The 72089-nt window shown below is 33.9% G+C and overlaps 6 protein-coding genes across 11 annotated transcripts; 4 read left to right on the plus strand and 2 right to left on the minus strand.

Annotated features, from left to right (window-relative positions):
- Window positions 1–13356: 13356 nt before the first annotated feature.
- On the minus strand, window positions 13357–15892 carry LOC140808166 (two-component response regulator ORR3-like). The gene is made up of 5 exons (XM_073165214.1): window positions 15310–15892; window positions 15103–15179; window positions 14931–15008; window positions 14727–14797; window positions 13357–13821 (listed from the first exon to the last, which is right to left on the minus strand). Exons 1-5 carry the CDS (start codon window positions 15476–15478, stop codon window positions 13548–13550), a joined length of 669 nt encoding a protein of 222 aa, XP_073021315.1. The 5' UTR covers window positions 15479–15892; the 3' UTR covers window positions 13357–13547.
- Window positions 15893–28306: 12414 nt separating this feature from the next.
- Window positions 28307–32382, plus strand: LOC140807219 (uncharacterized). Its single transcript, XM_073163972.1, has 8 exons — window positions 28307–28390; window positions 28508–28589; window positions 28851–28981; window positions 29183–29220; window positions 29327–30099; window positions 30945–31025; window positions 31402–31464; window positions 32064–32382. The coding sequence occupies exons 2-8, from the start codon at window positions 28536–28538 to the stop codon at window positions 32118–32120; spliced, it is 1197 nt and encodes a 398-aa protein (XP_073020073.1). The 5' UTR covers window positions 28307–28390; window positions 28508–28535; the 3' UTR covers window positions 32121–32382.
- Window positions 32383–37743: 5361 nt separating this feature from the next.
- LOC140808258 (UDP-glycosyltransferase 74B1) lies at window positions 37744–39938 on the plus strand. The gene is made up of 2 exons (XM_073165331.1): window positions 37744–38428; window positions 39080–39938. The coding sequence occupies exons 1-2, from the start codon at window positions 37781–37783 to the stop codon at window positions 39821–39823; spliced, it is 1392 nt and encodes a 463-aa protein (XP_073021432.1). The 5' UTR covers window positions 37744–37780; the 3' UTR covers window positions 39824–39938.
- A 1991-nt stretch (window positions 39939–41929) lies between these two features.
- LOC140807408 (DNA polymerase lambda-like) lies at window positions 41930–48599 on the plus strand. Its single transcript, XM_073164243.1, is given in 15 exon segments — window positions 41930–42115; window positions 42201–42338; window positions 43845–44174; window positions 44490–44583; window positions 44670–44800; window positions 44938–45000; window positions 45538–45717; window positions 45815–45868; window positions 46324–46412; window positions 46728–46809; window positions 46811–46819; window positions 47260–47340; window positions 47681–47748; window positions 47975–48059; window positions 48146–48599. Coding segments are annotated over 15 exon segments (1608 nt in total). The 5' UTR covers window positions 41930–42010; the 3' UTR covers window positions 48245–48599.
- Window positions 48600–50048: 1449 nt separating this feature from the next.
- Window positions 50049–52032, plus strand: LOC140807311 (protein PLASTID REDOX INSENSITIVE 2, chloroplastic-like). 2 transcript variants are annotated; one of them, XM_073164111.1, is made up of 4 exons: window positions 50049–50316; window positions 50414–50509; window positions 51560–51747; window positions 51921–52032. In XM_073164111.1, exons 1-3 carry the CDS (start codon window positions 50083–50085, stop codon window positions 51743–51745), a joined length of 516 nt encoding a protein of 171 aa, XP_073020212.1. In that variant the 5' UTR covers window positions 50049–50082; the 3' UTR covers window positions 51746–51747; window positions 51921–52032. The 2 variants fall into 2 exon arrangements, with proteins under 2 accessions (XP_073020212.1, XP_073020211.1); XM_073164110.1 differs by having other exon boundaries at window positions 51560–51932.
- A 3076-nt stretch (window positions 52033–55108) lies between these two features.
- On the minus strand, window positions 55109–59639 carry LOC140807629 (uncharacterized). 5 transcript variants are annotated; one of them, XM_073164574.1, is made up of 10 exons: window positions 59506–59639; window positions 58492–58847; window positions 57913–58071; window positions 57321–57401; window positions 56645–56737; window positions 56345–56437; window positions 56121–56264; window positions 55917–56024; window positions 55454–55505; window positions 55109–55367 (listed from the first exon to the last, which is right to left on the minus strand). In XM_073164574.1, the coding sequence occupies exons 2-10, from the start codon at window positions 58813–58815 to the stop codon at window positions 55336–55338; spliced, it is 1086 nt and encodes a 361-aa protein (XP_073020675.1). In that variant the 5' UTR covers window positions 58816–58847; window positions 59506–59639; the 3' UTR covers window positions 55109–55335. The 5 variants fall into 5 exon arrangements, with proteins under 5 accessions (XP_073020675.1, XP_073020672.1, XP_073020671.1 ...); XM_073164571.1 differs by having other exon boundaries at window positions 58492–58850; XM_073164570.1 differs by having other exon boundaries at window positions 58492–58850; window positions 59489–59639.
- Window positions 59640–72089: the final 12450 nt, after the last annotated feature.

The raw sequence follows: 72089 nt of genomic DNA on the forward strand, positions 1-72089 counted from the left end.
ATGACGATTCGTAGCCAGATTCTTATGATGAATCCACTACCGAGTGTTGGACAAGCTTTTTCTATTATCTCACAAGAGGAATCTCATAGATCATTGATTTCAGCGGATTCTAAACCAGTATCTGTGTTTTATTCTATGCAACATAAAGCTGAAGAACCAAGAAAAAATCAGCCATATTGTGAACACTGCAATTGGACAGGGCACACGAAAGCTACATGCTACAAGTTGGTTGGTTATCCGCAGGGACATCGCTTATATGGGCAGCAACCTCGTGGTGACAATTGGAGGAATCCAAAAACCTATGTGAAACCAAAAAAACCTGTTGTAGCGGCAAATTTAGTGGAAGACAACAGCCATAAGGAAACCGATGGTGTTTCCCCTGTTCCAGTTTTTTCTCAAGAACAATATGCTGAAATTATGAAATTGTTGGGAGGCCACAACACACATGTCTCGAGTACTCCAGCAGCTAATATGGCAGGTAATGAACTTCCAAGGTCTTGCACTAGTTGGATAATTGATACAGGTGCAAATGAACACATGACTGGATGTTCACTTCTATTGCAAAATGCTAAATCCATGGCTGATTCCTTTAGTTCAGTCAAACTGCCAAATGGTAACAAGCTGTCTGTTAGTTACATTGGATCAGTATGCTTGTCATCATCAATTACATTGCACAATGTGCTTTGTGTTCCTCATTTTCAATTCAACCTTTTGTCTGTTGCTAAGTTTACCAAATCTCACAACTGTTCTATCACATTTTTCCCTCGTTTTTGCATATTTCAGGACCTGATGAGTGGGAGAATAGTTGGGATTGGTAAAGAAGAGAATGTATTATATCATCTTAATGATAAGTTGTTCAGAAACTTTAGCCTTTCGAATACTGTAATGTCTATGCCTTCTTATAATCCTAGTTGTAATACTTTGCATTATCAGAATAATGTTATGTGTCAAAGTTCAGTTTCAGTCGATAGTGACACTTGGCACAAAAGGTTGGGACATATGTCCATTTCCAGAATGTGTTTGCTCCCTTTCTTATCAAAGAATATGTCATTAAAGCATTGTTCCATTTGTCCTCAATCGAAACAATCTAGGTTGTCATTTCCTAAGATAAGCTTGACAAAGTCCAATTCTCTTTTTCAACTCATACATATGGATATTTGGGGTCCATTTAACACACCAACATACAACGGAGAAAGATATTTCTTAACAATAGTTGATGATTTTTCAAGAGGTACTTGGGTTTATCTCATGCATTCTAAGCTTGATGTATTCCACATTCTTAAGCAGTTCTTTGCCTTAGTGCATACTCAATTTTCTGCTCAAATTAAATCCATTCGGTCGGATAATGCGACTGATTTCTTTAAGTCCGAATGCAGTGAGTTCTTTGCTTCACAAGGTATTATTCATTTCAGTTCATGTCCTTATACGCCACAACAAAATGGGGTAGTAGAATGCAAACATAGGCATGTTCTTGACATAGCACGATCCTTAAGGTTTCAAGCTTCCCTCCCTTTAAGATTTTGGGGTGATTGTGTATTGACATCTGTGTATCTCATCAATAGAACACCAACTCCCATTCTAGGATCCAAAACGCCTTTTGAAGTTTTGTTCAACAAAGTTCCAGCATACAATCATCTTAAAGTGTTTGGTTGTCTTTGCTATGTTAATTCCCCAACCATTGAAAACAAATTTGCTGCTCGTGCTAAAGCTTGTGTTTTTCTGGGATATTCCAATGTTCAAAAGGGCTATAGAGTTATGAACTTACAGAGCCGAAAGATTGTTATTTCTAGGGATGTCGTATTTCATGAGGATTTGTTTCCATTTGCCTCAAATTTGTCGGATTCTCTACCATTTCCACCATCATTCGATTTTCCAGAATGCTTTTCCTCGAATGATTGTCCTATGCCACAACCAAATGAGCCTCCAGTCCTTCAGATACCTGGTAGTGATCCTCAATCTTCACTACGACGGTCTCACCGAACAAGAATAGTCCCTCAGTGGACACAAGATTATTCTTGTCCTACATTACCACAAAGTCATTCTGCTAATTGCATATATCCCATTTCTCGACATCTTTCTTATTCAAAGTTCACACCCTCTTACCAACACTTTGTGGCTGCTATATCATCAGTCACAGAACCTCGCTTTTACCATGAGGCAGTGACAGATCCTAGATGGAAGAAAGCTATGGATTTAGAGTTTGCAGCTTTGGATTCTAATCATACTTGGGATGTTGTTGATCGCCCTACTCATGCTAAACCATTGGTTGTCGATGGGTCTATAAGATTAAACATCATCCCGATGGGACAGTTGATAAGTTTAAAGCTCGTTTGGTTGCAAAAAGGTATACTCAACAACCGGGGATTGATTTCCATGATACTTTTTCCCCCACCGTCAAGATAGTCACCATCCGATGCTTGATTAGTTTGGCTGCCCAAAATAATTGGCCTTTGACACAAATGGATGTTGCCAATGCTTTTATCCAAGGTGATTTGGATGAAGAAATTTTTATGAAACTCCCGCTTGGATATCATGCTCACGGCCTTAATAAGGTATGTCGCTTGCGTAAGTCCCTTTATGGTTTAAAACAAGCCTCAAGGCAGTGGAATCATAAATTTGTGGGCCTCATGCAAACTGCTGGTTTCACACAATCTCATCATGATCATTCTCTCTTCACTAGCCGCGAATCTCAGCATATCACCATTCTAGTGATTTACGTAGATGATATTATTATCACAGGCAGTAGCTTGGACTTGATTGCGAAAATCAAAAGTTTTTTACATTCTCATTTGCAAATTCGAGATCTTGGTAAATTGAAATACTTTTTAGGGATTGAGATTGCTCGATCACCGCAAGGCATCTATCTTAATCAACGCAAATATGCGTTGGAACTCATTGCTGATTCAGGTGTTTCTGGTAGTAAACCACGTGACACACCCATGGAACAAAATAAGAAGCTGACAACTGTGGAATTGGATACCATACTTGCTCCAGATACATCCAACTCTCCTACTGATCCTATATTGAGTACTCCGGATTCTTATCAAAGGTTAGTTGGTCGCTTGCTTTATCTTACTATCACCCGACCGGATATTTGTTATGCAGTCCAACACCTTAGTCAATTCATGAACTCTCCAAAGAAATCTCACATGGATGCTGCTCTTCGTGTGGTACAATATCTCAAGAGTTCCCCTGGTTTAGGCATCTTGCTCACAGCCCAGAACTCACTCTCTCTTTTGGCCTATTGTGACTCCGATTGGGCTTCTTGTCCTATGTCACGAAGGTCTTTAACTGGTTTTTGTGTAAAGCTTGGTGATTCTTTATTATCCTGGCGTACAAAAAAGCAACAAACTGTATCCAAATCTTCCGCGGAAGCAGAGTACCGCGCAATGGCTGCTACTACTCATGAAATCGTTTGGATCCGTGGGATTTTGCTTGATATGGGCGTCCAGATTTTATCTCCAGCAACCATTTTTTGTGACAATAAGGCAGCCCTTCACATCGCTGCTAATCCAATGTATCATGAACGTACCAAACATATTGAAATTGACTGCCACGTGGTTCGTGAGAAGATTAATATGGGCATTATTCAAACGGCTTATGTTTCTTCCAATGATCAGCTTGCTGACATTTTTACCAAGAGTTTGGGGAAGGATCAACATCGTCATCTTCTATGCAAGCTTGGTACTCGAAACTTGTATCAAGCTTGAGGGGGGAGTGTTGGTTATACTATTGTAAGAGAAACGTGTTTCCATTAGTACGCTTTCCTTTCCTTTGTTAATTGTTTAATTGTTAGGTTAGCACTTTTACGGTTTACAGTATTGGACATATAAATAGCATGTATTCTTCAGTACGTCTTTCTCAATACATTGGAATTCCAGCTCCATGAGAGCAGAGCTTTTCCTTCTTCGTTTCTTCATTTAACAAATATTAGCGACGGTAGCGATGGTTTTGATAAGTATTTTGTCGCTAAAAAAATTCCGTCGCGCTGCGCTCCTACGTGGAGCAAAGTCCGCGCTTGGTAAGCGCGGATGCTTACTGTGGTGCTTGAGCTGCTGTGCGGTTTAAAATATTTGGGTTACACCATTACCACCAGCTATAGCTTTTGGTAAAGCGGCTAGCGCTCGGTCTTATACTTTACTAGGCTATGCTAATTTTGTATTTGGGGCAAGAATTCTTTGTGCTACGAGAGTAATCGAAATATACGATTAAAAATATTACATGGGTGTATTCAACCTAGAGATTTAATGCTTTTAATGACTTTTTTAAATAAGAGACTTTTGTGGATTTGACAGACATTTGTAGAATCTCACAGATTTCTAAACAGAATCCATAGACTCCTGTAAACTTTTTGCAAGACTTTTGTAGACTTCTGTTAATTTTTTCAGTTAACAAATAATGAATCACTAGTCAATTTAGAACTCAAAATTGAACTTCTCGATCCTAACCAATTCAACATAAATTATTAATTAATCAAAAAATTTAGAATATATAACAATTTCTTTTTGTGAATATTAGATTAAAAAATCAAAATAGTATGACAATTTGATAAAATTTCGACAGTAGTTTATGAAATAAAATCTAACTTATATTGACAATATGATCAACATCGCTCCACATTTGATTTGCTATAGCATCTCTCCATGCATTAGCATTTGTCCGTTGTTGTTCTTGTGTATCGAATAATTCACCAAAGTTGTCATCTTCGTATACTTGTTCTGATGAAGATGGTGGAACTTCAATCTCGGTTTCAACTGGAAATTCATCAGAACGACACTCCTTGCAAAGAAAATTGTGTAATTCAGCACAAGCCAATACAATCTCTGTCTGTGTTGTATATTTAAACGGAGGAGCAGTTTTGAATAATTTGAACCGCGATTTAAATATGCCAAATAACCTTTCAATTATGTTCCTCAAAGAAGCATGACGGAGATTGAACAACTCTTTTACATCTTCAGGGTGGCGACATTGGCCAGTGAAATCTTGGAGATGATAACGCACACCACGAAAAAGAGCCAAGAATTGACGTCGATTTGGATATCCACCGTCCACTAAAAAGAATTTACCTATCTGTAGGACCGAGTGCTTACCGCTTTACCAAAAGCTATAGCTAGTGGTAATGGTGCAACTCAAATCTTTTAAACCGCACAGCAACACAAGCATCACGGTTCGATCGCTCTATCAAGCAAGGACAATTATTGCACCCAACAATCTTCCTCCCAATAATTGCACTCCTTGCAATCAATGGGAATCGAACCCGTGACCTTGGCTCTGATACCAATTGTAGGACCGAGTGCTTACCGCTTTACCAAAAGCTATAGCTAGTGGTAATAGTGCAACTCAAATCTTTTAAACCGCACAGCAACACAAGCACCACGGTTCGATCGCTCTATCAAACAAGGACAATTATTGCACCCAACACTATCAAACCATATTTTGTAGGATCAAGTAACTAATGTATAGAATATATAATCCTAAAAAATAAAAAAAAAATTAAATAAGCTAGTAGCATTAAAAAAATAACCTTGTGTCACTTTAAGTCCGTTATTTCTTGATAAAGCATCTGTCAATACGTTTGAATCATGTGCAGATCCCTCCCATCCACTGAGCACATATATGAATTCTAATCAAAGTTACATGCTGCTAAAACATTTTGAGAAATCGTCCCATGACGATTACGATAACTATTAGTATCACGCCCAAACACCGTGGCAGGAATATGAGTGCCATCAATAGCTCCAATGCAATCCTATAACAACAATATAATAATAATAATTACGACAACATCAATAACACAAACAACAAAAAGAATTTCATTACTTACTTTGAAAACATGATATTTAAATAATAAAAAAAACTTACAGACTATTAATTACATTCATTCAAACCTAAAACTATGCAATATACATATACTAAAAACATGATATTTAAATAATAATAAAATACTTACAAATTAATAAAATACTTGCAAATTATTGATTATACTCATAACAAAAACGATGCAATATACATTTATTAAAAACATGATATTAAATAACAATAAAAAACTTACAAATTATTAATTTAGTGAGACATTTGATACAATTGTGAAATTAGGTTTGTGTGCATCGAATTATTCTCAATAGGATTTGTGTGAATGTGTAGACAAAATCGTGAAATTATATAGATTTATGATAAATAATCATGATCAAGCTGACAAGGAAAAAAGAAAAATGAAACACTATAATAATTAAGAAGTCAACTTGAATTTGTACAACAACAAAAAAAAAACTGAAGAAGGGAATAATACCTTTGAAGGATTGAATTGTGCACGAGGAAGAAGAGCGGCCGCCGATATGGGGTGCAAAAATTTGTTGATAAAAGTCTACCAAAATCTCTAGGGTGAGTAGAAGAGAATTTTTTATTTCTAATTGGTGTAACTAGTGTTTTAAATTTTGTACATAAAGAAATCTATAAGAATCATGGAAAATCTATGGAAATTTTGGAATCTTATAGATTTTCATAGAGTCTTCAAAAATCAAATTTGAATACCACTTTACTTTTAACAATTCTACAAATCCTAATTTGGATACCCCAAAACTTTTATAGAGTCTACAAAAATCCATGTTGAATACCTCTAGATTTCTAAAATCCATGAAAGTCATCAAAAGTAATTTCCTAGATTGAATATACCCCCATTAGAGTTACATTATTATCATTAGTTATAATTTTGGTAAAACAACAATCGTTAAGTCATACATTACTAAAGCATCTCTAACTTATTAAATTATTTAGTTTGAGGTCTTGATGCGATGGAAACGTAAATTTAGAATGATTAATATTATAGTTTTGGTATGAACAAAATTTTGATCGAGAATAGCCAGGAAAATCTTGAAATTATAGTAAAACACTTGGTTTATCTTTGGGATGAACAAATTTTTTATGTGGATTTCAGATATATTTTATATCAAGTTAAACATTTTCAATAATTTTCTAATTCTTGTGAGATCAATCTTCTTACATAATCGAGTAGATTAATAGAATAAACAAAAAAATTCTTAAAAATACGGTACAACACGGTTTATTTCATCCTACCTATGTGGGCATTGCCCTCATGATAGGATGGATGGTCAAGATTTGTCCATGCATATGTAGGACCCACAATTTTTTTTTGAAATTGTATGTTTGGCAAGATCTTGGCCATCCATCATCTCATGGGGCAATGCCCACATGGGTAGGATCTCATTAACCGTAAAACACTCAAACTAATTTTATTCCATTATAAACTGTCCTTGTTTAACGATTATACCCTATAATAGACAGATTAACAATAATTAATTTCGGGAAATATTTCAAAATTGTAAAGTATATAATTGTCATAATGAAAATATATTATCAATCCATGGAAACCAAATCCGACTTTTCTAGGTGATTTGTACCTAACAACATTTTATCAAAAAAGGGAAAAAAAATCCAAAACCTCACCAATTTTTATTCAGTACCTAATTTATTTGATCTCAAAGTATACTGAAAGGACTTCTTGCATATAACATACTGAAAAAATCCAAAACCTCACAATAATATACTGAAAATATATTATCAAATCAAATATTTAATAATTTCATAGATTCATTAATATACAAACATTAAAGTCTAATGTACAACTATAAATTATCAAAAATTGTATTTGGTTCAACCCAACGATTTGGATGAAAAAGATGATCCAAAAAATGTCGATTAATTCTTAATAATTGAATAGTCTCGCAAGAACCATGATTTTTTAAATTCTTTTTATCATTTTCAATTAATATGTAAGCTATGATATTTTTATACAAAATTATATCCACACAATGCTAAATAATATTCTTTTCACATGTATATTATCAATTCAAAAGCAAGGTTTCAGATTAATCAACTGATATATTTTAAATTTATAAATATGCATACAAACCCACATATATACACATGTAAGGATTAAATGATTTAAATTTTAAATAAGTAAATTTATTTATTAATATAAATATTGAAAAACAATTTCAAACTGAATATGTTATGTATGTCAATTAATTATTAGTTCAAAAAAATTAATAATAATATGTTATAATTAAGTACAAAATTTATAAAATTCTATAAAAAAAATTCACAAAAGTGTATTAAAATCTTGCAAAAAAGTTACTTGAATCCAAACAAATCTGTTTATAGATCAGTGAGATTCTATAAAAGTCAATAAAAATATATCAAATCTATAAAAGTCTATCATTTGAAAAAGTCAATAAAATTCATCAAAAATCTGAATTGAATACACTCCACTTAGTTTGTCAGGAAAAATAAAAGTACTGGTTAAAGATATCGAAGATATATATAATGGAATAAGAAATTTTTTTGAATATGTTTTGAGAATTGTTGGATATATGATGAATACATTGCAAGATATTTTTTGAGTTTTGTTGGACATATGATGGAGATATTGGATGATATTATTTGGAAGATATGGTTCAAGATTTGAAAAACTGTGTCTATCTTGGAGATGATGGAATGCTCAGTATGTTAGAGTTCTCATTCATTTTGAAGATTACCGAGTATGATCATATGTGGCAAGGGTGGCCATGTTGCCAAGAGAGGTAAATATGCTTTCATTGTCAAATCTTTCAGAGCAATTTATTGATTTTTTTTGTTGTTGTTTTTATACATTATATTCATTCAGAAATTCTTCGGGAGAAAAATATGAGTTCTGGGAGTTAATAATATTTCTTGCATATAACATATTTTATTTTGTAAGCTCGTCTGGTTGGTTGGGTGCAAAATTAACGAGGCAAAACGAAATTGTTCATTATATGTCTCAACATCTATTGAGACAACTACTGACAGTTCCACCTTATTATTCTGTTTTGAGAGCTTACCAATTGCTGGTAGTACACACGTACTCTGAGCTCGTGATTAATTCATCAGGAGAGGAAAATGGCGTTCTCGGGAGAGAACAATCGACAATTTCAAAGAGAGTTCGATCAAGACCGAGTTAAAAACAATTGGTGCTCTTCAAGTTAAGTTAACTTATTTTTGTTCGTCATAGAGACATCATTAGAAAAAAAAGAATCTTTTATTTGAATAAGTCTTTGTATGATTATAACTATTTATATTTTGTATATTTGGTTGATAGCTAGGTGTGGCTCCGTGGATGTAGTCCGATTGGACCGAACCACGTTAAAATTGTATGTCTTTTATTTTGCTTTCAATTTTATTTTTATTAATTGGCCTAATCATGTAAACTAAGCAAATTAGAAGATAACCAGATCAACAAGTGGTATCATGGCAGGTTCATTTTTTTCAAGATGTTGATCCTGGTGTGTAGAGTTCAGTTTTGAAGGCAATGATATGGTGTATGGTGGAGAATATCAAGTTGACATTTAGGAGGAGCACTACATTCATCACAAAAATAGGGGAATACATTGATTGGAACCTCTCGGTTTGATTTCTAACGTTGGTTGATTTTTGTCAAAATGAGAGAGTTATATTTTTGTGAATTTGTCATAAACAAATCAATAATGAGACTGTTAGTTTATATTTTTGTTGCCTTAATTTTTTTTTCAATTAATTTGTCAAAAAATTTAAAAATTTGTTTGTTTGAGATATTGAAGATGATTAAATAAGACTAGTTACTCTGCGCACGCGATGCATGCGTGTACAATCTTTTTTATCATTATCTATGGACTAAAGTGAAATTTGACAAATAATGGAGGGATTAAATTGATATTTGAATTGTTGAAATAAAAATAAAAGTGTGTGTTGAAATTAATAACAAAAAAAAAAAAAACAAATAACAAAGGTGTAATATTAGTATCATATAAGAGTAAAATTGGAAGAAAAAGTTGGTGTTCTCTATAAGTAGTTATTATTGTGTCCTCACACTTAATAATATAATATAAATATTTATTTAAATATGTTTTGAGATTTGTTGGAGATATGACTAAGATATTGGATTACATTATCTTGAAAATATAATGCAACATTTGAAAAGACTATGTCTATCTTGGATATGATGGAGTGCACTATATATTGGAATTCTCATTCAAGTTCAAGATTGTCGAGTATAGTCATATGTGGTCGAGGGTGGCCACGTGTGCCAATGGAGGTTGATGTGCATTCATTGTCAAATCTTTCAGAGAGAATTTGTTGATTTTTTTTTGCTTACTTTTGCACTATATTCATTCAAATATTTTTTCAAAGAAGAATGTGAATTCTAGGAGATAGGGATATTTCTTGTGCATAACAAATTTTATGTTGTCAGCTCGTAATGTTGGTTGGGTGCGAAATTAATGAGCCAAAAAGAAATTTTCCGTTATGTGTTGCGACATCTTATGTGAAGCTACTGACAATCCAACTTATCATTTTCTTTTGAGATGTTTTCAATTGCTAGTGGTTCACACATATTCTGAGTCTCATGATTCATTTCTCATGAGAAGAAGGTGACGTTCACTGAAGAGAATGATTCGCAATTTCGAAGATAGTTCAATCAAGACCGAAATTAAGACTAGTGATACTCATCAAGTGAAGTATACCAAATTATTCGTTGCGACTACTTTGATCTTTGACAAAGATAACTAGATCAACAAAGCTCGTTATGACTAGTTTGGTCTTTGATAAAGCTCTTTGTTATCACCAATAATTGGATTTTATTTTTTTGCTAAAGCTCGTTGGACTTTTTGAGAGAAGCTCTTCGTAATTCAGAGATCTTTGGGAAAATCGGATTCGTTTAATTGACAAGTTTTATGTTAACGATCATTGAATTTTTTACCTTTGGCTCATTGGATTACTTAAATGGTGCTCATTGCTTTTATAGAAAATTCGTATGATAAAGAAATTTTATTTATTCATAAAGATTGATATCTGATTGTTGTGCCTAAAAAATAATCCAAGAAGCCCACAAACTTGGAAGCCCATAAGCAAAAGTCCAACAAATGAAAACCCAAGAGAATTGCGGTTGGCCCAGGGAAAAGCACGATGCACCACTACACGACGTGGAAATCATGGGGAGATCATGGAATGTTGTGGAAACTTCTCCGTGGAGTGTGACAAAAAGGAAGGAAAGGGGAATCAGAAAGTCTACCAACAAACACATCCAACAAAAGCTACATCAAAGCTTCTTCAAATTCTCTTATTAGCGGTCTGTGTATTTTCGATTTCCCAGCAGTCAAGTTTCTTAAATTTTTGCATATTCCTCCAACTTTTTGTTGTTGAAATGTCGTTCATGTTCATAACAACGTAATTAAATTTGATGTTGTTGATGGATTTTCTCTAAAATTTCATTATATTCTTCAGTTTATTTTTTTCGCTTTGAAGCCATTTCGAAGGAGTTAGAACTTACGACCGAATCGAGACCTACAACGTTTGACAAAGAAGTCGGATCATTTCAATTTTGGCACGAACACGTGCCTGGCATGCCCGAAAATTTTCGTGACAAACACTGATGTTGCCAAAATAAAAATATTTTCGAAGCTTCGGAAACTTCCGGAATATTGGAAGTTGCTCGAGTGAGCTTGTGAGTGAACTTGGTGGTCTTTACCTACATCACAAAACAAAGTCAAAAGCACTAAAATATTAGGCGAAAGCACTTCGATGTTCAAATCGGTGATTACCCAAATAAGCTTGTATAGCGAAATTACGCCAAATGGAACGTACCTCGAAAATAGGAGCATGTTTGCTATTTATAGATCTTGTAAGAGCCTCATGGGCCTAAAACTTTATGTGGGCTCGTATATTCACGGGCTTCACTAATTAATTTAGATAATGTGGCACATTGACCTAATTATACAGAGATTGGGTTGGTGTGTCAAGTTGGGCCTGGCTCAAATAGATAACCGAAACGGGCCTTAAACCAAAGTTGGGCCGTAACCCATAAATGTCGAAAGACTTAAAGGGGTCGGAGATGACAATAAGACGGGTTTGTGATGCAATCCCCACCTTATCCTTGTTTCTATCTAATCGAGGATTTCCAATCCTTGACGAGCTCCCCATGCTCGTCCTCATCCTAGTTTCTGATACCAATTGATTTGGCCAATTTTTCTCTTCAATTTTACTTGAACATTATTGATGTAAAAATTTAACGATATTCATATATACTAATATTACTTAAACAATACATATATAATAACATTTAATAACTCATGAATATGATTTAATAAACATAAAATATCAAACCTCGCCATTATCAAAAACATCATTAAATTATTTTCTTTTCAATTAATATTTGTTGAGATCGAAAAAGAGTTTAGAAAGAGATCGAATAAATTCTTTTAAAATTTTCTTCTAAACTTGAGATGGCCTTAGCAATTGTTAGGTGTTAATGTATGATTCTTGATCAGCTAGAACATTTAAAGTGCACACTGGCTAAACCTTCGGGCACACGTAGTAGCATGCAAATCACGCTAATCAGGTATATCGCATCAGACAAACTTTATATGACATGTTTTCCCAAAAAAATGTTGGCTGAGGGAACAAATTTATGATCATCGATCAAACACTTTCTTCCTCATCCAACTCGAACATTCTAAACTATTATAAGCCCTATAATTGTTCTATATTTGTTCTGAGTCATGGAAAGCCGAAAAGTGAATAACGGGCATATAATTGTTTCATGGTGTTTGTTATATAAAACAATCAAATATCAAAACATATTTAAGCTTGAAATCGACCACAGATAGTGAACTAATTTTTAATTAAATATTAACTATGTTATAATTTAAATTTTAAATTCTATCTCAAATAAATATATTTGAATATCAGAGTCCGACCTCAAACTCGATTCAAAACTAAAATAGTTAACGATTAACTATTCTCAAATAATTTTGGCTAACTTGATCAAGTACACTTCACCGGGACATACCCATAGATGATTTATGGTTCAATTTATTGCCCTTGGACAGGTCAGTGCCACTTCAAATTCAGGCAAAATAATGAGAATAATGTTCCAAAATTTTCGTCTAGTTATTATATTGTTTTTAAGGAGGGCCGACAAATATTAACAAAATATAATATATAAAATTAACTTTTTATTAATTGCAGTTAGGTAAAAACTTATGTAAGACGATCTCATGAATCGTATTTTGTGAGACATGTCTCTTATTTAGGTCATTCATGAAAAAATATTACTGTTTATTGTAAATATCGATAGAGTTGACTCGTCTCACAAATAAAGATTCGTAAGATCGTCTCACAATAAACGTGTTGTTGCACTTATGCTTCCAAAAAAGAAAATATATAAAATAATGGCTCCATCAATAATCCCACCAAAACACACAATACGTGGGGGTTCAATCCAGAACCCAATATTCCTTTAGCAGACAGGAAATAACATCAAATAACAACCCCCCGATTCCCGAATCTGATCAAATCCCATATATTAAATTCCAACAACAATGTATCTGTCGTGTAATATTTCATTAGATCCATATCCCAACCATTTTCTCTAAACAAATCTTTTGGAAAAGTAAATTACTGGTAATTTTACATCCGGTCTCAAAAAATGGACAAGCCAAGACATAAATAACATCAATCGGACATATATATTTATTTTACTCGTCGAACTTTAATTTAATCCGCCTCGTGGGATATTCTGGGGAGGATGGCGGAGATGGACTTGATGAGTTATCCTCTTGGGATGGCGATGATGGTGGAGATGGTAATGGTGAGGACGACGAATCGGGACTTTCACATGATTTTCTCTTGTTAAAGCATCTGTCATGTCTTTGGTTCCGTCCCTCGCCTAACATGTAGCTCTTCAATCGTTCTACATCGGATAATTTCACGGGCTTTACGATGAAATCTTCGGCTCCTTCTTCCAAACATCTAATATAGAATAACGACACTTACTTTAGTATAATACTATTTAAAAGACAAAAAATTCATGTGAGACGGTCTCATAAGTCAATTTTGTTATATAGATATTCTATTTGAGTCATTCATAATACATTTTATTATAAATACACACAGATTTGACATGTCTCACAAATACCCGTCTCACAACAAACCTCCTCTTAAAAAAATATTCATACGGACCATCATATATCAAAGTTGTTATCTCCCCAATTTATGGACTTGCATACTTCATCAATAGGACCCAATACTATTATTTTGTACGAAACACACTAGAACTTGTCTCCCGCATGATAAAATTTTATATGTTGCAATAAATTGGAAGAACTTGTTTTATATTAATGATTCATTGAATTTAGAGATTCGGGAAGCTGGATAGCCAGCCACACAAAGTCCACTGTTTTAACATAAATTTATTTACTTTTTTTTCCTCCAAATCAAATAATTTAGGTAAAAACTTTTGTGAAACGGTTTCACGCATCGTATTTTGTGAAACGGATCTCTTATTTAGGTCATCCTAATAAAAAAATTTATTTTTTATGCTAAAAGTATTACTTTTTATTGTGAATATCGATAAGATTGACCGGTCTCATAGATAAAGATTCGTGAGACCGTCTCACAAGAGACCTACTCAATAATTTAAACGGATCGTAATCTGTGAGACGGGTCAACCCTACCCATATTCACAATAAAAAATAATACTCTTGGAATAAAAAATAATACTTTTTCATGGGTGACCCAAATAAGATATCTGTCTCACAAATACGACTCGAGAGACCGTCTCACACAAGTTTTTGTCATAATTTAATCATCTCATCAATAAAATAATTGTAAATAGAAATCCGAGAAAATGTAAAAATTCATGAGCTTTTTTTTACCTGTGGATCCGAGCCAATACATTTTCAGAAGACATAATCACCACTGGAATTTCTCGAAAAATAGATGAACCCTGTTCAATTAACACATATTTATAAATATTTAGCTAAATTTAATCTTTAATATATTGTTTCTCGGAGATTAAAATGAAAAATAATCGCAAATTTTCTTTCATAATATAAACTTGAAGATGCCTAGAAATTAACCTTGATTTTTTTCAGTAGTTCGTATCCAGTCATTCCTGGCATACAATAATCTGTGATAATCAAATCTACCTTTAATCCCTGAAACAAAAATCACCATTTCATAAACATAACAAGATTCTCAATACAAAATCAAAAACATAATTGATTATATACTAAAAAGATCTCAATTTACATCGAATTCAGCTGGGTTTTCCTCTTCATCCAAGCCTAAGTATTGCAAAGCCCTCCTCCCACTGTCCACTGCTGTCACTGCAAAAAAATAAAAATAAAAAAACCCCAAAAAAATTACATTTTATGGAAAAAAATATAAGTTATTACTGTAAATATTACCCGAAAATCAAAATCTGTCGTACTCTGAGCTACTAAAAACAGAAATTACCTTTGCAAGAAGTGATTTTGAGGAGCCTCTCGATTACTTTCCTATCGACTAAACTATCATCCACAGCAAGAACATGAACTTCATGAGTATCAAAACATGGTGGCAAATCCTCCAACGTTTCAGTTTCCTCTACTCTCTTTAATCTTGAAAATACCCCATTATTTGCCATCGTTCTCGAGAAAATTCAGCTGCCCAGTTGGGGAAATGGCCCAAGGTTACAAATTTGACAGACAAACTTCAGCTAGCTAGAGAGCTCATACACTAAGTTTTTCAAGGAAACTCAGCAGCCCAGATGGAGAAATAGCCCAAGATGGAAGTAAATTCAACACTACAAAAGCTATTAGAGACAAGTTCTTCAAGAAAATTCGACAGCCAGATGGGTGAAAGGGCCAAGATTTAAACTTTAGTGGAGGATCTTCAACTCCACTTTACACCTATTCCAATGGCTAATTATTGTAAAGGAAAGAAATGAGAAGAATAGGTAGAGAAATGTGGTGTGTGTGGCCAAGGGGTCTGCATCAAATATATATGATATCACGACTCTTTTTCTTTAAAATATGCATGAGAGAAATGAGTCCTCGAAATCAAATCTGGCGAAATCTACTTTTTAAATGAAAAAAAAAGCATTGGCTGAGATTCTGAAATCCACTTTGTTGGTGATACGATTTTCCATATCCACGAGAGGTTTTTTTAAGCTTTCCTCGCTTTTGTATCTTTTCGTGGGATTTTGAACGAAGGAGAATGGTAAAAGTCGCGTTTACTGTGTGGTTAATATTTACTAGTCTACCGGCGTAGCCAAGACTGATCAAGGCGAAGTTTTGCTGCTTTTTTAAATAAAAAAAATTAAATTAAATGGTCGTATATAGGAATGATAATGAGTCGGGCTTTGATAAAATTTTAAATCATCCGCTCTCATCTTCGTTAGATGTTCAATTTCATAGTCATCTTTATATTCATATTTGTCGGAGGATTGAATATTTATACCTTCATCAAATATCATATTATCATGATTTTTCTCAAATTTTAATTATTTCAAGTAATACATGGATATTAACTAATTTTTTTAGAACAATAAGGAAAAATTAAAAATTATAGAAATGTAAGAAAATATTAAGAACAATTTGTCTTCAAATCATTATTCAACAGGATTTGCATCAATTTTATACTAACTGTTTTTTTACATTTCATCCAACTGATATTATTCCACAAAAGCATATTAGAATTAACATCACTTACGTCCTCATACCCGAAAATCCTTATATCTGATTACTCATTTATTTAATAGAATAAAAAAAATCCTCTCAATTCCTTCCATTCGGGTCGGGTATCATATTCTCCATCAGGTTCGGAAGAAATTGACATCCCTAGTCATATGTGGTTTGTTAAGGTTTTAAAAAAATAAACACGTTTTTACATGTGGAATTAGATTTATAGTGTTGAGCGATTTCGAGCAGTTTCAGTCAACTTGCGGTTTTTTGCAACTGATCAAGTAGAATGAAAAATATTAAAACATAAGTGCAAATCAATTCGAAAATAATAACACTATAATGTATTTCAAATATAAAATATAGCTAAAACAGTACCCCCAAAAATAGGAAAAAAAAAAAAAAAACATCATGGTTTAATAACAAATTAATAAATTATGATATGTTTGACACAACATGACACTCACAACAAAATCATATTTGCCAAATTTAATACACAATTTTTTTTGTGAAAGGTAAGTCTATAATTTTATTAAGATAAATCGTTCATTACTAACTCGATCAACCAAAATGGGAATCCATCATTCAACCAAACAAATGGTGAAGAAGATGAAGAAGCAAAATTTGCAACTTTATAAGCTACTTTATTTGTTGATCTAGGCTCATACACAAGGGTGAGTCTCATGTGAGACCGTCTCACGGATCATAATCTGTGAGACGGGTCAACAATACTCATATTCACAATAAAAAATAGTACTCTTAGCATAAAAAGTAATACTCTTTTATGGGTGACCCAAATAAAATATCTGTCTCACAAATAATACCCGTAAGACCGTCTCACATAAGTTTTTGCCCATACACAATGTCAGAAATAACTGTGGCATTAGCCAAGAGGCTGATATCAGCAGCACACATGCCGGAATATCCAAGGTCTTCCTGTAAGGCTTTGATTGCTTGCACTGCCAATACAAAATCCGATGCAACTTGAACATCTTGAAAACTATTTTCATTAATTAACTTAACGCCTTCACAAATAGCCAATAACTCACCATGAACAATAGATAGGGGTTGCGTAATTTGTTTTCCAAATGTCAGTAGTAATCTCCCTTGACAATCTCGAAGGACACCACCTACACTGTAGCGGTTTGAATTTTCGTTAATACATGCATCAAAATTAAGTTTGAGGGTGCCTATAGCTGGTTGTTCCCACCTCTTCTCTGCATGTTCTTTGTGGGCCGTAACAGCTTGGTGATCAAGAGCTTTTGCCTTTTGAAAATCTGTAAGAAAGGTCAAGCTCCGAGACACATCATCTGCCATCTTGAGTCTACAGTTATCATGAATCAGAGATTGTCTTTCTTTCCAAATGGCCTAAGTTTGGATAGCAAATTTTCTCAAACTCGTCTTTTGATATATTATTTCGCATCCAACCACAAAAATCAGTTGTACTGCTCCTTTTTGCCAAACTCGCCTTTTGATAGATTATTTCGCATCCAACCACAAAAATCAATTGTACTGATCCCTTTTGCCAATCTCATCAAGTGATAGAAATCAATACCCTTCCATATGTTTTTGGATGTCTCACAAAAGAATAGTGAATGGCATTTTGTGTCATTATTATTGTAGCATAGCACGCATGCTCCATGAATCGGGACACAGTGTCTTAGCAGGTTTAAATTTGTAGGTATAATATCATGAGAAATATGCCACCAAAAAATAAGCACCTTCGGCGGGAGGGAGAGACTCTAAAGAAATGCCCACCATGTTTGCAAAGTGATAGCCGAACAGTTATCTGGTTGTGTAAACAAACCTTGTTAAAGGCGGTAACCGTCGCGAACCAAGTACTTTCCTTTTTTGTCAAATCTCAAGAATCTCGTATCGCAATAATTCCTTGATGACAGTGGAATCTTGAGAATCTCCCCAGCTATACATGTATTAAAATTATTCATAATAGAATCAACATCCCAATCTCCATCCTTTATCAAGGTGTCCACCATTGAATCACTACGCCACGGACCCTCCAATGCACCTATATTCGAATCCATAATCGATATCCATTTATCATCAAAGATTTTATGGATTTTCCATCACTTACCTTCCAAAGAAGTCCCCTCTCTAGGATTCCTCTACTCCATAAAATTGATCGTCAAATATAAGATAGGTTGCTCCCCAGGCTCGCCTCCATCACACTCCCATGCTTAAAGTACCGCCCCTTAAGAACTCGAGAAGCAGGAGAGTCTGGATATCTAATCAATCTCCAAAGTTGCTTCACACGAAGTGCTCAATTAAAATCCTCCATTATTCGAAAGCCCATCCCACCCTTCACTTTAGGCTTGCAAAGTAGATCCCAAGTCCGCCAATGAATTTTCCGCTTCTCATTTTCCATTCCACACCAGAAGTTGGCACTTTTCCTCTCAATCTCATCACAAATAGCCTAGTGTATTTTGAAACAGTTTATAGCATATGTTGGAATAGCCTGAATAATATATTTAATCAAAGTCTCCTTACCTTCAGTGGAGAAATATTTTTGTTCGCATCCTTGGATCCTTCTCACTACTCACTCCACAAGGTATCTAAACTGAAGCCACTTACTTTGCATAGATACAGTAGGGAGACCTAAATAAATCTCATGCTTCTGAACAACTGTAATAGTGAGAACCGATTTGATCATTTCCATCACTAGCAGGTTTGTATTTGGACTAAAAGAGAATGTCGAATTTTCGTACTTAATCATTTGATCTGAGGCTCGTTCATAGAGGTTTAAGCATTATTTTACTCGAGACCCCTCTTTCATTGTAGCCCTAAATAAAACAAGGTTGTCATTGGAGAAAAAAAGGTGAGACACTATCGGATAGGTTGAAGCAATCCTCACCCCTCGGATCAGTCCTCTAGTCTCATAATCGGTGAAAAGTCTAGACAGGCCATGGGCACATAATACGAACAAGTAAGGCGATAGAAGATCACCCTATCGTAGTCCACAGCTTGGAGTGATAGGACCAAACACTGCTTGATTTATCCAAAAAAAATATTTCACTGTCCGCACACACCCCATAATCTTATCAATCAATTCTGATGCAAAACCCAACCGAATCATCATAGCCTGCAAGAAACCTCATTCCACTCGATCATATGCTTTACTCATGTCTAGTTTAAGCATCGCATACACAACTTTTCCGGACTTTCTAGTAGGCATCCAGTCTATTGTTTCATAACCACAATGATATTATACGTGATCATTCTGCCCGGTATAAAAGCCTCTGGAAATCGTCAATCAATCTCGACATAACCGACCTTAGACGATTAGTTAACGCATGTGCCCCTATCTTGTAACAAACATTACAAAGACCTATTGTCTAAATTCTTTCATTAGCACCGGATTAGATGTTTTCGGTATCAAAGTGACAATGATTTCATTCCATCGATCAATAGGGGCCCCATCATGAAGAATATGGAGGACATCAGTAGTTGCATCCTCACCTACAATATGCCAGAATTTTTGATAAAAGAGCATAGACATTCCATCTAGACCTAGTGCTTTGTCTAGGTTCATATCGAATAGGGCTCTTCGGACTTCAAATTCCGTGAACGGAGGACAAAGAATAGAGTTCATATGTTCATCCACGGTTGATATTACAGTGCCTAAGACCGGCATCATATCGGCATCAGTAGGATTACCCGAATTGAACAAGTTGGTGAAATATTCAAGAACAATATATTTCATTTCATTGCTATTTGTACACCAATCTCCTTGAGATGAGACTAGTCTATTAATAGTATTTTGTACCCGTCGTTTGGACGCAGAGGTACGAAAAAATGGGAGTTACGATCCCCATTCTTCAGCCATGATACTCGACTTCTCTGCCTCCAGTATAACTCATCTTGGGTGCCAAGTTTTTCAACCTCAGTCTTGAGATCCTGTATTTGCGCAATGAATGACCAGCAATTCCAACTTGTTCGTAGATTCTGTAATTGCGTACCCAGTTCCTTAAGCTATTTGGGCATGCATTTAAATCAAGCATTAGACCAGTCCCGAAGCGCATTTATGCAATGAGTAGGTCTCATGTGAGACCGTCTCACGGATCTCAATCTGTGAGACGGGTCAACCCTACTCATATTCACCATAAAAAGTAGTACTCTTAGCATAAAAAACAATACTATTTCATGGATTACCCATATAAAGATCCGTCTCACAAAATTTGACCCGTGAGACCGTCTCACACAAGTTTTTGCCTTATGCAATTTAGGAGGCGTTCCTGGACTGACCTAGAATCAATTTGAACACCCCATCCTGCTTTAACTACATCACCACAATCTTTCTCCAAGAGCCAATATTTCTCAAACTGGAAAAAAACATGCTGGTTGCGGACCCGTTCCTGATAATGAGATTGAACCTCATTCAATTGGAGACATAGTGGTCGGTGATCTGAGTGGTAAAAGTCAAGAGATGTAGCTTGGGCAGCAAGGTAAAGTAGTCGCCAATTAATATTTCCCACGTATGTATCGAGTCGTTCAAAAATAAAATTTTCTGGTGTTCGTCTATTCTCCCAAGTAAATAAATCCCCAAGACAATGCAGATTTTCACAAAGTCCAAGTGTATCACGAAAATCTCATTTAAAACTCGAAATTTTAGTTTAAGATGACTGATGAGTTATCAGAGAAGACTATATGCAAATATAGTGTATACAAGAGAAGAATAATTTTATTTAAAAGGAGTAAATATTAGTTTCATGTGTAAATTTCATATAATATAATAATAATAATAATAATAATAATAATTTTGGAGATTAAAAGTAAGAATAGGAAGAGAGTTGAGAGAGAAATGAGAGGGGGGAGACATCGAGGATCCTGGACAAATCTTTTATGGGTCCTATAATCATGTCCCTTTTTTTTATATAAATATATATATTAGGTTGGACTTTAGCTGTGAATCTACAGAACACGATAAATTCATTTCATAATATCGTCTCGACGGTTGGAGTCTTGTGTTGGTGTTATTTCAGTAGTTTTAAATATACTATTAATATAATTGTGCAAAGTTCAAAATATTTGACAACAATAAATTTTCGTAACAAAAAATAAAAAATACTTTATCAGATATATTATATTTCATCTTATTCAATATTTTTTATATCATAAAATTTTTCGTAATGATTAACTCGTATCACAGATATAGACACTAACGAAACCAGCCACACTTGGCCAAAAAAAAAAATTATACGTGTATATATATATATATATATATATATATATGTAAGATACTATTATTATATGCTTAATTGTCTATATTGATCCAAAAAATTTTCCCCTTTTATAATTTGCAAACCCAAATTTTAGGCTCAATTTTTTTACATGTTATTAGTATCCAAGCTTACATTCTATAACCTTCCGTATATGTTCTCTTTTCACGAGTCACGAATATCATTCACTTTAATTAACAATCATTTTAGTTCATTTTAATTATTGTTTCATCTTTCATAGGCTCTAAAAAATCTAAAATGTCACCAAATTTTAGGTTCGTTTTTTTGTTCAATACTTGTTGATCATTCAATTTTTTTTATAATTTTATGCTTTTTTTAATCAATAATGAATTCATGTTTATTTTTCGAACATATATTTTATATTTTATGTCATATTTTGTTTTGATTTCGAATTTTGTACACACGATTGTTAGTCATTTTTCTGATGTTTTATCCTATTTATCTGTTCTGAATCTTATCAAAAAATTTAATTCTATAACAACTATATTTTTTCTGCAAAAATATCTTTATCAATTCTTTATTTTCTTCATCCATTTCATAATATCGCTATCTATATTTATATTTTCATAATTTTATCTAACATGAATGAAAATTACAACATATCTTTTATGAATTTTTTGAATTCTTCAAATATTGAAGAAAATTTATCTTCTCAAAATTCTAACTTTCGTCATATCCAATTCAAAATTTCTCAAATATTCCATATGTATCACAACGTACTCATAATTTTCAGATTCCTCCAAATTTTCCAATTAATCCGAATTATGTCCATCTAGCTCCATATATTATGTATCCTCGTGAGTATTTTTTGATTGAGTGAGTATCATGTGAGACCGTCTCACGGATCATAATTTGTGAGACGGGTCAACCCTACCCATATTCACAATAAAAAATAATACTCTTAGCATAAAAAGTAATATTTTTTTATGGATGACTCAAATAAGAGATTTGTCTCACAAATACGACCAATGGGACCATCTCACACAAATTTTTGCCTTTTTGATGATATGCAATCATATTTTCATGCGACTCCTCCTTACGAATTCATAATCCAGAAGCGTCCACAATTCTGTGTCCCCGATTTCACAGCTTATGTAAATAGTTACAAAATAAAATAATAAATTATTACTTTCAATTGTATTTCACTTCACTCCGGTTTAATTTAATTTCTGTCTCCCATTGATTATATTCTTAATTGGTCCAATCTGATATCATATAGGATTTATTCAGTTCCATTATCTCACCATTAATGGAACAGATCCAATCCAGTCACGCACATGAACTCACAAATCTCCACTCTCATCGTTACAAATCTACGGGAAGATTTGATTCCTAGTGCATGTTGGCATGATTTATGCCACAATGAGATACACTCCTATGATATAATACAAGATGTTCGTATGATTATCTGAAAATAAAAATACGTGAAACTCACAATATGATCATATGAACATCTTAGAGTTGTATTAACTTTTTGATTTCCGCTCCCTTGTGAGATCTAAGACAATCCGTATATCTATTGAAATCTAGTCTATCTTTCCAAGAAATTCATTGGATTCAATCATCAATTTGCTATGCTATATTCTCTGACCTTTTCTGTTCTTACAGTTTGAGTTTGAATTTGAATTGATTCTTTAAAAGTCCGATATCAAGTGGGCTGCTTTTATCTTCTCTCCCGTCAAGATGACTTCTCTCAACTTTCACAGATCAGGGATGCCCACCTGCTCAAGATTTTGAAGAACAATGGAACAAATTTGCAGAGTGGTGCAACAAGAATGAAGATCAGGATCGACTTGTGTTTGGCAAATTATATAAAAAATGGAGTTTCCATAACCAAACACTTGGAGGCACACACCAATATGAATGAGATATACTACCCTTCTTCACCTCTAACAACGCCCACGGTTCATTCAAAATTCACTGTGTGTGAACCTAATGTTTCTCCATAAGGCTTCGAGCCCGAGCTCGAAATATATCTTACAATGGGCTTAGGAGACATGATATTCATTTCCTCCAAGGGTTCCACAGTTTTCACTTAATCAATGAGTGTAATGTTAAGATGTTATATCATGGTTCCATATGAAATTACTACGAGAGATAAATTGTAAGGAATCTTTAAAGGCTCTGTCTCTGTATATCATAACACATACAAGTATGCCATTATTCATATCCCATTTATATCACTGCTGCAATTTTCTCTGAATTGATTTCAATTATTCTTTATGCAAGGCAAGATTTTTTTTTATTTTTAAAGTTTGACACATAAAATGTCAAGAAAATAATGGAGTAACTCTTGATCGAGAAGAAAACGGGGACTAGAAAGTAGAAATTGCATATCTATGCACACAAAACAATTCGATATGAAACAAATTCCCAAGAGAAGAAAATCAAAGAACCGTACCAAAAACGTTAAGCAGACAATTCATAGCCCTAAAAGTAATCGAAAAATTGTATAGAATTTTTGTTTACTATTTCTTCTGGAAGAGCTTGCTTTTGTTGTACTTGACTTTAATCCAGTTGACTCCGACGGATGCACCTTCCTTGACTTTTAGCGCCACCACCTTGGTCTTCTCAAGTCCGACGGCCGCCACCGCCTTGGTTTTCTGCACGCCGGTGGCGGTTACCTCCTTAGTTCGATCGAATTTCTCGCTAAATTTCTGCGACAGCTTGGGATTCGATCCGCCTAACCGCGACCGATTACCGGCGCCGTTGCTTCCTCCCCATGGAATATCGTTGGACGCCATGGAAATTTTTTGGTTTGCTTGAGAAAGAGAGCAGTTGAAAGTAGGTTTTCTAGAATTTTCGCAAAAGGAATTTTCCTCGTGGGCTTTTTATGCAAGGAAGGATTGAGGCGGGTCACGAAGTCTACGCGCCTACCTCAATTTACCTAAAACAATTTTATTATTATAAAACACCAATAAACATGTTATAAAAATATTTTGTATAAGCTTATCTCTACTAATTTATGTGAGACGATCTCACAGATCATATTTTGTGCGACTCATCTCTTATTTGGGTCATCCGTAAAAAATATTATTTTTATGCTAAGAGTATTACTTTTTATTCTGATTATCGGTAGGATTGTCCCGTCTCACAGATAAAGATTCGTGAGACCGTCTCACAAGAGACCTACTCTCATTATTATATTTTCGGATATGTCTCGAGTATTTATATAATTTTTATTTATTTGATTTAAAAATCTAAAAGATTGTTTTTTAAAAAAATTAAAATTATGAGAGATTTTATATATTATTATTGATTTTGTACATATATGTTTGAATTAATTTGTGAAATCGATGAGTTTCATTTTCTATCATATTATATAAAACTATGTAAAACTTTGTGTGAGACGGTCTCACGGGTCGTATTTTGTGAGACAGATATCTTATTTGGGTCATTCACGAAAAATTACTACTTTTTGCTAAGAGTGTTAATTTTTATTGTGAATATTGGCATGGTTGACCCGTCTCATAGATAAAAATTCGTGAGACCGTCTCACGAGCATAAAACTATTGTTTACAAGCCAAATTTTTAACTCGATTTTTTTACATTGTGTTTCCTTGTTAATGTTAAATAAATCATAATTTCATGCTAATTAAATTGTCGTTACATGTGGATATCCACACTTGGTATCAGTATCAAATTTCTTCACAAGAAATTATTTAACATAAAAAATTATTATGTGTTATATTATTATTGTTAACGAAAACCGAAAATATGTTGGACTCGAGACAGAGAAATTCTTTTACATTTGTTTCACATTCATCTTTGAATTGTTGAATTACAGTAGATCTATTGTGAGACAGTGTCATAAATATTTATTCATGATACGAGTTAATCACGACCATATTTACAAAAATAAGTAAGATATTTGGCATAAAAAAGTAGGCAAAAACTTATGTGAGACGGTCTAACGGGTCGTATTTTGTGAGACGAGTCTCTTATTTGGTTCATCCATGAAAAATTATTATTTTTTATGCTAAGAGTATTATTTTTTATTGTGAATATCGGTAGGGTCGACTCGTCCCACAGATAATGATTCGTGAGACCGTCTCACAAGAAACATACTCAAAAAAGTATGAGTGATCCAAATAAGATATCTATTTTACAAAATTAACTTGTGAGACTGTCTAACAAATTTATTTATTTATCTATGTATTTATTTTTGTAAATACCGAATGAGGATGAGGGTAATCAAAACTTTAATGGGTTCAGCTAAAATATAACTCATATTTTATAAGAAATATATTTTACAAAATTGACTCGTGAAACCATCGATGTACTTATCAATACTATATACACTAGTTTTATAAAGGTCGAGCATGACGAAGCTTGTCACGAAAATTTTATTGGTTGGTTCAATTAGTCATATGTCGATCTTTCTTAATTTTCCCCAACAATTAACTTCCTCGGTACTCCTCGGTTTCTCCATGCTATCTTCATATGCAGTTTTCTAATATTCCCTGAAGTTATATTCGTGAGACGGGTCTACTCGGTTCATACGTGAAATGAAAAATAATACTTTTGACATAAAAAAAATTATAATTTCCATTCAAATCAGCATATATCATCACGCGTACAAATATATATTTTATATAACATGTAATACTTTTAGGAAAAAAATCAGCATATTACACAATATTTATTCATAATACAACTAGAAAAATGATAATTTTGTTGTAAACAAAAATACTTTGGACATAAAAAATCAATAATTTTAATGAGTAAAATACATATAATTCAAATCAACATATATTATTCAATATTTTTTCATAACATATTTAATAAAAAAAAAATTATTTGCGACGAAACTTAATATTTTTTTTATATAAAAATAATATTTTATTTCCCCATTATGTCGCTTTCCCCTTCACATTCTTGTACTTTTAAAATTATGAATCTTCTACGAGAATATGTGTTTTTCTTTGGAAAAATATGTGTTCACTTTTTCATAATTTGGTACGTGTATGTTGTGAATTTGAAAATATTTTTGGTTGGCTTAATTTTTGTATTTTGTCAAGAAAATTAAAAATATTAATTTGCAATTTTGAAGATATGGAGATGATTGAAAAAAACATTTGTTGTGATTTGTTGAAGATATGATGGAGATATTTGAAAATATTATTTAGGATAAGACAAGATACTGTCGTAAGACGATGGAGTTCTTATTCATTTTGAAGATGAGACCGTCTCACGGATCTTAATTTGTGAGACGTGTCAACCCTATCCATATTCACAATAAAAAGTAATACTCTTAGCATAAAAACTTATACTTTTTCATGGATGACCCAAATAAGAGATCCGTCTCACAACTACGACCCGTGAGACCGTCTTACACAAGTTTTTGCCTTTGAAGATTCTCGAGCGTGATCATATGCATTGAGTGTGGTCATATGTGGTCGAGGGAGGAAAAGGAAAATCTCTAGACAAAAACTTGTGTAAGACGGTCTCACGGGTCGTATTTGTGAGACGGACCTCTTATTTGGGTCACCCATTAAAAGTATTACTTTTTAGGTAAAAACTTGTGTGAGACGGTCTCACGGGTTATATTTGTGAGACGGATCTCTTATTTGGGTCATACATAAAAAAGTATTACTTTTTATGCTAAAAGTATTACTTTTTATTGTGAATATGGGTAGGGTTGACCCGTCTCACATATTAGTATCCGTGAGACGGTCTCACATGAGTCCTACTCTACTTTTTATGCTAAGAATATTACATTTGATTGTGAATATTGGTAGACTTGACCCGTCTCACGGATTGTGATTCGTGATACGGTCTCACATGAGACCCACTCAAATCTCTAAGAAAAAACTGACGGCTGAAACATCGATACTACAACTAATTAAAAATCTCTCATTTTTTCCATTTACGTGACTTCTATGACCAAAAATTTATACACATGATTTAGACATTTCTAGCAAGTTCCGTGATTTTTTTATTTAGTACTTCAATTTAAATTAAAAAATATATTATTTTTTTTATCGATAAAGAGAAATATTTATTTTATTATATTTTGATCAATATTTTAGCTGTGCGTATAATTTATTTATTGACTTGTAATTTTACTAAATATAATTTTAATATTAAATATTGAATTGTAGATAAAGAAAAAATATATAAATTTAGTATATATTTATAAATATTTTGAAAATATATTATTTTTGAGTGTATAATTAACAATTTATATACATATATTTACATTATTCAATAACTAATAGTTATATCATTTCTATACAAATATTTAAGGGTAAAATCAATCTTTTTAGTTAGATTATATACCAACTAAATCATTTACGATAATTCATTTACTAATTTTTCAATTTATCAATAGTTCGAAAATCAAAATGAAATATAATGTCAAATTGAACATCAATAATAAAAATTTCAGAGACATTTATATTATTATTATTATTATTATTATTATTATATTAATTAATAAGCAACATAGATTCCCAATTATTTAAATTATCTGTCTCCAATTATAATTTTCTTGTTTTTGAGTTACAATGGTAAAAATATAGCATCTTTCGAGGGGAACAATGCAATTTATCGAGTAAACTTATCACCTGAGTCGCTTTTCTTTCCTGTCAAGAACGCGACAACCGAAACCCTAATTGAGTTGAGCATTTTTATCGACAACAAAATCTCATTAAATTGTCCAACTATAGTGTTTTTGGAGAGTGTATCTTTCGATTTTGAATTTGTTTTTCATTACTGTTTGATTTTTCGGAGTAGGTTTTGGAAGCTTTTTGGTTTATCGGCAATGTCAGATACTTCGAGGTCTCGGGTCACAATAACACTTGGACGCACTGGTCAGGTAGTAATTTGTTCAATACTTTCGAATGTGATCAATGATATCACGGATTTGCGCTTCCAAGATGGATGATGCCAGTATTTAGCCAAGTGAAGACTTTCTCATACTTTGATTAATTATTTATGTTCAATAACGCGCCGATTGGAAATTGTGGGAAAGATGCTGGGTGTTTTTTCTTTCTTCCCGGATTTATGGGTTTTATGGACTTTTGCATTTTCTCAGTGATATGTGGCATCATGTTCTTATGTTATGTGTATTTTGTAGGTGGTGAAAAGGGATGGGAGTTCATTTGATAGTGCTTATGCTGATGTTCAGCCACATGCTGGAACCAAGCGATCAGTTAGAGAAAGGCTTGGAAATTACGTAGATTCATCTGCACAGTTCAATAACAAGAGGTGTGCAGTGCTTAAATTAACTATTGATGTTCCTTAGTTCCGATATTATTGCCCGATGAGACACTTTTTGTAGTTGTTTCGAATTGGTTGCCAGTGCTAAATTCGCTTTTAGCAAGAATACGGACACTAAAAAACTGCAGATATTGTTGTAAAATGTTTGCTGGGCAGATCCAAATTAATTTTTGTTATTATGCTTTGCAGAATGAGGGGAGATGGTGGAGCTATGATTGATGCTGATGGTAATTGGCTTCTTCTCGAATGGTTAAGATTCCTTCTTGTTGCTAAAGTTATTGCTAGAAAATAATATGATTTGCTTCATTGTTTCATATTTCGATTGGATAAAAGATATCCATCTAAGTAGAGATGATCTCCGCTACAAAATCATTCAAAAAAATATGCGCAAGCAAAGTCATAGCAGACTGCAGGATGGAGAAGATCTTCGCAACATCCTCTCGAGGCCTGCACAATCTTCAACAAATAGTGTATCTTTATGGGAAAAGCTGCCTGAACCAAAGGACACTAGACCACGTTATTTGGAACCGAAAGATAGTAGACAGCACATTCCAGGCCCTATGGATGACAGACTGTTAATGTCAGCCTCCAGGAGTTCTAGCCAGCACTTACCATTACCTAAGGTTCAGCAACTTCTCAAACCTAGGGTACAACTTGTGCCCGATGCCAGAGAAAGTGGACGAATCAGTCTTGAGCCAAAGGATAGCAGACATCGTATGCTAGAGATTAGTCGTTCTAGTATGATATCTGATGTGCATGGCCCAAGAACTGCAAGTAATGTATCTAAGATGGAGCCAGGGATTTCTTCTTCTCCCTGGACTTTGGATCATTTAAGGCGAAGATCACCGCCCGAGGAAGCTTTGATGACTTCTAGAGGTATTCCTGCACATGTAAGAGATGAAGAATCAAAGAGAATATATGCTGTTAGAACATTGGGTGATACCAGGTCGAGTACACTTAAAGATGCTTTCGAGTTTTCAAGACCCACAAGTTCTTCATCGTACTTGGCGAAAATGGCTCCACCTGTTGGACCAATGAAGACCAGGGCGCCAATTGTCTCAACACATCCTTTACCTAGCAATCACGCACCGAATACTTCATATGTGGTACCGTGTACATAAAATTTCTTGTCTTCTCCTGAGAAATTTTTTTTGTAGCGCTTCCCACAAAGCTGAGTTGTCTTAATTGCTCTATTAATTGGTATACCACATGGTTGAGTGTGGTTGTCCGTGTGAAAGTTTGTCTTTACTGTTTATTTTGTATCTTCGCATGTGAAGAAGGCACTTGTTTGGATTCCATAAGATGAATGATTTATTAGATGTTTATGGTTTTCAAGAACTATGAGAAAAGTTGGTTTCTTCACCAGGACGGACATTATTTTTTGGCTGCTAGAATATTGGCTGCAATTCAGATCCGCTGCACAATATACTTTGAATCTTTTAAAAAAGCATGTTTTATCCAAATCCTATTTATTTGTCTAAGTTTAGATTAGTTGCTGGGATGGCTGTTTCTGGGAACTTTAAAAAGTCGTAGTTTTTTCCCCAAGCTTTTATGATCTCAAAGCTTGCACCTGGGGGCATCTTATATTCTATATGACTTTATAATGTTAAAGAGTATTCTCCCTTTGACTGTTTGATTTATATGTGTTAAAAAGTTTCATTTCTCACAAATCAAGGATTACAAACAATTCTTTGCTGCATTTGATATTGAGCATATATTCATATCAATGCTATGATGTCCTTATGGATGATTTATGATTCCGGGGAAATGAGTTCTCATCAAACTACGCTCACCTCACACTCACACATGATAAATCCTCCACAAACCAATGGAACAGTGAATGACATTGACAACTTCTGGTATTCAAGAAAAGTTTTAAGACGTGGTTGAACTTTGCAGCTTTACAAAGAAGGATTCCATATTTGTTTAATCATTATATTTATGCTTGCAGGTGGATGATCACACTACAATTGACATCTTTCTGAGGTCACTGGGCCTTGAAAAGTTTGCCATTACTTTTAAGGCTGAGGAGGTGTGTAATCTTTGAAGATTTTAATTCTTCTTTCTTTTCATTAATGGCACACACGTTTTCTTTTACTTTCCAGAAGTCTTTATTTATTTATAAGAACTAAAGAATCTGAAGAGAAATTATCATATTACAAGAATGATGAAGTACCAGGCTTTTATTTGCATTCACTCCTTATTTATTTTTTAGGCTGAAGTAATTTATGTGATCCGGTCAATTAATTGACGACTTATTTTTTGGGTGCTCGGTGCTCCGCTCCATATATCATTCTAATCATTTTAATTTCTAATTTTTTTGCCATGCATTTTCTGTTCTGCCATTCTTTTCATAAAATAGACGTGCTTCTATTCTCTATTACCTAAATAGAAGTTTCTTTCTGCAGGTGGATATGTATTCTTTGAAGCGGATGACTGACAGTGACCTTAAAGTGTTGGGAATACCCATGGTAATAGCTTTGTCAATATCTGATATTTCATGTCTTATTGCACGTTGATCCATGGTAATTTTTAGATTTGTTGTGCATTCTTCCTCAGATTGTGCCATGTGGGCAGAAAGACGAGAGGCAGAGTGAATAGCAATTAGCTGATGTAGACAGTGGTGTACCTAGTACTATGGTTGTTCGTTAAATCACATTGCAGACCTTACCTTGGGCGATTGTTCGCTCACAAATGAAAACATTTTCAAATTTGATTTATGATTTTTACTGAAAAAACAAGTATCAACCCTTTCTATCCATGAGACTGAATCACCCACAACTCTGACACCCCACTGGTTTGCTCCCGTTGGTTACTGGGTGCATAAAAGCACATGGATTCTACTCTCTTATAAATATATAGCTTTCTTGTGGGTAAATGCTAGTGAATATTATAACAAAACTTGGTCAGTTGTTAGAATCAACTAGTCTTCTAATTGTTTTGCTGGAAAATAGAAATCCTTCAATTGTTGAAAGATGCATCTCATGAATCTAATTTTCAACCAAAATGGTGTTTCTCTTAGGTCTATCTTTCTTATTTTTCTTACTTATTGAAGGCTCTAAATTTGTAGGGACCAAGGAAGAAAATCATGCTTGCACTGCAACCTCGTCTCAGAAGGCCAGCATGATAGTTGCTCTCGATGCAAATGAGATTTGTGTGAAGCAATTGCACCATTCTAGGACGAAATACGATTTTTTAATGCAAATCTTGTCTTGATTTGCCCGTCAATCGTGTTGAAATTTACTATCCCTTTAAGATCATTTTATTGAGGTTGATGATATAATCAAGAAAAGGGTCGAACAATAACTGACTTATCATGGTATCTGCGTTGCTAAAAGTGATTGTTTTGATTATAACTTCTTGTGACATGAAGAGTGTTTGCTTCTTAATGGTTGCAAAAAGTGTTCTTTTGTAAATTCTGTTGCAATTTAGGTAAGTGTTGGAAATTTAACTTTTTAAATTGATCGATACCGCGTCATAGTCGGTCTTATCAATGATCGATGTAGATTGATGTAGAAGACCTTAAGATTGAAATTTCCTCTGAAAAGGCAGTATACAATGCTCGCTTGGAAAGTGAAGTTCAAAAAATCAGTTGGTTTAGTGTATCATTTGAGGCAAATAGGAGTATAATAGCAAATGGCTCTTTCCTGTTGCTTGCAATGACTGATGGTTGGATATAAGTCGAGTTGAACAGATTCATGTGAGCCTATTGAGGAGGGTGGCTTGACCTCGGGACTGAAAGTTGGACTCAAAAGGTAAAGTCGAACCTATCTCTAAGGGCACTGTTTGAACTCATTCAACATCTGGTACGTTGATAATTTTGACAGATAATTTCGTTGTATATTTTTGAATAAAACCAAATTGACTTCTCAAATAGGGAATAGACATGAATTTGAATTTTATTGAATTTGAACCCAACCACAGTTCCTTTGAAACCAGGGTTTGATTATCTGATAAAGAGTTACGTTCAACGCATATAGATCATCCAAACAGAAACAGAAACTTCATAAATTTTTTAATGAAAGAGGACCCCAAAACTGAATAGAGAATAAATTCAGCTTACCATTTGAATAGACGCTTGTATTTGCTTCTTGCACGAGATAATAAAAACAAATATAAGATAATACACAAATTTCTTCCATAGTGAAAATTAAAAAAGAATAAGTTACCGTTTGATTTGAATACTGGAAAATATATTGACTGTGCCCAAATAGAGATGGAAATTGAGGAGATGAGAATGGATCGTATGAAATTTGACTGTTGTTGTGATGGTATATATTTCATTTCCCATGTGCTGGGGTGAGGCCATCTTGTGCATTTTTCCTTTCTTTTGGCTCCTTTTGTACCTAGCAAATCCAAACAAGTGAAATATTTACTGTATAATGAGTATATGAATAAAATGTTGAATAGAAAACTGAAATTTCAGCTTTTCCTTTTCATTTTCCTTTTCCATTTCTATTTCCATTTCCATTCATTTCCATCTCCAATGTCGTGTAATATTTGTATTTGTAACTCCATTGTTTTAGCATTAAGTGGGTTACATATGTATACTTCATCTATATTACCATCACTTGGAATATCATCACACGATGTCAAATTCTGCATAAGGTTGGAGATTTCATCTTTAGTGGTGTCAACCAATCTATATAATCTTTTTCCCACATCTTCATGAGATTTGCTCAATTGAGTTAGATCAATAATCGATCTCATTATCTAGTTGACAAACACCATCTCAGATACATGACCGTCGCCGCCGCCACTATCTTGAAAATCATGGTTAAATTTGTCTTATGTTTTTCATCAATCTCTTCAAAATATAACAATTGGGTAAAACAATGACATCTATACAATTAAACACCATCATAACATGTTTACACAAATCTCCATTGTCTCAAACTTATGCCAACTGCACTTTATTTCATAATTCTGCTTATTGAACATCACGTACCGAATATTTGAGTTTTCATCATGAAATTTTACTTTGATCTCAATCTAATTTCATTCATTACCAAAACAAGATGATGGTTCAATATATTTGCAATTCAAGGAATTAGCCAATTCAATTTTAAGTAACTTGTAAATGGAAATTGTGTAAACATCAACAACTTGAATCAACCATGGATGATCAAAATCTGTAAAGGCTTACCACGACGACGACGAGTATTCTTAGTCTTCTCTTTCATCGGCCAATTATTTTGAATTTTTGTATAATTCAACACAAATTCATAAAAAGAATTCATTTTATTAATTGTTTTTTTAAACCATGTTTGTGACCTCACTCTTCGATGTAACCAAAATTCTCACACTAAACCTTTCATTGCTAAAAGCATAAACCAATTTTTTTTCTAATACTATACATCTCATTCAATCATTTATCATCATTCAAATTATATGTATCAATTTCATATTTCCAAATGACCTCAAATTCAGCTTCAGATTCACAATAAGTCATGCATTTATACCACAATATTTTGAAATTTGAATTGCCATTTGAACTCCCAAATTATGAAAGAGTATTTTGATTTATATGTCATTGACATAAAAGATGATGTGAATGTGAAAAAACTGTTAATAGCATTCATCACGGATAAATTGGTCCGAAAAAATAGTTTGAGGTTGCTTCTCACTCGTACAATCAAGAAATGTTGTAAACAACCATTTAAAAGAACTTTCTGTCTCATCTGACATAAACACCAACCCAAACATCATATTCTGTATATGGTGATTTATACCAACAAATAGAGCACAAGTCAAATTATACTTATTTTTCTATAGGTTCTATCAATCGACATGACATCACTAAATATTCATAATCAACCACACATTTATAGTCCCTAAAGAAAAAATTCTCTAATATATCGTCATCATCCAATTGCACATTCAAATAAATTAATTCTCCTTACTCGTTTTATCTATACAATATTGAATAAATAATGCAGTTGCATCTTCATTCTCAACTTCGATATGTTTTTTCAGCCAACTCATATGGTTATATACATCATTTCCAATAAAACCTAAATTTTTTGGCCTACATGTTTCATTTTCCGTAAAATAAACAATATTAAAAACAAATATTCCAGTATTTACCATAGTTTCAAGAGTATATTTTTTTGGCATGTAATATATTGCATGCTGAACTTAACAAGTGAGTCTGATCAGGTGCAAATATATTATGATTATGCTCTTCCAAACATATTTTATCAATAAAATTTTAAAATATTGGTTTGAGATATTAAATATGTGGAGACAATTGAAGAAAATATTTTTTATAATATGTTTTGCGATTTGTTGAAGATATGATGAATATATTGAAAGATATTCTCTTGAAAACTACTTAGACTCGTTTACAAGTCAGTCAGATATTTTCTACGTTGATCTACACAAGAAATCCGAGCAATTACATTTTTTGACTACATTAGCTTACATTTCAAACTTGTGATTTTAATATCATCCAGCTGCAAGATCAAATTTGTTGTAGATACAACATAATAAAATTAAAATTTGGATTTGGATTTAATATTATATAACTCGAAACGTCAACCTAAATGTAGGAATATGTGATACTTTTTTGAAATATTTTCTTTACGAGCCGCATCCTTTGAAATCTCGCTTTCAAAAATAAATGAATGGAGAATCCACTCTATTGACGTAACATAAATTGAATTCAACTTATGCATAAAATAATAATAATAATAATAATAATAATATTAATAATAATAATAACATTTAAAATTATATATGTTGGAAACTGACAATGAAACAAAATCCAAAATACAGGAAATAAACGTGAATATATGCAAAACAAACAGTATTACATAAATCAAAACAAACTCGACAATGTAAGATACGTGAAGCAGAGTATTTGAACAAAGTAAAGTAAACTGATAATATTTTTGAGAAAATCGATAATTAACTAAATTCCGCCTGAAATTGATAAACTCCAGACTTAAATCTTATTATGTCGAAACGGGTTAGCAGAATGAGCGGCTCATCTTGGACATATCGGAATATTGTCAACACAACCCACTAATTTTTATTTATATTTCACGGGTCGAGACGAGCCTACAACTCACCATTTGTCAATCTTGGACATATCGGAATATTGTCAATCTATAATTATAGATTGACAAAATAATTGTAATAACAAACAAATATATCGAATTCTATAACAAAGTATAATTCCTTAAAAAATATTCGTAACTTCCACGTGATGTTTGTGATCGGCACCATACATGAGTTTCCTGTTAATAAGCACAAAACCACTACTTTGGGAAACTCAAATCATACATTCATTTGATATCTAAAACGTAACATATGTTAAATAAAAAACTAACATATGAAATGTAAGACAATGATTAAGTGAAATCTTTATCGTGTGTGGATTTTGAAAATGAAAACAGCTATTTATAATTTTATAGGCTTTAAAAACCACATCAAAAGTCTTACAAAATTCATTTTGCAATTTAAAACATAATGAGTAGGTCTCTTGTGAGAAGGTCTCACGAACCTTTATCTGTGAGACGGGTCAACCCTACCGATATTCACAATAAAAAATAATACTCTTAGCATAAAAAAATTAATATTTTTTATGGATGACCCAAATAAGATATCTGTTTCACAAAATACAACATGTGATACCGTCTCATACAAGTTTTTTCAAATATAATTACTCCTAATATTAACTCAAAAATGTGGAAAATCAAATTTACTCACACATTCATAAATAACAAATTTTCATTCCAATTTAATTTTCAAAATCCCATGTTTCAAAATAAAATAAAGACAAACCAGAAACTTAATTACTTTTTAGTTTGATTACTTCCAAACATGGCCTTTTTATGAAGGGGCTTGCCGGATTCGCTGAAGTGGGGCCTAAAATGATGACGCAAAAATATACTCCTATTAATTAATATAAGATAATAAATTCTCAAGCAATCGAAAAGAAGAAAAATATCCAATTTCAAAAAAAAGAAAAGAAAAGAGAACAGTAATTCATGGCTTCTTCTTTTCGTTAGATAATTCTAGCTGCCCTTTTACTCTTCTTCTTGGCTAAGGGAATTTTGAAACTTGATCACATCGTATATTTTAAGTACATTGCAATTTTAATTAGGTTGTTCATAAATCGTCTTTTGGTCGTTATTTTTGTTTACCTTGTTCTCCCCGGCAATATGACAGTTTTGTTACAAGATCGAAAATATTTAGAGTAGGTTTCTCGTGAGACAATGTCACGAATCTTTATCTGTGAGACGAGTCAACTCTATCGATATTCACAATAAAAAGTGATAATCTTAACATAAAAATTAATATTTTTTCATGGATGACTCAAATAAGAGACTCGTCTCACAAAATATGACCTGTGAGATCGTCTCACGCAAGTTTTTGCCAAATATCTATCATTATTGACTATAATAAACTAGAGTGGATTTAAATAAATCTATGAATTTTAATTAGAAAATTAAAAGTTGGGATATTAAAAATATATGCTAAATATTATGTCAATGAAGAAAAAAAAATTTCAAACACAAAATCCGATTGCTCTCGAACTGGACGGTTGCTGAGATATTTTGTTTTAATTCGGCGGGACTCATAATGCATACGTCACTTGGCTGATGCAATGGGTTGCGTAAAGCTTCTGACGTCACGAATGACGTCGCAACCATGACATCATAGCGTTTCATAGTATGGGGCCCACCGCTGACAAGTGTGATGATATCTTTATGTTGGTGAGCCTATAAAAATTGAGGTTTTCTTTTAATTTTACCAAACTAATTTGCTAGTGATTAAGAAATGGAAGAAATGCAAACGAGAATTCCCCATATCGTAGTCCTCCCGTACCCCGGCCAAGGCCACATAAATCCCCTCCTCCAATTCGCCAAACGCCTCGCCTCGAAGGGCGTCAAGGCCACCGTAGCCACCACCCACTACACCGTCAAATCCATCCAAGCCGCCGGTATCGCGGTGGAGCCGATCTCCGATGGGTTTGACCAAGGTGGCTTCACTCAAGCACAAAATGAAGATTCTTACCTCAAGTCATTCAAAGAAAATGGGGCCAAAACGCTCTCACAACTCATCCAAAAGTACCAAGACACTAGCCTCCCCGTAACTTGCATAATCTACGACTCGTTTTTCCCATGGGCTCTTGACGTAGCCCATCAACATGGCATACTGGGCGCGTCGTTTTTCACAAACTCGGCCACCGTCTGCGCCATTTTTTGCCACTTACACAATGGTGCGCTAGCGTTACCCGTGAATGTCGATGACGACGAGCCTTTGGTGCTGCCCGGTTTGCCGCCATTGAAGGCGTGCGATGTGCCTGGTTTCATCAAGGCACCCGAAAGCTACCCCGCTTACCTGGCTATGAAATTGAGTCAGTTCTCCAACTTGCAGAAGGCAGATTTTGTTTTTGCCAATTCGTTCCAAGAGTTGGAAGGCAAGGTATTACATTAATTTTTTTTACTCTTTATCATTTTCTTACTTAAAAATTCATCAGAGAGCCACACCCGACTAGTAAAACCTATTTTTTATATTAAGATTTCAAATTAATTGCTGTTGTTTCTAAATATATTTTGGGTATGTTTGGTGTGGATGATAAATAAAGGATAGATTATTAAACTCATGTTTGTCTCATTTTTTATGGGTCCACTTAATCAAAGTGTTCATGATAAAAAAAACCTACTTGCTTGAAAAGATATCACATTGTTTTGGAAGGATTGACAATCCAATTATATATCCTTACATTTAGTTTTGAAATCAATCTAATTAATTATCCTATCTTACACACCAAACATAACCTTTTGAGTAGACTTTTTCATCCGGTGTTCTGACGTACGAGTACTCTTAGACTTTTTCATCCGGTGTTTTGACATACGAGTACTCTTCCTAAAATAGTATGACATATCCGGTCAATGTAATAAAATATATTAACAAAGTTGATGATTTGTATCACCTTTTCTAATATAATAATATCTTTAGAAAAGCCACATTATACTAATCTCTGATCTCTCGTTCCTACCCAGCTTGCAATTAATGAAATATAATAATAATCACCGGCCATCTGTCTTTCTTTGTTTTTTTTTTTAATAAAAGGAGGCGAAGAGTGTAGCAAAGTCATGGCCAGCCAAACTCGTAGGACCAATGGTACCATCCTACTACCTAGATGGAAGGATCGAAGGAGACAAAGGCTACGGAGCCAGCCTATGGAAACCACTGAGTGGGCACTGCACAAAATGGCTCGCAACCAAACCACCGAGATCAGTCGCATACATATCCTTCGGCAGCATGGTTGAATTAACCTCGAAACAAACCGAAGAAATAGCATACGCACTAATGCGTAGCAACGTACAATTCCTATGGGTCTTAAGAGACACCGAACGCCACAAACTTCCGACACAGTTCGTCGACGCCACCGAACATAGAGGGCTAGTCGTGTCATGGTGCAACCAGCTCGAAGTTCTGGCGAATGGAGCCGTCGGTTGCTTTGTGACGCACTGCGGATGGAACTCGACGGTTGAAGGGCTGTCGTTAGGCGTCCCGATGGTGGCTATCCCGCAGTGGTCGGATCAAATGACTGATGCAAAGTTTATAGAGGAGGTGTGGGGGGTGGGGGTCAGGTGTAGAGAGGATGAGTTTGGTGTAGTCAGGAGTGAAGAGTTTTTGTTTTGCTTGAAAGAGGTGATGGAAGGGAAGAAAACCGAGGTTGTGAGGAGAAATGCTAGAAAATGGAGAGATTTGGCTAAGGCGGCTGTTGGTGGAGAGGGGAGCTCGGATAAATGTATCGATGAATTTGTGACAAGATTGAAGATCGCGAAGAACAAAAGGGGGAAAGAGTAACAATTTTTTCAAAAAAGGGATGCTAAATAAATAGTTTGTGATTTATTGTTCTTTCTTTCCATATATTTCTAATATCGAATTTGAATATGTGGTTGAACATGTGATGTGCTTTTTTTATATCAGATTATCAACTGATAATTTCGTCATGTCAGATAATTTTTCAAATTTATGTGATATTTATCAGATGATTAACTGATCATCTCGTATAAAAAGTGCACAAATGATCTAAATTATTCTAATACCATAGTATTTGTGGATTTTGTGAGTATTTAGTATAGGTATTATTAATTAAAAAAATTAGTATTTCTAAATCTAGTTTTACATACATATATATGTTTGATGCATAATAAATTATCGCTTTCTTTAGACATACGATTCAAAATTTTAAAATCACTAATGTCATTGTTTGCATATAACGTGTTACATAGACAATATGCGTGTCTTCGGTTTATATATTTTTTATTGTGTGGATGTATGCATTGTTTGTTTGTACGATTTTTCTAATTAATTTTATTTATATTAAAATCAATATTTTCATAATCGGATCGATAAAATAATCATTTTATCTTAGAAAATGATTTCGATTGAACCTCTTATTGAACCGACGGTTGGATTAGAAAACTGTTGTATTATATAAAATAATAATATAATATAATAAATAATATATTTAAAATTCTAAATATTTTAATGTGTGTATATATAAATAATAAATAAGATATATTTATCCAAGTTTAAAATTTCAACAATATATATATAATCTAATATAAATCAAAATAAGATATAATATTATTAAAATAATATTTTTAATAAATCTCAATATCAAAATAATCATATATATAACCAAAAAATAAAATTTGAATATAAAAAATAATTTCTTTTAAAGAAAAATTAAAAAAAATTGGTTTTTACAAAAATTAAATGTTCGAACCGGTCGACCAATTCTTGATTGATTTTGATCGATTTTGGCCGGTTTTGACCAGTTTTACAAGTCAAACGATTTTTTCCCACAATTCCCTGTCAATCCGTCCGATTTGAAAACAATGTTTCAAATAAAGATAATATCATAATCATTAAATTAATGTCGAACTTAAATTTCTATAATAAAATAAAATAAAACTCAGACTAAAACATCATTTTTCCTCTGTTAATACATATTCTTAATAAATACCAAGGCCTTGTTTATCTTGTGTGATCAGATAATCGACATATGTTTATCAAAATGATAAAAATAAATAAAAATGGTGATAATAAATATAATTATATTTTAATATAATAAAATATATAGATTTATAGTGGTTTTTAACAAGAAAGATCAGATTTTTTTATTTCCATTACAATAACATAAATATCATATGTACTAGTGTCAAACCTTTTGCAGAGGTTGCAGTATGTTTATATAATTTAATATAGTGTCAAATCCTTTTGCAGAGGTTGCAGTATGTTTATATAATTTAATAAAGACAAAAACTTGTGTGACGATCTCACGGATCGTATTTTGTGAGACATATCTCTTATTTGAGTAATCTATGAAATAATATTATTTTTTATGCCAAAAGTATTACTTTTTATTTTGAATACCGGTAGAGTTGACCTGTCTCACATATAAAAATTCGCGAAACCGTCTAACAAAAGACCTAGTCTTTAATAAATACTAGTTATTATGCACACGCGTTGCGTGTGTTTACAATATTTTTTATTATTATCGATATACTAAAATGAAATTTGACAAATTATGGAGGGAATAAATTTATATTTAATGGTTGAAATGAAAAAAATAAAAATAAAAGTGTGTGTTGAAATAAAAAAAAAACAAAAAACAAAAGTGTAATATTAATATCATATAAGGGTAAAAGTGAAAAAAAAAAGTTGACATCCTCTCTAGATAGTTACTATGAGGCCCTCACATTTAATATAATAAGTATAGAGCTAATCATATTTCAAATTAATAATTTTTAATATATATTTTAAATGATATAATAATCTAAACAATTAAAAAATATAACTATTTTCGTGATGAATATCGGACTTTCTAGTCATATTTACCGATCTGGCCCAACTGACGAGGAGATATGGGCCAACCAAGCCCGAAAATATTGAAAGCCCACTGCCATACAAGCATCGTGATAGTGCAACGAAGTCTGCAATTTACGAACTCGCTGTCATTTTCTAGCAACTACCAGAGCAGAAATGGCGCCAAAGAGGAGCAAATCTCCACCGTCTGATCCCCACGGGATGTTTTCGCAAATGGCTGTCTTCCTTATTGAAACTGGAGTAAAAGCTGCTCAACTGCAGGTGGTTGGCTCTATTCATTCGCAGTTGAAAATATTGTATATGGCAATTTGAACTAAAAATGAGGAGTTATTCATGTTAATTGTAGATATGGAAGCAAAAATTGATCCAAATGGGTGCTAAAATTGAGGATCGTTTATCCAAAAAGGTCACGCACATTTTTGCTGCGGATTTCAATTCTCTTCTCAGGAAAATCGACCAGGAAAGGTTAAACCGATTTGAAGGAGTAAGTATGTTTATTTATTTAAAATTTTAAGAACAGAGCTAAGTGGATGAGTTATACGGTTAATTTAGTTTGAGTGTCGATTGTGCTAGTCTTAGGGTCAATTTGGTTTAAACTACCTTTGCGGTCTTGGTGATAATTTAAAGATTAAGCTTTTCAATTAAAACTCTCATGTTTCGGGATTTTAAAATGTCATTCGAATACAAGGTTCGGAAATAGCTGGTATTTAACCTGTCAATTGTGTGGTGTTGATTTTGTTTATATTTGCTTTATTGTGGAAAGTGGTTCTTAGTTGTCTCACGATCTGGTAGATAAAAATATCTGAGAGTTGTATATATGGATTAGACATCATTCCCCCTTGAGCTAGTTTTCGAGATTGAGTTGATCCAAGTCTTAATTTTAACCGTAGTTGAGTTAGGTTAAAGTCCCAATTTTAACATAGTATCAAGACAGGTTCCACCATTATGTATTGGACTGTCCATAGTTGGGCCACCTATTTTGTTCATAATTGGGTCATTTGTAAAATTCACATTCCATATATTTATTCCTGGGTGTGAAGGGGTGTGTTAGTTGTCTCACATCGATTGGATAAAATTCTTTTGAGTTGCATATATGGTCTTGGACAATCATTCCCCTTAGCTAGCTTTTGGGGTTGAGTTAGGTCAAAGTCTCAATCTTAACATTTGTAAACTCCATGCTCCAGATGTTCATTCCTGCACGTGGGGGTGTGTGTTAGTTGTCCCACATCGATTGGATAAAATAACTGGGAATTGCATATATGGTCTTGGACAATCCTCTCCTCTTGAGCTGACTTTTGTGGTTAAGTTAAGTTCAAATTCCAATCTTAACATGGTATCAGAGCCTAAGTTCCCCACCGTTATGTGTTTGAATGCCCATAGTTGTATCACCCGTTCTGCCCATAGTTGGATCATTTGTAAACTCCACGCTCTAGATGTTCATTCATGGACATGAGAGGTGTGTTAGTTGTCCCACATCGGTTGGATAAAATATCTGGTCCCTTCTTGAGCTAGCTTTCCCTTGAGCTAGCTTTTGGGGTTGAGTTTGATCCAAGTCCTAATTTTAACAATAGTTATGCTTTTTGTTTTGATTCTTTTGACTCACCTTGGGAATTTTGCTGAAACCAACGCATGACTTTGAACTTTAATTTAATTGCGATAATATATTTCTTCGTTATCATGTAGTGCGTAGAGTTTGTTGGTTCTTTCGAGGCGATGCTAGTGAGTCGTTGTGGATATTGCTATAATGGGGCTAACAAAACCTTGAGGTTGTGTTTGTATGATGGGGTTTGCGATGCTCTTTAATCTATGTTTTTTACTACTTTGGAAGCTTTTTTGATATTTTTAAACGATGAAAGAAAATTGAAAACTGATAATTTCAAACCTATAACGAAATCTGTATGTTCCAAGTATTGCATGATGACTTTCAGGATTTGTTAATGGAGTAGAAGATTCTAACGAGTTGCGCTATTATGATTTAAACTTGCGACAGAAAGTAGTCAACTATCAGTGGCTAGAGAACAGCTTGAGAATAGGAGAAAAAGTTCCAGAAGATTCATACGTTCTATCTGCTGGTATGGGGGGAAATGTTAGAAGCAACAATCGTGAGGAGAACCATATGAAGGTAAGTCATTTTAGAGAGGACAATCCCTCTCAACAGAAGAAGCTTAAAACATCTGTTGGGTCAGAAGAAAGCAATGAAATTTCAGAGAATGCTCATCATCATTCTTCCAAATCGGATATTGCCAGTGGTTCACCTGGTTCCTCACGCTCTCTAAGCCCAGAAGTGACAAGTCCAACAGATTATGATCAAAATAAAGATGTAAGATCGTGATATTTTATACATCTGAATTGAATGAAATTTTGTGCTTCCGTATAGTAGTTTTGCTATTCATGTATCTAGGCAACACTCATTTACAAATATTTAAATAATATTTTCTGGTGGGCAAAATGTATTTTTTTTTTATTTTCTTATATCACAAATTAAAAATATTTACTGATAAAAATTATATTCTTTGCAGAACAAATACCAAACTTTGCCCACATACAAGTTATGCCGTTAGTGGTGCTTATATCATTTCACTGTTTTTTTACCGAGTATTCTCTTTTGAAATGAATTGCAAATGAATTTTTACAGGTCTCCACATCCGAAGCATCATTACTTTACAATCCTCCAGATTTGAACAAGAATATAACTGATATATTTAAGAAGCTCGTCGATATTTACAGAGGTGAAAATTTGTTCGTCATATCATGTGTATTAGTTTTTGGTATTGTGAATTTAATGGCTGAATTTGTTACTTTATTTTAATGATAGCCTTGGGTGATGATAGGAGGTCTTTTAGCTATCACAAAGCTATCCCAGTCATTGAAAAACTACCTTTTAGAATTGTAAGTGCAGACCAGGTCAAACACCAACCTGGGATTGGAAAGTCACTGCAAGATCATGTAAGAACCTGGTTATAGCATAAGATTTGGGATGCCTTCAATTCACTATTATTTCTCCAGCCATCTTTAACTGCATTTTATGGAACACTATTCGGGTTACACTTGGTCTTTACCCTACTTGGTGATGGAGGTTACAGGTTCAGGAAATAGTAAACACTGGGAAGCTATCCAAGTTGGAGCACTTCGAGAAGGATGAAAAGGTGTTATATTGTTCTTGAAGCCAAAATGTTTTTGCTGAAAGTACCAGTCTGTTGATACAATGTGACGTTTTGTTGCATCCGAACTGAATGTTGAGCATGTGGTAGTTTTGTTTTACCATTTTGATTCTTGATATGGATTTATTATTCCAAATCGAAAGACATGTGGATGTGAAACCACTTGGAATGGATATGAGCCGTTGTGCGTTTAGGCAAAGGTGGATCTATAGTTAGGGCAGAAGTGGATATGGCCCAAACCATACCTTACTTGGTGTATCTAGGTGAACTTCTTGGAACTAATACAAGAAGAAATTCAATTATTATTTAACTTTCCTTTTGGCCTTGTGATCCTTAGATTCTTGACCTTCTTAATGAAACTAGATGATGGCTGCAGGTTATCATTTCTTCTTCATTATTTGTCATGAAGGATTGTAACAAAGTGTGCTATATGACCTAATCATCACAAGCCTGGAAGTTTCTGCTCCAATCCATAAACAAAGAGTGAAGGTTTATGTTACCATATTTTGTTAATTTTCTCAGGTTCGTACAATCAGCTTATTTGGAGAAGTATGGGGCATCGGACCTACTACTGCAAGTAAACTTTATGAGAAAGGACACAGGACCCTGGATGACTTGAGGAACGAGGAATCACTAACAAATACCCAGATGATAGGATTAAAATACTTTGATGACATCAAGACTAGAATTCCTCGTCAAGAGGTGAGCCGTGATGCTTGTTGCTTAGATCTTTGACCGGTACTTCAAAATTTGCAATACTGATTTTAATACCCTGTGTTAATCCTTAAAAAATTAATAGGTTCAAGAAATGGAAAATCTTCTGCAAAAAGTCGGAGAAGAGATTTCACCTGGGGTTAGAACTTGTTTCCCTTTAAGTTTGTGTACTTTTATATTTTTTCCCTTTAAGTTTGTGTACTTTTAAGGGGGTAAAATGGAGAACTTGTCATTTAACCCCTCGACTTATCATGGATTCAGGCAGCTGCTTTGTACCATTCGAACTTGAAATGTAAACTGGTCAATTGTCTAGAGTTGCTACTGGTCATTTAGGGGAGATGACTGCGTGCGGATTATGTATTCAGTGGGAAGGGTGTGACAATTCAGTCTTTTTATTACTTTTTTTTCCTATATACTGCAATCATATCTTAGTTTGTTCAATAGTTTGTTGTCCCTAAGTCTCACTATCAGAGAATTATTTGAAGCAAAGCCCTTATGATAAATCAGCTATAGGGCTTTACTTTACTTGCATACTGACCCTGGTTACCAAGGGAAGGGTAGGAAGCACCATTTGTTGATGATAGAGCAGTGCAGGTAGAGATTGTCTGTGGAGGATCATATAGACGCGGGAAGGCCTCTTGTGGGGATTTGGACATTATTGTTACTCATCCTGATGGGAAGAGGTATGATTTCATCTGTATACTTTTTTGAATAGTTTAATCTCCTTCCATTTACTTTTGGAATGAGACTAAGTTGCTCAAGCTTTCTTGTTGTCCCACCTAGTTCTTTGTTCAATAATAACTCCCAATTTTGGAGAAAGTGCAAAGCATTCTTTTTTATATCTCCATGCCATTAGAATATTAATATGAAGTAACCACCTTTTTTAATTCCTTTGAAACAAGCTGAACCTCAAGTTGAAAATGATTTTATGCTAGTATTCTACCTTGCAATCTGGAGAACTTGTTTATAGAAAGTTGACCCTTTTCTCCTGTGTCCAGTCATATCGGCTTTCTTCCAAAATTTGTGAGGTGCCTCAAGGACATAAATTTTTTAAGAGAAGATCTGGTATTTAGTGTTCACTAGTGACGAGGTAATGACTGATACTTTTCCTTTGCATTTTTATTGTCTATGGATTTGTCAAAGTATAGATACGTGATCATGGCTATTTCTCTTTAGTCTTTACCAAGGAAAGCAAACCTTGGTACCTTTATTTTTATGTGTGCAAATGAAATTTGTAATTCTGGTGAATCTGTCACTTCTCATAGTGCTAAACAAGAGTACTTGCCATTTCAATTCATATCCATGTGTAGGTTATGGTTCATTTTGTCTAAACATCAGGCTGACCCGAAAATACGATCTCATTTTTTCTAGTTGAAACTTGAATCAGCTGTTGAAGTGTTCTAAATTCTGAATATTGTTGTTTGTGTTTTCGTAACCCCCTGCAGCTTTAAAATTGAGTTTGTGTGACTGGATTATTCATTTGATATGCCGTACTCATTTGACTTCCATGTTATATGATATCTTGCACAGGGTACTGACTCTGGAGTGGACACATATTTTGGTCTTTGCACTTATCCAGGTCGAGAGTTGCGACATCGCATAGATTTCAAGGTTCATCAATTGAAATCCTTTTTCATGTGTTAAAGCATTCAAGGATTACCAATCTTTTTGTCCAACCAGTGTCTCCACACTGTTATTAACAAATAACTGAATACATATACCCTTCATATTGTCAATGGTCATGTCGAAGTGGATAGAGCCCCATAAAAGAGGGTGAGCGAAATTGTCCCAATGTGCACACAAATGTCCATGAAATATGTATTCGCACGGCATGTATTTTGAATTGTGCTCCATGTGAAAGAAATAGGTAATCACGACTGTGTAGGTGCTCTATGATGTTATTGCCAAGATCTTGTGAATTGTATTCTAAGGTAGCTGTCCTTTTATGCAGGTTTTTCCCAGAGATATTTATGCATTTGGTTTAATAGCATGGACAGGGAATGATGTACTCAACAGGAGGTGTGCTCATTCATTCAGCACAAGTTATGCTCGAAAATAAAAATGTGTTTTTTTTCTTATTCGAAAAATATGGTTTTTTTTCAAAAAAAAAAAAAATTTAACAAATAATTATTTTATACGCATTCACTGAAGGTGTATAGTCCATTTTCTTCTTCAAAAGTTTGGTCCAAGTCTCCACTTTTTGGTCCTTTACTCTATTTTGAATTCCTTGGTTTTTTTAATCCAGGCTACGATTATTGGCAGAAACGAAGGGATTCAAACTTGATGACACTGGTCTGTTTCCAGCGACTCAAAGTTCAGGTGGCAAAAGGGTACGAACTTGTAGGTGTAACTGGTGCTGCATAGCTCCATCTTTAACAATTCATTCAGGCGTTACTATACACATTCTGATACGCAGGGAAGCAAAGGTAGTGCAAGTTTAAAGTTTGCAACTGAAAAACAGGTGTTTGATTTCCTCGAATTTCCATGGCTCGAACCCTACGAAAGGAATATATGAGAAGTAAATGATAGCCTAATGTTGAAGCATTCTGCAGTCCACAATCTGCTATATTTCGGAAGCTGTGGTGTTGTTTCCTTTTTCTCTTCGGAACCAAGATATGGAAGCTGTAGTGTAGTAGTGCTGTTTCTTTTTTCTCCTCGGAACTAAGTGGATGCACTTGTAAATTATGTTAAAAACCAAGTAGCAACTACACACGTGAACGTGAATTTCCATGTTCTTCACCTCCTGGAAATTTTTGCCTTCCGAGGGGACTAATATCACATGTTTTTTTATTGTAAAAATTGTGTGTATATATTGTTAGATCAACGCGGAATCAACAGAAGTCCGAAACATACCTCCTTCCATTGCAATTCTTAGCTTATAGTCACTATTTGTTGGTTTTAGGTTCTTTAAAACCTTTATTTCTCTTGTTAATAATGTATTTTATTTTTGAACGAATAGCGGATTTAGGAAACATAATTAAGGTTTACCCCTTCGATAATTTTTAATTTTTCCCACCAGAAAGGTGATGTATGGAACAAGATCTTAAACACATATTCCAAAGAAAACAAAAAAAGATGTAAGAGTCATACTTGTGATCAGAGTAGGTCTTTTGTGATATAGTGTCACGAATCTTTATCTGTGAGACTAGTCAACTTTACCGATATTCACAATAAAAAGTAATATTCTTTAATGGATGACCCAAATAAAATTCAGCTCTCACAAAATACGACCCGTGAGATCGTCTCACACAAGTTTTTACATTTTGACCATATGTGAAATTGGATCATGGTTGATAATATTATGTCAAACTGACATCATATTTAGGTAAATGCATAACATATATCATAAATATTAGCAGATCGTGGCATATATGATATCGATGTTTTTTTAAAAAAAAAACTTAAAAAACAAAATATTTTTTAAAAATTTTAAAATGAAATTAGTTTTTTAAATTAAAATGATAGGAGAGAAAGTAAATATAAAAAAGATAATATATATAGTTAAATGGTCAGAGAACTTAAAAATTATTTAAAAAACTTTACAATAGTACAAATTTAACGAGTCAAACGAGTTTAAATTTAATAGTTAAGGCCATCCACAATAAGGATATTTCCTACAAATATTTGTGGACCCCCTACTCCACTTCATCAATCAAATATTTCTCTACTCAAATATTTCATATTTCACAATCAAATATCTCACATCAACCAAATATTTATGGGTCTCACTATCAATTTAATTAATATTTTATTTTGATTTAAATAAAATCATTTCACCACTTTAATTATTTTTATCTATTATTTAATATTATATTTTTTTATTGAAATGTAAAATTAAAAGTTTAATAATTATATATAATTAAATAAATATTAAATAAAAGTGAAAAAAAAATAAAAAATAAAAAACTACCCTACTCGACCCAAGCTCTTCACAGTGAAGAGCTTGGGTCGAGCAAACTCTTCACTAAAAAGGGTCTCGCTTTTGTGCTTGGGTCGTGATTGGGTCGTGATAGGCAAAAAAAAAACACGACACCCGACCCACCTCGACCCACCACGACTCAAAAAATAAAATTTTAAAAAAATAGCAATACCCGGTTACAAATTTGTAACCGGATATTGTCGTGGCACACCATTCAATGCTGTGCAGTGGTGAATATTTAGATGGAACGGATATTTGGATAACGTGGATTGGATTATATCCACCATTGTGGATGCCCTAATAGAATAAATAAACTTCCTTCCACGAAAATATTAATGGGCCAAAAGTCCAATCATTCACGGGCTTAGTCCCAAAGAAAATTAAGCCCTTTTTACAAAAGTAGATCACCAAAACTGTGACGCAATCTGGTAGACATGGCTTCCTCCATATCTACGGCAACACCAATCCTCCACGATTCTTCTACTTCAAAATTATTGTATTCAAATATTCTTCCCTCAACTCCATTTCCCTCTTTTCTGAGCAAACCCAATACTCCTCTTCTTCATATTCGTTCTTCTTTAGTTTGTGTCAAAAGAAGGGACAACTTCATTTGCCGGGCCGAAAAGGAGTACAAGTTCCCAGACCCCATCCCAGAATTCGCTGATTCTGTATAGCTTTGCTTCTTATTCGCATACCATAGCTCGATTGAATTGAGCTTAAAATGACTGTTTTAGTTTGCTTATGTATTGTATGTTTTGGTTTCAGGAGACTGAGAAGTTTAGAACACATTTGGTTAAGAAGCTGTCCAAGAAAGATGTGTTTGGAGATTCAGTGGATGAAGTAGTTGGAATCTGTACTCAGGTATTGCTTTCTCTACCCATTTTTCCCGTGTTATCATGGACTTTTCTCTTTTCTATGTGATATTCTCCTTATTGGCTGAATGTTGAACACGGTGTTTGGAAAAACGCTGAAATATGTACAAGGGATTGGAATTTTAGACACTGCCAAACAAGTCTCCTGCTGGAGTTTCATTCTGTGCTATCTGTTAATTTTTTGCTGCTGCTTCATATTAATTTGGTTCTCAACTATATTATGACATATCAAAGCAATAATGAATATAAAGAAAATATGAGAATTATAAGTCATGTATATGAGACCATCTTAATGGTTCTTGTTTAATCACGTGGAAGGCCGTGTTGCTTTTTTTAGATCAGCAAGATTTGTATTTGTTGAAACATGAAACTTATAGAGTTTTCGGTTTCTATATCGTGCCTAATAACTCACTTTTTCAGCCTCATCAAAGGGCAAAGCTAGTAAAATTCTGGTTAAGTGAACGGCAACTAGTCTCCATCTTTTCATTCTAGCATCACTGATTTATTACGCCATCTCTCATGAACTACAGCTTTTGCGTAAAAGGTTCAAGTGCAAAATTTCATCTATATCGTTAAGTCGGTCTTGATATCTTTTAATATCATATATATGGTCAATTTGCAGCGTTTGCCTTCGACCTTAATTTAAGGTGTGTTTACGTATGAGGTTGGTGATTGTGATACCTCTAATGAGGTCGAATTTTGGGACAATCATCTTCAACATTCTATTATAACTTATATATTCAATTATCCATACAAATGCCGAGTTTCATTGTTTGAATTTGGTTTTCCAAAATGATGTGAGCTTTATTGTTAAAACTAGTTTCTTAAGCACGATAAGAGTGATTGAGATATCCAAGGCTTTGACTTAATGGAGATTGAGAGACCATATATCCGATTGGATCTGGATTGGGCTCAAGCCTAGTTAATGACGATAACGAGTGGCATTTTTTAGACTCTTCCTCAATGTGATGATGCTTTTATCTTCATTCTTTAATATTCATACTAGTGTGAGGTTGCTAAACCCCAAGATTTTGAACAGATCTTCAGTGATTTTCTGCACACAGAGTACGGTGGTCCAGGAACCCTTTTGGTGATTCCTTTTATCGACATGGCTGACACTTTAAATGAGAGAGGTTTACCTGGAGGACCTCAGGCCGCTCGAGCAGCTGTAAAATGGGCTCAAGATCACGTCGACAAGGATTGGAAAGAGTGGACTAAAGGCTAAAGGTAATAGAATGTTTGTATGATGCCGATGATGATGATGATGATGATGATGCACAATTCTTGCCCATTCTAGGATTTTTCTGAGAGATAGAGTTCCTTTCACTTGTCAGTTGAGTTGTTTGTGTTTAAAATGTTTTTTTGCATATACTTGATTGACATTAGAATTTTATTTGTAGTTGTTCAAAGGATGCGAGTTGGTGAAAAATTCAAGATATAATCGCCAATAAGATCACAGTCAAAAACATGGAATACAATTTAATCTCAGTTAACTCGGTGATCGATCACTAATATTTAAGTCATGTATATTCAAGCTTCGATTGAGTTGCACTTAATACGAACTACAAGCAGTCAAAGTGGCGAGTTATTCAACATTGAAGACTTTGGATGATAACTCTCAAATTTTTTCTTGGTTTTTTGGATATACATATTTCTTTCTTTCTTTCTATCTTTCATTCTTTTTTTGAAGTTAAGGGTGCTCAAGTATACTAGCTATCTTCCCCTTTTTTTTCTTCATTTATGGCTTTTCCATTGGCTTTCGCTTTCGTAAAATTGTAATCATCGTAAAATCTTGGTTTATATAATCTGGGATTCCCAAGCGCGCACAGTTTCTAGTAGATTCAAATAGAAAATCAAAGCCATAAGATATTTTTCTGCCTCAATGCAATTTAGTTAAGAAGTGGAAGGCGAATTGTGCAAGGGAAAAGTGAAGGAACCAATCGTTGATTCTAATGGCATTATTTTATCATTCTTTCAAACACCTAACTTTTAAAATGACAGACTAGTTCAAGGTGATATTTTATGGTTTTAATAAAAGTGCAAATGTAATCTTGAAAATACAATTTTATTTTCATTTCGTTGTTCGTTCTGCTTAACTTCAGAGTTCCCTGTAATTACAAATGCACAAGTTAAAAAATGTGAGTTCTTCAAACAAGAAGGAAAAAAAATAATTGAGTAGACCTCCCGGATGATCTCACGAATTTCTCCCCAAGATATGTAGACTCAGTTCATATGTTTTTCATTCAATCAAAATATATTACACAATATATTTTTAACATAAACAAATATTTTTTAACATCAATATATTACACAACATTTCTTCGTAACATTACTAACAAAAAATGATCTTTTTCAATCAAAAAAATACTTTGCACGTAAAAAATTACACGAATCAGATCAAATTAAAAATTCATCTCATAAAATTGATCCGTTAAAAAACTCCCAAATTTTGTGTTAATCGAGAAAGAGAAAATGTAAATTAAAGGCAATTTAGAATTTTAAAACTATGAAAAAGGGTATTGTATGCAAAGAAGGTTATTTTTAAAATACATTTTTAAGATTTCCCTAAGAACATCTCCAACCCATCTCTATTTTAGAGGAAATCTCTAAAATAGAGTATGGATTGGTGCTCCAACCCAACTCCAAATGCAATCTTCATTTTGGAGATTGCAATAGTGATCCTCCATTTTGGAGGATCACTATTCATTTGAAGATTAATATGTAGATTCCACCAAATTACTGAAATGACATTATAACAATTGCAAAATAGTCTTTTGTATTTTTATGTATTTGTTTTGATCCATTTTATATTACTATTTTTCAAATTATTTAATTAATTTTAATGTTAAATAATTTTTATACTTAATTTATTTTAATTTTTTTATTATTTTCATGATTTAAATATAAGTCTATTGTTTATAATAATCATGAAATAGAAATAATAAATAAGATAATGACCACAAAAATTAATAACATATTATTTTAATAAATTGAGTTTAATACATGTTTTATTGTATTATGTTTATCGAATTAATTAAGTTCGGTTATATAATACATTATATAATTATATTTGTGTTTTTGAAAACGAAAAAAATGGAATATTTTGTAATATTTTTAGAGGATATAGGTTGGAGAAGGTTTTTAAAAATAGAGATCATAGATCTCTATTTTAGAGGATAGAGGATGAAAAATAGAGGATATGGGTTGGAGATGGCCTAATAGATAAGATCATTGTAGTAATATTTAAACGTTGCATTTAGAGCACTCCTATCGTATAGATAGAGATGTAAACGATTCAAATCAAACCAAATAGTATCATGCTCGAGTTTGGTTCGTTTAAGATTGTTTGAGGCTCGAGCTCGATTCAAGTTTCTATTATCAGGCTCGAGTTTGGTTTGTATTGAAAGTACTAAGCTCGAAAAAAGCTCGAGCTCGGCTCGTTAAAAGCTCGTTTATCATGTTAATCAAGTCGGGCTTGAGTTTGATTCATTAATAGCTCGTTTATCATGTTTAACAAGCCTGGCTTGAGCTCGGCTCGTTTTCGAGCTCGTAAAACATAGAGTTGAGCTCGAGTTTAATGTTGATTTGAGCTTGTTAAAAATTAAATATATCTATGAACTTATTTTAAATCAAACATAAAAATATAAAATTCATTCATAAATAACAAAAACGACAAAAATAACAATTAAAAAAACATAAACTAATTATATTATTGAACATCCTAAAATAATATATCCAACATCCAGGTAACAAATATTCGTTATATACTGATATCACCATATAAATAGCATTACAATAATTTCACTCCTTAAATACTCCATCCGTTGTGTTCAAAATAAATTTTATTTTTTAATCAATATAAATTCATTATATTCAATTTTGTATAATATTTTAGGATAATAATTTGTAAAGTTACTCAACGTGTATATGACTTGGTGATGTAAATTTTTTGAGGAAAAAAGAATAAGTTGATGTATTTCTGTTATTTATTATGTTTTAAAGAAAATTTTAGTATAATAATATGCAAGTAAGATAAAAAAATGTAATTGTGACTATAGTAGTGTAAATTCATCATTTTTTTCAACTATGTTTTGTGTTCAATTCCTTCAATTGAGATTAATACTCATATTTTTATTTGTCAACTCAACAAATGAGCCAAATTTGTACTACTATTTTTATTTGTCAACTCAAAAAATAAGTCAAATTCGAACTTACGAGCCACCTAAACAAGTCGAGCTCGAGCTTACAAGCCACCAAAACAAGCTGAGCTCGAACTCACGAGCCTATTATCAAACATATTTGCGAGCCTATTATCAAACAGGTTTACGAGCTCACGAGTCGAATATCCTTAGGCTTGAGCTTGATTTGATTAAATTTTCGAGCTTGAAATCGAGCTTGAGTTTGACTTAACGAACTCAAACGAGCTTTCTATCGAACCGAGCTTCGAATAGCTCGCAAACAGTTTGGTTGATTTACATTCCTACGTATAGCATTTCAATAAGTTCTATTCATAAAAATACGTTACCGAAAAATAATAGATTTCACAAAACATTTGAATTCTCAGCATCAACGTCAAGAAAATTAAAAATGAAAATCATACAAATTTGGCCATCTTGCCATCTCATATTTTATAGTCTCATCTTGAACATCAGTTTGGTCGACCATCAAAATCAATCCACTTTTTTTCTATGATCAATAAATGGAACTCAAATGAGCAGTATTGTCGGGTGATCCGTTAGTATGATCTAATCAACATAAAATTTAAAACTTCAAACTAGAAAAGCCGGCAAGGATATATATACTCGTTCTTCCTAGCTACTTATCAATCTCTTCCTGAATTTGTCCCTCTGCAAGTAGCATATAGAGATTAATCATATACAATATTACTATGATAACTGTATAAAGATTGCATTCATAAAAGAGAAACTCTTACCAGCAAGTTCGACAGCCAAGTTAGCCTGAGTATCGGCCTCTGAGTTCAAGTCCTTTTGGAAGATAAAAGATCGCATGTTAATGTAGATTAGCTTCCCTTACAGAGAATGTTTGACATTTTGGCATATATTTTAGTCCATGCACATGTAATAGCAATTTTTGGGGACCAAGAGAGATGGTTGTAATTTTTCATGAAAAAGTTACGAGGCAAAAGACAATATTTCAGATAAAACAGAGACGTTTTCTGAAGAACTGATCAAGACAGGCATATATTACTTTGAGTTACTGGGGCAGACCAAAACCATCGAGGCGAGGAGCGATTTCTTATTATTTAGGGAGTGAAATACGATTGCTAAGAAAAATATTCAGAATTTTCTAAGTTGAAGGGGGACGAGTGCCCTAACTCGCCCCTGTGAGTGACATTTTATGGGTACAATGTTTCGGTAACGGGCTAACTTACTTACCCTCAGAACATGAATGATCTGGAAGGAAAGAAACCTATCCTTCAATTTCTTTGCTTCTTCAAACAAGCCGGAGATGCTTTGGTTTTTAACCTTCCATTGACCCTGGATCTGTTAAAGAAACCATTGTTTCAATTGCAGCATTAACAAAGGTATAAGCAATTAACATCACGAAAAATGGATATAACCGGAAGAGGACCTACATACCTGCATGCAAACAAGTTTGGAATCGCCTCGAACTCTTACACTTGTAAAACCTTTTCCTAGTGCATATTTCAACCCTAATATAAAGGCACGGTATTCTGCAAAATTATTGGTCGCTACACCTAAGCCTTCACGCAATCGACAAATCTAAGATGTGAAAAATGTCAGATATAACTGTCTGACAGTAGCAAAAGATGCAAATATTTCAAAATAATGATGATGCTTACCAAACTTCCATCATCAGACCGCAGTACAGCTCCAGCCCCGGCTTGGCCAGGATTTCCTTTTGAAGCACCATCAAATTCAAGAGTACAAGATTGCTGTCAGGGATTACAAAGATCATTTTTCTTAACAAAGGAATAAAATTAATCACTTTCAAATATTTATTACATGAAATGGGGATTTGCATAAATCTAGTCTTAATCATCAATTCAGGGGCAAGTGATAGTTTCAATACATTTACGTCCACCTTTTACCTAGTAAAAAAGAGATATTTGTAACAATCAGCACAATCAAGAGCCACTCACACAAATTGATTGATTCTGGTCCCCTCCATTAGAATCTAACTTGAAATGCTTTTGTAAGGCATCATTTGTAGTCAATGATGATCCGGCAACCTCCTGAAATATGTGATATGCTGTAAATAAAATATGCCCACTTTATAATCCAAACGCAATCTTCTTGATCACTAAACATTATGTTGACTTTGATGACTCATCAAAACAAATAGAGCAAATTGCACAGGGTCAATAAAAAAAACACAAATAAGATAGCAGAACTTCATAAATGTAAAGATGTTTTCTATAACATCAATCTCCTAACTCAAATTCTCAGTCATTTGATTTTGGCATTCTAGATAACGAGGAACGGAAAAAGAATGTAGCCAATAAATTTCCCAATATTGTTTCGTGCTACGAGCCATTTCATTGACGAGGTCTCTTGCCATAGTTGATTTTGTTGCAAATATCCACTAGTGGCACGCCATAATTAAACGGATTGACGTAAATTTTTCTCCCCTTCATCACACAGTTTTTTACTCATTTTCTCATCAACGGAAATTTACTGTTCGTAAAGGTCAAGGAGGCAATCTTCATATTTTACACACCTAAGTACACCATAAATTATTTTGTAGTATATCAGAAACTATGTTGCATAAAGTTGGTCCATTGACCAAAAATTGAATCAGAAAATATCAAATCTCACCCCATAATCTGACCACAAAGCTTCTTGTGGCCTCTTCTTTGTCGCGGGCTCACTAGATGTGCCACCTCTTGAAGAAGAAAGCTGCCATGAAAAATAGGTTCTTTTAACTCAACAAAATATTCTTTGTTACTAAATCAGATAAATTATTTCTGCTATGCACATCGAGATTGCATGGCATGCAAAAGTTTGCTGGCTTGTCTCACAATGTTGAATTTCTTATTATGAAGCATATGACTTATTTTAAACAAAATAGATAAGTGAATCAAAAACAGATTAGATCCAATTTACAACTTGATATTGTTTATAATTTCTGGAATATTATAACTTTCCATTACACAGCTGGCCAACTTATGGCAAGCACCATTACAGCTGTGAGAAGGAACATTGCAAGACAGCACTATATGGACCATAAAACCAAATATGATCCAGAATGGAAATAATCACCCTTCAACCACATGCTAGAGCCATTTTCACACCTTTTCGTCGATGAGCAAGAGCCATTTTCACACCTTTTGGTCGATGAGCGAGTAGATGGTAATTAGATAAGATAATCTAAATAAAATTTATCATAAATATGTGCAGTTCATCTAACCTGTGGGGGGCAGTGCACGAGGGTGCCAAAAAGATCTTGAGTAAGATCAGAAGCTCTGATGGAATAAAGAGCATTTTTAAGCCCACAAGAGAGAAGATACTTCTCCGTGTCCTTGGGCATGGAGTAGCCTTTGTACACACTAACAGGTGGATCACATATCTGCCAGAAAAATAATAAGAAAAGAGGCTAGTCGTTTATTACTTCACAAAAATTACATATTACTATATTAATTTTGTCATAGAATTGGTAAGGAAACAGGTGAAATATATGAGATTAATTGTAAGATTCTGTTACATTTGGAATATCCAATTCAAAAGTGATGGTTGAACAAACAAGACATATGACCGGCTTTTAAGTTTACATTCTAGTTTTAGCCATCGATGAAATTTAGTAGGGAGAATGAAATCTATCATATGGTAGCATCCGTAATCATGAAATAACGTTAAGGGGAAAGGAAGGGATTCAAATGAGAAGGAGGAAGTGACCATTGGAGAAATGAATCACCACAAGATCATATGGTCTACTGAAAGGATAGTAAAGGAAGTTTTTACATCATGTATAAAGGGAACAAGTGATTACTGAAGTTCCAACTTGAGCCTGACAATCACTTAGGCTTTTGTAGACACCCACAAGATCACCTTTACGAACCACAAAAAACGCTTCCTTGTCGTCCTTCATTTGCGGTTTACGATCAACTTTTCTCTTACGAGAGCTACCTTCACCGGCCTCTTTTGTCGTATAGGACTGAACCCTAACTGATGTCAATAGCAATTCCACTTTTTTTATTCTAAAACAGGAATATGGGAAGATTGTTTTCCGTGATGGAGAAATATATCCGAAACATGGGCTCTTCTTTAGAAAACAGCCAGCTAAGGTTGAGTATGCACGAAACAAACAGACCATCACAGATGTTCCCTCCCTCCAACTCCCCAGATCTTCTGAAATAAACAAAATATTATTACTCAATTTAAAAATACATACACTAAACAAATAAAAAACATGGCTGCGTTCTTTAACTGAGCTGAACTGCACTCTAGTGGAACTTGGAAATATTCCCTTGTTTTTACAATCATTTAGTGTATGATCTCAGACAATACAAACATGTGTATATAAAAGCTCGTGTATCTAAAGGATTCTAAAATTTCTCAATACATAATCCCATTCCGCATATACCCACCATAACAGTGAAACTTTTTACCTATTTCGACCCATTTTATCCACAAATTTCCAACCTTCATCGACAAGTTTTCTCCTATAGTAACTCCTCCACCAAATTCAGAGAGAAAGGGGCGGGGGGGGGGGGGGGGGGGGGGGAGGGGAAGAAAGAAAGAAAGCATAAAGGGCACTTTCTGCAATACATGAAGTCAACAGTTCCTTTAATCCAAACAATTATTTTCATATATCCCATTCCAGCAAGAAACTTTCGGATAACTTCGAAATGATCAAAAAACCCATTATCGAAAACAGTACAAGCATGAGACTACAGCGTAAAAATTAGCAGAAAACACAGAATCAACAAAATTTCAAGTAAAGTCTACATGTAAAAAACAGAACCCAAATGAGTGATCAATTATACTTGGAGGCAGAATAAACTGTAATTCCGGTAAATTATCGATGCAGCTCCAATGAACAGCAAAACCCTTGCCAATCTAGTGTTTGCTGCGGGGTGGATGGGTGGGCGTGGGGGACGGGGTAGGCTTCCAGGTAAGGGGTGGTGTGAGGGGGCCCATGGGTCAGATTATTTGGGCTTGAATTGGCTTAAAGTTATATATTTGTTAATGGGCTTTGAAATTAAATCTTAAGACATATCTGTATATCAAATAGGCCCAATTGTCATCCAGCGCTCAATTTTTTAGGGAACCCATTCTTTGCCGAAACTTTCGAGAAAGAATGGAATGTATTATTAATACTTATCATCTTAAATAGCACTCAACATAAATTTCGATTATAATTTTATTATTAATAATAAAATAATAATTTAAATATTAAATTAATAAATTATTTAGTTATACATAAGCTATATAAAATAAAATGAATTTCAAATAACATCGGTATTGGATAAACTTGAAATCCATCTTATTTAATATGAAATATTGTATAAACATAAAATGAGTTAATACGAAATTTATTATGTTAGTTCTCTAAACAACAAAAATACATGAATTTCATATCATTCCATTCAAACACAACGTTATATATATATATATATATATATATATATATATATATATATATATATATATATATATATATATATATATATATATATATATATATATTAGAAAACTTAATTATTTATAAAAAAAAGGTCATGGTTATAATGTCAAGTATTTCTAAAAAAACTTAATTATTTATAAAAATAAAGGTGATGGTTATAATGTCAAGTATTTCTAATCCTTTTTTTAAAAAAAAAAACTTATTTATTTATTTACTTGGGTGTAAGATATAAGATAAAAACTTGTGTAAAACGATCTTACGAGTCGTATTTTGTGAGACGGATCTCTTATTTGGGTCATCCATGAAAAAATATTACTTTTTATGCTAAAGGTATTACTTTTTATTGTGAATATCAGTAGAGTTGACCCGTCTCACATATAAAGATTCTTGAGACCGTCTCACAAGAGACCTACTCTCACTTTATTATCTACAATTAGATTTGACAAATTTGGGTCCTAAAAGTTTGCAAAATCAAACAGACTTTCAAATGAAATTCATTTTCTATTGTTTAATTAAGAATTATCTGGTAATTAATATGTTGGTCATTAATGATGGTCGTTATCAATGTTAGAAAACAGTATAGAGAAATTCCATAAAACACTGTCCTCCATTTGTGATTGTTTTGATGTCAACACCAATAAATTGAATACTGTGTTTGTTTTATCAAAAGCATATAATAACTTTCGGTTTATATTAATTATGAGAAAAATTATATAAGTGCCAACGAGCTTAGTGTACTGTATCCAATCCATAAATTTCATGATTTTTTTAGATTATAGATTTTTATGGATTTGCAAACATAATTGCAAAAAAAAATAAAAAATGGCACAAACTTGTGTAGACGGTTTCATTAGTCGTATTTTGTGAGACGTATATCTTATTTGGGTCATCCATGAAAAAATATTATTTTTTATGCTAAGAGTGTTACTTTTTATTGTGAATATCAGTAGGGTTGACTCGTCTCACAGATAAAGATTCGTGAGAACGTCTCACAAGAGACCTACTCAGAAAATTTATAGATTTTTGTGTAATTTTCCATATAATTATATAGATGTTATACATAATTATAACTTATTATCTTTTATTGATTTGTTTGAACCAATAACTATTTGAGATAGATAACACCTTCAATTTGAAATAGTTTAAAAAAAATTAATAATAAAAATAAATCTACTTATTTAAAAGTTATATCATTTAATTATTTGATTTATATATGTGGGTTTGTGTATGTTCGTAAAATTTAAAAAATGTATCACTTTATAAATATGTAGTATATGTTAGATATTGTCGTTTAAGTTTGTATTAGTTAAAGTAATATTGACTCTTGGGAAATTCTCGTGTGTCAAGTACGTCATTTGATCTAGCTGGCTGGATGAACCGTAAAATATTGATGTTAGATCTTAACGAGTAATATTGTTTATGCTGAGGACAGAACCGACGATAGGAAAATGTAATGCTTATATCTAAAAGATATGAATATGTACGACAATTTTTCCAGCTGTTCAGGGATTTGTGGAGAAAACCCGAAACGAGGTTGGGGTTTTTTGAGTATGTGTTCGGGTTCGGGATTTTTAAAACTTACACATCATATCTGGACGGATATGATGATAATATCCTTATCTCCGAACTCATCCTAATAATAATAATAAAGTGTGATTTTTTTTTTTTTGTGCTTTATCAAATTTTATAAAATCTTGGAATAAGATATAAATTATACTAAACATTAAAATTAAATGTAATAATATTCGTTAGTTTGTATTATTTTTTTTGGATTATAAATAATACATTCACTTATGATAAAATAATTTTTATAATATAAAAATATTATTTGAACTTCACTCATGTTGCTTGGACATAAATAAAATATTAAGATATTATATGTATATTTTATTATTTATTTTGAGAATTTTTTTTGAAAAAATATATTCTTACTAAAAATTTTGTACATAATATAACAATTTTGAGGTAACGATATTTCTTATTTAAGATATAGCGATTAATTTTAAAAAAAAAAAATTACACCAAAAAATTTCATATATTTTATAATAAAATTGAAAATTGTTTATAAGTTACTAATATTTTATGTATGTTTATATATATATATATATATATATATATATATATATATATATATATATATATATATATATATATATATATATTTGGGGACCCGACGCTAATCATCTTCTTAATCATTGTTGGGATTTAATTATCAGTTCTGATAAACAGGGTCTAAAATTTTTTTTCTTTTTAAAATGTAAATGCGGAAGGTAATGGAATCTAAATAATATACATCTCTGTATAACAACTACAATTCAGTAGAAAAGTACAATACTGTACAACCTAAGTCTAAAGTTTAGTTACTAAGTTCAAGTAATAAAACAAGTCTACAGTAAGTCCGGAATCACCACGCTAACTCGTCTTCTCTTATCGTCTTCTTGACCCTGATCCAGCCCCACCTGTTGTCATGCACACATACAAAAAAAGACAACAGCCGGATAACTCCGGTGAGAATAAATCCAAGTATAAAACATGGTAACATGCATATACATAATCAAATCATGAAATATTCTATCATGAATGAAATTAAAGCAATAGATTTCATAGTCTATGAAATTAAATCAAAATAAGCATGCAACTCAAATCAGCTAAACATGATATTCAAATCAAATCATATAAACATGCTATCATAACTGAAAGAAATAAACATGGGTTTCATAGTCTATGAAACCACCTCTATAAACACATGCAGTTCTAGTCAAATCATGTCTAGACTCGACTCAACTATAACTCTAGGGATCCCGGGGTGAATAAGACGATCTGTCACCTACTCTCCAATCGGGGTGACGGTACGTCTTATTCCTAGACTTCGGTCTGATCTGTATCCACATCTACAATAGAAGAGTGAATCTTCCCCTAAGCTGCGATATCACCGAACGTCTAGAAGTTTGACGGATCTGTCAAGACTCCCTATCTTAAATGCAATGCATATAAATCTATAAACAAAGCAGTAGCATATCAGCATATAAACAAAGAATATTCATATCAGAATATAACAATAATCTAGTATGTGATTTTGTCGGGAAACTCAAATAGGATCTTATTTGAGTTGTGTCTTCCCGAATATCACATGAATTATACCTTTGTCGTCCCGGTCTGACGAAGACGAAGTCTCGAAGTCGAATATGTCCATATCAAATCTGAAATGACAATATCAAATACACTGTATCAATGTGTAATTCAATTCACAATCTGTTCTGATCAATACTCAACTCAGTATATACTCTGATCAATATCTGAACAAGATACATTCCGAGTCATATCAATAATATCACAATCTAATCGAAATCATATCTGAATCTGATCAATCTAACTCAACTGATGTTTCGACGGCCTACTAATACAATCTGAATAACCCCGTCAGTATGAACATCACATATATAATACTGGAACTCATAATCTGTGTCAATACAATTCATATTATGAATACTAACACAATCTGATATAAAATCTCGGTCAATATCTTTCAAAAATCACTACAATTACAGAACCAGTCTGTTCTTTAATCTGTCTTCAATTCTATAATGTCTACGGTAGTAGAAACACCATATCGGAATCATATGCAATTCTGACAATATCATAATTTCAAATCTTGTCTAAACGTAACAAAACTTACGTCCAGTTGTAGCCTGCATTGATAGGAACACAGTACCAAAGTCGGATTTCAATTCAGACAAACGGATTCTTCGCAATTTGAATTTGAAACTTACGAATCAAAGTTTCTCTCAGATTCTCGATTCATTTCTGATTTGCTGAAGAAGGAATCGATTACACACATATATATCTTGCATGTAAATGGATACGTGTCTTTCTCACAATGTGCCACAAAACGACTCGCGCATATGCGCGCTTCATCTCGCGCATATGCGCCAAAGATTCTGGAGCTGTCGCGCATATGCGCGAGGGCTTCTGGATCCCTCGCGCATATGCGCGTCATTTCTTTTGAGATGTTCGGCCGAACATCTCGAGATGTTCGGTTGAACATCTTGACTTATATTATAACGATGCCCGACTTCTTCATTCAAGTTCGTATAACCTCAATCATGAAATTAATCAACGTATGATTACAGTAATTAAGTCTCGGGCATTACATTTCTCCCCCTCTTAGATCTGAGTTCGTCCTCGAACTCGCAAGCAATCAATTCAGATATATCAGAAGAAATGTATAACAGAGTTTAATTCAAAACTCAGATTTCTGATTCCAATCTGGAATAAGAATTCACTAAGTATGACATCATAATACTTCTCCCGTCCTTCTGACAGAATCAATCTCGCATTACTGGCTATACACCATCCGTATAAACCAAGCTACAGCTCATCACATATCAGTACCATCTGCTGTTATCAAATCTGTTTATCCCAATCAAGGACATATACCATCTTCAAATACCAATCGTCATCATCCGACGTTGGTTTCTTAAGTCTGTCCATTCTGAACTATCTTCATCTTCAATCTACTTTTCTTCAAAAGAAATCTGTAGTATTTACCGTATACTGTCTTGTCTATAACTATCTCATTACCCATCTGATAAGCTGATAGTTATTGTCACGCAGTGATAATAAGTCATATCAATTAGTGCTAACATCCAGCACTCTATAACTCTACCAAAATCTTCCAATATCTGGATAAAATCTTCTGACAGACTGTCAATCTGTGAAACAATCTAAAAGAGAGTTCATGATATATTCTGTCAGGAATACAAACTCAAGCAAAATCACAATCTGACATAATCTACTGTGGCATTCCGATCTTTCTAACCACTTCTCTGACATCGATCTGTGTCATTTGGTCATGTTTGTACGTTATCTGGTACAAACTGATAGATATAGATTGAACAATCTGTCAATCTTAATCATATCCTATCACCATCTGTAAAGTATTGCAATAATTTTATTACGAAATTCATCGAAATATACTCCCCATGTCTAATCAGAAATATACAAATTCTTTAATAAATCTTCTGATTTCTATATTTCTATCTTTTCTGTTAGCAATTCAAACATATCAGTACAATTTCTGCCAACATTTCAATACAAATTCTGTCATAACTGATCTAATCTGTCTATATCACAACTATCTGTTCGAATATCATACATTCTCAATCATCAAACTGAAAACTGAATCCCTAACTGTAAACTTCTGACAATATCTGTTATTTCAGATTCGAACTATTTGATATACACAAATCAGTTAATAACATAAATGAAAGAAAATATACCTACCTGGTATTCGGCTCTGACTATCGATATCAAGCTTTGCTGTACACTTCTGACACATCTGACATCACAAGATAATCAGTCTCATACAACACACAGAATCACATATTTGCTACTCTGATAGATACCCTATTCTGGTTATTACAATCAAGTTCTGAACATTCTGATCACATTCTTGAATTACTGTAACTCTTGAATTCAACTCTGATTCGGTTGAAACTGTATATACTCCCTCTAGTTCACACTAATCTGTAGCATATACGGATTCAAAACAACAGTACTATCAAATCAGACACGAAATATCAATATCCTATACAGATCTAGTGAGTTCAGTGAACTCATAACACAAGGATTTCTGATAAATATCTTCATGTCATTCTGATCAACTGGTATATATCATCTGTAAATCAAATATGCTCCCAACCAATGTAAGATGTCTCAAATACTGATTTAGAGCAATAACAATACTCAGCAGATATAAAGCAATAGTCGCATAAAATAATCTACCAAATCAGACAAAATATATCTCTGACAATTATGTACATTTCTTAACTTTCTGGTCTTTCTGATCTCGGTATCTTATCAACCACTGATCGAAATCTCAACTGTATCAAAATCAATCTGTATACTAACTTAGATAACGCATATTCTGAATACAATCTGTTTCAAGCAAGATTCTTATCTGAATAATTTCTGCATACAATCATCGCAGTTCTCAGAATATTCAATACAATCTTCAGAGATTCTATTCAATCAATCAGATGCTGCAAATATATCAAAATCTCATAGATATAATAAGCATAGAATCATCAGAACATCTCTGAATATACTGAAACATGCCGAAGAGCAACACTAAATCAGATGTAACTCCTGGTGGGTATTCTTCTACTAATCTTTCAATTCTTTTAATTCATTCTGTATCATTCTATACTGAATCTGACATACAATCAATGTCTGATCTCAATTCAATTCTGAACTCTATCTTTCTGATATAACACTCAAATCTGAAATCTTATCTGGACAAACATTAGCCAACTCCTAAATCACTGGCAAATCTGCCAATGCTACGCTCGATTTCAGTAGATCTACTGAATACATAAGGATACAATCTGCTCCTTTCTGTATTAATCGAGTCATATACAATACAGATATCAAAGGAATTCTAAATCTAGAATCCTTATCTTGGTATCTCCACTGATCAGTCATCTCTGAGCTGACTCTTACCATTTCTGGAAAAATTCTACAATATATCTGTACTTGTTCAGCATATACATATCAATAATGCGTTCAAATCAGAATACACAAGTACATTATAATCTAACTCAATCTCATTCTCATCTCACTGTAGTATTCAATATATACAGAAATCTCTGATGTCAACATTTCCTCAACAAGCAAGGACATCAATACTACAGTACATACAAACCCAACGGATACAGCATATTTCCATGCAACTCAGTCTAAGATATTCTTAACAAATGCATTAGTATATATCAATACATATGCAATCTAATCATAAAGAATAGTACCTGTTGTGGATTCTGGGTCTATTTCTCAATTAAACGATGTTCCCTAAGATCTTCGGGACCATCTCTGGGGACAAACTTTAACAAAGTGTCTCGGCTGTCCACAATTATTGCATCTACCAGTCACTCCCTGGCATTGCTCGGTGGAATGTCTCCCTCCGCAACTCCTGCAATACACTCCAGTATAGCTCGGACTAGAACTACTGGAACTCGAGGAATCACCCCCTAACTTCTTGAATGGCTTCTTGCAGGGCTTTCAGCAAATCTTGCTTCCCACTCGTACTGCCGTGATCATATCGGAGAGGGGATTGTTGTATCTGGGGTTGCTTTACACACAACCTTGTCAATTGTCTAATCAGACTCGCCTCCGCTCTCTTCGCTCTACTCAGGATGTCAGCAAAATGGTAAGGTCGCTGCAAATTCATAAATGCAACTACCTCCGAGTTCAACCCTCTGATGAACTGATTTACTATAGCTTCATCATTTCCAGCTAGATGAGGAGCAAAACGCATTAGAGTCGAGAATTTAGCAATATATTCGTCAATATTTAGCTGCCCTTGGCTCAAATTCTCAAACTCTAATTTCTTGTCCTCTCGGTACGAAGCTGAGAAAAATCTTCGATAAAATTCAGTTCTGAATATTTCCCACGAAATCATTGTACCTCTCTGTGCCCACATTCTTCTACTGGTAATCCACCAACTCCTGGCGGCTTCTCGTAATTGATAAGGCACCATTTTAACTCTCTGTTCATCTGTACAATCAAGTAAATCGAACAAGATTTCTATATCATCAAACCAGTTATGACAGTCTTCAGATGTCTCGGTACCACTCAGAGTCGCCGGCTGTAATAACTGAAATTCTTTCATCTTTTCTTCTAACTGAATTTTTGATTTATCCATCTGTTCAGACGAAGTACTGCCCTTTTCTAAAATTCTCCGAGGCGGTATATCTGAATCTCAAATCGGTTAGTACACAGTCTATACAGTCTGTCTCAGCCCTCCTCTGATCATATACCTCTGATTCAGACTCGGTTCTGATCCAGGCTTAGTAATTACATGCTGCAATCAACTCAGATAACAAACAACATGTAATAGGGAAAGCAATAAATCATGCTAGCATACACAATGTAGTCAACATTGAAATAAATCTCATGCTAGCAATCACATGCAAGGAAAGAAAATTCAATCTACCCCGCTCATTCTCTTCTATCTCAGTCTAAAAGATTTATCAGCTCTGACTATCTCAATCTAAAGGATCTATCGCTCTGATACCACCTGTTGTGGGGACCCGGACGCTAATTATCTTCTTAATCATTGTTGGGATTTAATTATCAGTTCTGATAAACAGGGTCTAAAATTTTTTTTCTTTTTAAAATGTAAATGCGGAAGGTAATGGAATCTAAATAATATACATCTCTGTATAACAACTACAATTCAGTAGAAAAGTACAATACTGTACAACCTAAGTCTAAAGTTTAGTTACTAAGTTCAAGTAATAAAACAAGTCTACAGTAAGTCCGGAATCACCACGCTAACTCGTCTTCTCTTATCGTCTTCTTGACCCTGATCCAGCCCCACCTGTTGTCATGCACACATACAAAACAAGACAACAGCCGGATAACTCCGGTGAGAATAAATCCCAGTATAAAACATGGTAACATGCATATACATAATCAAATCATGAAATATTCTATCATGAATGAAATTAAAGCAATAGATTTCATAGTCTATGAAATTAAATCAAAATAAGCATGCAACTCAAATCAGCTAAACATGCTATTCAAATCAAATCATATAAACATGCTATCATAACTGAAAGCAATAAACATGGGTTTCATAGTCTATGAAACCACCTCTATAAACACATGCAGTTCTAGTCAAATCATGTCTAGACTCGACTCAACTATAACTCTAGGGATCCCGGGGTGAATAAGACGATCTGTCACCTACTCTCCAATCGGGGTGACGGTACGTCTTATTCCTAGACTTCGGTCTGATCTGTATCCACATCTACAATAGGAGAGTGAATCTTCCCTTAAGCTGCGATATCACCGAACGTCTAGAAGTTTGACGGATCTGTCAAGACTCCCTATCTTAAATGCAATGCATATAAATCTATAAACAAATCAGTAGCATATCAGCATATAAACAAAGAATATTCATATCAGAATATAACAATAATCTAGTATGTGATTTTGTTGGGAAACTCAAATAGGATCTTATTTGAGTTGTGTCTTCCCGAATATCACATGAATTATACCTTTGTCGTCCCGGTCTGACGAAGACGAAGTCTCGAAGTCGAATCTGTCCATATCAAATCTGAAATGACAATATCAAATACACTGTATCAATGTGTAATTCAATTCACAATCTGTTCTGATCAATACTCAACTCAGTATATACTCTGATCAATATCTGAACAAGATACATTCCGAGTCATATCAATAATATCACAATCTAATCGAAATCATATCTGAATCTGATCAATCTAACTCAACTGATGTTTCGACGGCCTACTAATACAATCTGAATAACCCCGTCAGTCTGAACATCACATATATAATACTGGAACTCATAATCTGTGTCAATACAATTCATATTCTGAATACTAACACAATCTGATATAAAATCTCAGTCAATATCTTTCAAAAATCACTACAATTACTGTAGTGACCCGTTCCAGAATCACCTACTAATCAAGAACTAAGCATGCAACTTAACTTAATTAATAACAATCAGAGATAATAGCGGAAAAGGTCAACAAATGATAGTTATACAACCCCATCGAAAATCCATAACAACTCAGAATGAAAAGAAAGTATACGATACAACCATATCGAATCAAAGAGTACTGAATAAATAACTCCACCGGCTACTCAACGTCCTCCTCCTCCTTCTGAGCCATCCAACCTGAGGCCTGCCCCGTGGAAATGGGGTGTCCAAGATAAACAAAACCGAGGACGTGAGCGATAAGAACGCCCAGTACAAAAGCATGAGTATACAAACCTATATGAAATGCACATGCTATGATATGATACCAGGGTAGTCAAGAAACAGGAATCACAAAAGATCTCAAAATGCTCAGTCTAGAGGCGCCAAGTGGATAGTGCCGCGCGGTCCTACCTCTGGGTCACTGCATCCACTGCAAGAACAGACGTGGACCTAAAATGTCCCGGATCACCGAAGCCCTCCAGACCCGTCGGCCACTGTGTACTCTCGGTGTCCATGCGTCCACAAGACAAGACAGGGCTGAGCGGCCCCACAAGATATATAGCTTATCTCGAAAGAGATACAGCTCAACAGTAAAGGCTATCTCGAAGGAGATACGGCTCAACATGAAATGCAACGTGCAGTAATAAACGTGACATAATAGCATGCATCATATGACATATATCAATGCACCACATAATCATGCAACACATATAAGAATGTATACTCAACCAGGATATCTCGGATAGTACTTTCGTACCTCTATCACAGCAATCCTAATCCACTGGAATAACCAGGCAACAGGTCTAGTCCAAGCCTATTCATCAAGTGAAAACCATCACTAAAACTTATCTACCAGACTTAACTAGATAATCCTGAGATAATACTGATACAATTCCAAACCTTCGTCCGTCGCTAGCCCACTGATGCCGCTAGCTCCCAACTAGAGCACAGCTCCGCTACAAGACCAGCAGCTCCCCGCTAGTGCCCGAACCTCGGAAAAAGACTAGAATCTCACAGAAACGACTGAAATGCTATGGAACTCTCTGAATTGGCGAGTCACAAATGAAGCCTCGCGCCTCTATTTATAGCTAATGTTCGGACGATCCGAACCATTTCGGAAGCTCCGATCCGGCACACTTCGGACGGTCCGAACTCTGATCGGACGATCCGATCCTTGCATGACTTCCACGAGTACAGCCACCTGTCTCGGACGATCCGAACCCCAATCGGATGATCCGAACCTTACCACGTGTCCAGAACCCTTCCACGTGTCCAGCCACCTGTCTCGGACGGTCCGACACTGGTTCGGACGATCCGAACTCATCGGACGATCCGAACTCATCGGACGATCCGAACTTGTTCGGTCCTTCCGATCCCACCGAAAATATAATTAATCCGATAATTAACTCAAATTAGGAATCGGGTTACTACATTCTCCCCCCCTTAAAAGATTTCGTCCTCGAAATCAAGTTTATAGGATGAACAAAACTGAAATAACAACATTGTTATTACATCTCAATTGTTTCCAAACACAACTGATAATTGGATTACAACGGAAAACATGCTTACATCCATAGTACAACTACAGTACAACTCAAAAGAGCTCTGGATGCTCCGAACGCATACGACTCTCTAGCTCCCAAGTGGCTTCTTCAGTGCCTCTACGCTGCCACTGAACTAAGACAAGAGGAATGATCTTATTCCGCAACACCTTATCTTTGCGATCGAGAATCTGAACTGGTCGCTCCACGTAAGACAAATCCGATTCAAGTTGAACTTCAGATGGATGTAAAATATGTGATTCATCTGCCACATATCGTCGCAAAAGGGATACGTGAAACACGTCATGAATCCCAGACAGATACGGAGGTAATGCTAACCTGTAAGCCAAATCTCCCACACATTCCAGAATCTCAAAAGGACCAATAAATCTCGGAGATAGCTTACCCTTGAGACCAAATCTCAAAATCCTGCGAAAAGGCGAAACTCGGAGAAACACTTTCTCACCTGGCTGAAAATAAAGAGGTCGCCGCTTGGTGTTCGCATAACTAGCCTGTCGATCCTGAGCGATCTTAATCCGTTTCTTGATTACTGCAACTTTATCAATAGCCTGCTGGACTAACTCCGGTCCCTCAACATGTCGTTCCCCAACTTCGTCCCAGAATAATGGAGTACGACAACGTCGCCCATACAACGCCTCAAATGGTGCCATACCAATACGACGATGATAGCTGTTGTTGTACGCGAACTCAATCAAAGGCAAATGATCCTGCCAAGCGGGTCCGAAATCCATAACACAAGCTCGCAACATATCCTCAAGTGTACGGATAGTCCTCTCTGTTTGACCGTCGGTCTCTGGATGATAAGCCGTACTCAAACTTAGTGAAGTGCCCAATGCTGACTGGAAACTACCCCAAAATCGTGAGGTAAAACGAGGATCCCTGTC

Source organism: Primulina eburnea, chromosome 12 (assembly GCF_022965805.1).
Source record: "Primulina eburnea isolate SZY01 chromosome 12, ASM2296580v1, whole genome shotgun sequence".
In the NCBI taxonomy this organism is placed as follows: Eukaryota; Viridiplantae; Streptophyta; class Magnoliopsida; order Lamiales; family Gesneriaceae; genus Primulina; species Primulina eburnea.

Bases quoted from the DNA above. Each gene is read 5' to 3' on its own strand.
- LOC140808166 (XM_073165214.1), bottom strand. From the start codon at position 15,478: ATGGCAAATAATGGGGTATTTTCAAGATTAAAGAGAGTAGAGGAAACT. The intron at 15,180-15,309 runs GTAATTTCTGTT...ATTTTTTTGCAG, and splicing joins CAAAATCACTTCTTGCAAAG to TGACAGCAGTGGACAGTGGG. The intron at 13,822-14,726 runs GTAAAAAAAAGC...ATTCTATATTAG, and splicing joins GTATTGGCTCGGATCCACAG to ATGTTTGGAAGAAGGAGCCG.
- LOC140807219 (XM_073163972.1), top strand. From the start codon at position 28,536: ATGTCAGATACTTCGAGGTCTCGGGTCACAATAACACTTGGACGCACT. The intron at 28,590-28,850 runs GTAGTAATTTGT...TGTATTTTGTAG, and splicing joins CACTTGGACGCACTGGTCAG to GTGGTGAAAAGGGATGGGAG. The intron at 30,100-30,944 runs GTACCGTGTACA...TTATGCTTGCAG, and splicing joins CACCGAATACTTCATATGTG to GTGGATGATCACACTACAAT.
- LOC140808258 (XM_073165331.1), top strand. From the start codon at position 37,781: ATGGAAGAAATGCAAACGAGAATTCCCCATATCGTAGTCCTCCCGTAC. The intron at 38,429-39,079 runs GTATTACATTAA...TTTTAATAAAAG, and splicing joins TCCAAGAGTTGGAAGGCAAG to GAGGCGAAGAGTGTAGCAAA.
- LOC140807311 (XM_073164111.1), top strand. From the start codon at position 50,083: ATGGCTTCCTCCATATCTACGGCAACACCAATCCTCCACGATTCTTCT. The intron at 50,317-50,413 runs GTATAGCTTTGC...TTTTGGTTTCAG, and splicing joins TCCCAGAATTCGCTGATTCT to GAGACTGAGAAGTTTAGAAC. The intron at 50,510-51,559 runs GTATTGCTTTCT...GATTTTGAACAG, and splicing joins TAGTTGGAATCTGTACTCAG to ATCTTCAGTGATTTTCTGCA.
- LOC140807629 (XM_073164574.1), bottom strand. From the start codon at position 58,815: ATGGTCTGTTTGTTTCGTGCATACTCAACCTTAGCTGGCTGTTTTCTA. The intron at 56,025-56,120 runs GTATGTAGGTCC...TTTCTTTAACAG, and splicing joins CCAAACTTGTTTGCATGCAG to ATCCAGGGTCAATGGAAGGT. The intron at 55,368-55,453 runs GTAAGAGTTTCT...TGCTACTTGCAG, and splicing joins CTTGGCTGTCGAACTTGCTG to AGGGACAAATTCAGGAAGAG.